At 40.9% G+C, this 72035-nt stretch overlaps 1 protein-coding gene across 1 annotated transcript; it reads right to left on the reverse strand.

The window, feature by feature from the left end:
- Positions 1-33061: 33061 nt before the first annotated feature.
- On the reverse strand, positions 33062-60131 carry ISX (intestine specific homeobox). Its single transcript, XM_062569393.1, has 5 exons — positions 59960-60131; positions 51758-51988; positions 38065-38216; positions 34019-34135; positions 33062-33298 (listed from the first exon to the last, which is right to left on the reverse strand). The coding sequence occupies exons 1-5, from the start codon at positions 60129-60131 to the stop codon at positions 33062-33064; spliced, it is 909 nt and encodes a 302-aa protein (XP_062425377.1).
- Between the last annotated feature and the right edge of the window lie 11904 nt (positions 60132-72035).

Here is a 72035-nt window from a genome sequence, read left to right on the forward strand (position 1 = left end):
CAGTCACTGTTGAGCCAAGCTAAACATATGCTCCTTTAATTTTCCCTTGTAAATCAAATCCTCTGCCTCTTTCATCATTTTTACTGCTCTTCTCTGAACTTTCTTCACTTCAGGCATGTTTCTAGCTGTTTGATGCTAAAAGTAGAATATAATCCCTCTGCTCTGGGTGTGCCTTAGCTGGAAAGGGGTATTACCTCCTGCAGACAATGATCTATTGCTACAATAGTTATAAACTGCTGCTCTTTCTGTTTTCTCTTCAGCTTCTGTTGTTGGAAAGTAGTCAGCTAACTTTCCCTGAAAAAAAAATTGGAGATCAAACATACATGCAACAACCCCATAAAGATACTGCCATCTCTCTCTCTCTCTTTTTTTTTTTCACTCTTTCTTTCTTTATCATTTGACTGAGACCCTTCCCTCATGCTCCTTGCCAGGCCACTTGCTTTGCCATGTGTGGCCAGTAAGAGCTCTGAAGGGCTATTACTGAGATCACCAAGTGCTGCAGGAGCAGTGTGCTTTGAGCACATCTATATCAGAACTACATCACTGGAGCAAGCAGGAATGTAGCTGAGGGAAAAGGGATCGTTTTGCAGTAGAGGGCTGGGTCAGTTAGTCTCTCTACCCACCTCTCTCCCCTCCACAGCTTCCTCTTAGGCTAGTCAGTGCTCTCATCTTACAAGGTCTCCTTCTCACCAGCTGATAAATTCAGGCATGGATAGGGCAAAATTGTCTTCCCTAGGGCTTTCACTGCACTTTGGCCCAGAGCTAGCACTCAGCCTCATCACGCTGCCAGCACTAGCAAGGGAGGCTGGAGGAGGAGGATGGGCCTGCATTTGTTAGCAACGATTCATTTCCTTTGTAATAGCCATGGACTGACAGTACAGGCCAAAGTTCCACTGGATTTTTGTCATGTCATATTTCATGGGATGCTTGTATATGAATTAACTATCTGACACTCCTTCAGTTTCACTGTTTTCTCATTTTTCCTCCTTCCCTTAGAATATCTGTTTCAGATAACTTTTTTTTCCTTCAGCAGTTCCCCTGCACTTCTAATCTGAGATGGAACTCATTTCTTTTTCATTGCAGATTGCAATCTCTTCAGGTCTGCTAGTCTTTTCTCTCTCTCTCTCTCTTTCTTTTCATTCTACTACTTACAGTACTTGTGACTTCAGGATCTAACGGGCAGAAACATAAATGAGTAAGAGAAAACTCCCAGGACAGCAGTAGGACATAGCCAACATAATGAAGCTAAAAGGTTGGCTTTGCTGTATATTGAGCAGCATTATCACAATGTGGAGCCCTGGATCCTGAGGTACCATCATGGACTGTTGATAATGTAGTTGTAATAATGTCTCTTTCTATGGGGCTGTTCAACTGTAGCTTGTCTTCTTAAGCTATGTGAAATGTTTTTCTTCATAAAATAAATGCTTCTAGTTAATGGTCTTTTTGAACAGGCATACAAAGCCTACCAGATCAGACCTGTGGCCCTACAGTTTGAGCCATATCTTTTGAAAAATCCAGCTGCAGAAGTTGGAAATGCTGAATGTTTGTTTGAAAGCTTAGTTTTCTGACTAAATGCATCTGTTCATGACGTTCTGACAGCTTTCAAAATAAAATGGCATTTGTAAGTATCCATGTCTCCTAATACAAAAGCTTTATGGATGGCTATTCCTCCAGGAAATATTCCCTGCAAGTTATGGTTACAATTGATTGCTAATTTGTGAACCTCGTACCCCTGATAAAAAGTGGTGGGGCTCTTTTGATGGGACTCTTTCAAGTCTGTCTCCAAGGCAATTTGAAACAATTCATTCTGTAGTCCAGATGTTTGTCCCTGAGCCTACTGCTAAGCTTCAAAACTCACATTCCAGCTGCATTCCTGCTAATACTAACACAAATTGCCATCCAGCAACTCTTGGATCCAAGGTCTCCCAGCCAACTGGACAAATAAAGTGCCTGCTGCCCGAGTATGTTTTGGCCGTACTGACAGGCAAATGACTCTGTGTCTTAGAAACTGCAGGTGACGTCTGCAATGTACCACTCAGATGGTATAGAAACAGCTACTTCTGTACCCAGAATCTCTTCAAGCCAGAGCTATGGTTGGCAGGATGATGAAGCAGAAGATGAAACCATGAAAAATATAGTAGTATAATTGAATATATTGAAAAATAGTAATATAATTGGAAAAATAGGAAGAGCTACTTATTAACTGTCACATCAGCTCTCATGTTTCATGGACAAGACTGACCTACATGGACTATAATACTATTGAGATAAGTTGATAAGGTTTATCTTCTAAATGGCATCTACAGCTCTTGCAGAACTTTCAGTCCATGAACTGGCCACTACTGTCTATATAAATGCACACACAGACACTGGCACATGCACATGCAAAATTATGAACTGTATATACTCACATGTAAGGCAGGCTGATTAACCAGTTTGTTCATAGAAAGTAGAGGTCTCTGTTCCTCTATTTTCATTGCACAGCAAAAAAGTGTCTGAAATATGTGGTACTTTTCAGGAACCTCAAGGATTCCAGTCACATAAATCACTCATCTCAGGAAGTAACAAAGTGCTATGTAGACTCTATGGGACTACAGTGTTGGGACAGCAGAGCCTGTGCACAGCAACCTGCATTATGGTTCCTGGCGCTCTTATTTTTCTGTGTATTTGTAAAAAGATTAAACGAAACTTTAAGGTTTCATCAAAGCAATTATTAGCATTTTATAAAAAATCAAGAAGGAGGTGCATTGTGTGTTTTGTAGATATAGATGAATTATTTGCATTGGCAGTGCTGACTGCCTATATATTGTTTTTTGTCCTAGGTGTTCTTCAAGGACAACACTGAAGAGGGACCCAGCTATTGAGGTACTTCCTTGACACAGGGATTTCTCTGCTAACAGTATTGCATGTTAACCTGTATGTTGTATCCACAATCTCATTAGCAGAGTGGGGCTGAATCTGTTTCTCTCTGCAGCAAATCAAAATTGCCTTAACAATGTCAGAAATAATGTTAAGTTAATGCCTATTTCCCCCTTCTGCCTGAGACAGAGCACTCTGTTGCAGCTGGATTTCCAGACAAAGACAAAGAAAAAAAAATGTGGAGAGGAAAAAGAAAAGATGAAGAGAAAAGGAAGATTAATTCCAATTTGCTGCATTACAGTTCAGATCACTGCACTTTGATAAATTAATTTACCTGCTACAAAAATGTGCAACCCCTGTGAAATGAGGGGATTTGTATTTGCTGCAGATGGACCTGAATCTGGCTCCAGATTTCTGCAATGGTTTAAGAGATTTCTCTGTAGTTGTAGTGCTTAGCATAGGTTGGTAACAGATTAGGCATGTCCCTTGCTTTAAGAATTGGAGCTATCTGGGGAAGGCTGAATGGAATAATTGATTTTTTATCAGACACAATAATTGGAGAATAATGGAAAAGGAGTATAGAGGAAGACAGACCTGGGAATTGTGGTAATGCAAAGGGGAGGAATCCCTTGGGGGAAAATCATATCAACTGAAGTGGAAGAAAAATACAGGCTTTCCTGTCTTTCAGGCCTCCTGTAATAGAAAAATGAAGAGGAAAGAAGGAAATATTAAAGGAAGAATAAAGCCAGATTTTTTCATTCACTCCACTTTCAGATTAACCCTCTACTGTCTTGTGTAACTGAGAATAAAATGGTACATCTTTCTTCTCTTCCTCTAATTCATGGGGTTGTAAACTGTAATGCCCCTGAAATAAGTGCAGTTCAGCAGCTGCCGGGCTGACAGTAAAGAAGAGGCAGGGCTAACAGATCTGGATTTGGGGTCTGGAATGGACCACTTGCAGCATGGCCTGTTATTAGTGACTCAGAAAAAATAAATCTCCTTTTGAGAAATGTTTAAAGAAAGCATGAATGGTCTTCATCAAGGAAAAAAAAAACATACATGAAGAGAAATGTCTGCATAAAATCAGGAGAACTTAGCAAGAGCAACTGTCATTTCCCTGTCACTTATCTCTGCCAGCTGAGGATAGTTTCTCCTGGATCTGCAGTCCCTGTGAGGCTCGTGGCAGTGAAGTTTCACTTGAGGTGGGCCTGCTTCAGCCACATCCTTACCTGTGCCTCCTTTCTGTTGTTTGTCCCACCTCCATCCATTCTCTCACTAGATTGTGTGGAGCATGTGGTGAATTGGGAAAGGGGAGCTGAGCAACGGAGATCTCATTATATAGAAAGGAAGGAGGGTATGGTTTTCTTCTCTGTTTGAGTGGCACCGAGTGGTCGTGATGCTGTAAATGCTTTTTTTTTTTTTTTTTTTTTTTTTTCAATGTACTGACCCATATAAACCTGGTGCAAGGTAGGAATTGACTGCTAGCCTCATCTGCAGAAAGAAACTTAGGTAGATGTTGAGCCTCCTCAGGGTGGCATTGCAGCAGTGGCTAAACAAGAAGGATGGTTTAATAGCTCTCCCCCATATGGATATGCACAGTGCATATTGCACTGTGACTGATAAGTGCAAGCCACAGCCAGGCAAACACAGGCAGCTATTATACAAGCTGTGGCTTTGCACAGCCCCTGCAAACACACCTCAGCCCTGACTCCAGAGCTGACTTTTTGCCACTGCTCTGCCTAACGTTTTAATCCCAACCTGCAACAAGACTGGCTATTCTAGTCTTTGATGATTCTGGTTTCAATGATGCCATGAGGTCTGACAAGCTATTCGCTTCTAGCAGGTACATCTCTGCTCTCTACGGTACATATTTAAGATTTATCTACACTATGGTACCTTTCAATCTGCCAGGTCACAAAGATCCACTCTCTTCCCTAGGGGAACCTATTACACAGTCTAACACATTATCATTGCCTGGTAAAGTTTTCTGAGACTTCCTAAATTAATTTCTTACCTTATTCCTTGTTATGCTTCTCTTCCTCTCAGTAATATTGCTGTTTCTCCTTTGTACCTGCCTGCCTGTCAGTAATTATCCTGTTTATTTTTAGTCATTGCTTACTGAAGTGATACCTACTTTACTCTTTTTACATGTCCTTGTAATTGGATGTCTCCATTCTGCTAATCAATATATATTACTCTGTCAATACATTTTGGGTATTGCAGTGCCCAGAGCTGAAAATAAGAGTTTAAGAGGGGCACCTGTAGAGAAAAGAAAAGCAGGGCTTGCCACTGCAAAATGTATACAGTGCTTCTGTGTGTGGAGAAGGGTATTTCACTGTCTTGCCAAAGTCAGGTGCAACTTGCCCTCTATTATAACACCTAGTCATCTTTCAGTGTTACAGCTCTCTCTTTCTCATTAAGCACCTGTGGTTTGGACTATTTTCCTATTCTCTCTCCCCCTGATTTCATCTGTTCCTTTTTTTTTTCAACCAAGCTGAATATTTCATTTGAGTATTTTCTTTCCATTGTTTCAATTTCTCCAGCTCCTTTGCTTCCATTGTTTATTTCTCCTCATTTGCTGCCTTTGCAACAGGATCTCACATCCTATCTGGTCCTTCCGCCAAACTGCTTCAGATCTTGATGCTTCCCTTACCGGGCACGTATCACCAGGCATGGACTACAGCCAACATTCAAGCTCGATCATCTCCACATCTATGCCCTCTTGAATTTATTCTGTGACTGTAAGAATCCACAAGTTGCCTTTCTGTCCTCCCCATAAGGAGAGCATTTTGAAGAGCATCTGTTGGATTTTCTTTCTCCACCACCACCTGCTAACAACTGTGTCAGAAAAACAAGCCAGGATGCCATGATGTGCTTAGTCATTTCACATCACTCCTAACCAACATGATTCCTCTGTATTTCCTTCTTGGCAGCTCACTTGCTTTGCTTGTTCTCCTCAGCTTTACTTTGCAGCATTTCTCTCCAAAACCATTCCTACTTCCCCATGCACCAATATGCATGCATTTCATCCTTAATCTCCTGTGTACGCAGCCCTTCCAGCTTCCACTCTAAGCTTACTGCAGTTTATAGGACCAGAGCCTCAGCTGATGTAAATTGTCATAGTGACATAGAAATCAATTGAGCTGTGTGATTTGTTCACCAGCTGGGCATCTGGCTTGGATGTTATGAAAGACCATTTGCCTGGGTTGAAAATAGGGCACTAAATGTCCCTAGGGCCAAGTGAATTTGGGGAAGGAAGGAGAAGAAAGAAAAATGTATTGCATTGGATAACCTCCTATTTGTTTGTATTACAGCAGTATATTGGAGCTAAAGCCAGGCAGCAAGACTCTTTAACTGTGCAAGGTGTTGTACATGCACAAAGAGATAGTTCGCGTCCCAAAATCTTATCTTAGATATCTGTACACTGCCAGCCACAGGTGGATGCAGGCTGGGAGCAGAAGAGTACTATGGAAAATAGTCGTCTTGCAAGGCTGTGATTCAAGCCGTTAAATGCTGTGAAACTTGCCTTTGTGGGCTCTTTCTCTCTTTGACTCTCTCCATTTTTCAGATCCCATCTTTTCATATTGCCTTTTTTTTGTCCTGAAAACAACAAACCCACAGGGATTTATTACTCAAAATGATACAGTGAAAATAAAGTTGTGATGCTGATCTGACATCTGCTCCAACTAGCTTGGTCCCTGCTTGTGGGTATATTCCTTCTTGCTAACCCTGCCCTTTGCCTGCTTGGCCTACTGGGATTTGTAGGCAGAAGTTGTATATACTGGGACTCTGAGTGAACTTTTTCTATCATGACTTGCTTACTGCTTTGGATTTGCACAGCACCTAGCAAGAGAACAACTCACTTCTCAACTGGCTCATAGGTGCTGCTGTCATACAAATAAGCCATATTTAAAGAAGCCCCGAACTACATACGGAAGTGACAAAGAATCAGGGTATTTTAACACCTCTGCAAGGCAAGGCTTCCTAACAATGGTAGTCTTCGATGACTGGCCATCACCTTTAATCAAAGTGTTTTCTGAGCACTGGCCAGACTTCATTTATGCTTATAAATATAGTTACCCCGAAGGAAATAAGCATCTCTTGTGTCTGTGAATATCATGTTGTGTTCTCCTTTTTTTCATGGAGGAAAATGGAAATGTAGAAAAGACATCAAAGGGAAAATGCCCCCAAAAGATATGTCAGGGCTACCTGGTGAATAACTTAGCTGCTCTTTGTGAAATTCTGTGACTACTCAGCAAAAGCTCAAAAAATTAGTCAAGTTATTCTAGCTTAAGTTAGTGAGCTGAGCTATGGTAACTCCTTGTGTGCCTTGTCTTAGCTCAGGACAAAGTGTCCTTGTTGAGCCCTTACTCACTAAGATCTAACCAGAGCTCTGCTCTCCCTCACGTGCTACAAGCCCAGGGTGCTTCTCTGGTCACTACTGTGGGGCAGCTAATACCTGGTAACCTGCCTAAGCAGAAACTCTATGTCTCTCCCCATGGAAAGGGGCCTTAACTGTTCACCTTTAAGAAATGCTTTGTACTTGAGACAGAGCACAGCTGAAACTTCTAGCTATCATTAGCAAAGTACTGAAGCATGTAAGCTGTTGGGTTGTTGGTCATTTGGGCAGTTCCCAAGAAGCATTTGTGTGGATGGGAGGGTGAGAAATGTGCCTTACACAACATATGTAAATGGCAACCGATTTTTCTTTTCTTTTTTTTTCTCCTGAGTGCAAAAGGCCTATAAAACAATTAGAGCTTAAAATTGGACTCCTGGCAGAGAATGAGAGAGGGAGTTTATGCCTTGTTAAGTGTAATCAGTCTGGTGATAAGGGGACAATTTCAGCTGTGTGAGATATAATTACATCATAAACTCCACATTACAAACAGGGCAAGCAGAGGTGAAAAGGTAAAGAGGGAATAAACTATGATGCCCTTTGGGGGACGTGGCAAAGGAGACTTTTCTGGAGTCCATTTCCCAAAGAAACTTCTCCAGCTGGAATGGGAGCTGTGAGCGCACAGCAAAAGGCATCCTGCTGCACTTGTACATGCCCTAATTCTCCTGGCAGGTTGTAAGAGGTGCTTTGTTGTGCCACACCTGAAGTTTCACAGCTGCCAGCTGGAATGGGATGTTACTTTGGGCGGGTTAAATATTAATCATGTTTCAAAAAAACAGACAAATATTTCTTTGTGGCCTGAAGCTGGAGGCAAGTGTCTGTTGCCATGATGCTAGGTAAATGGAAGATAAAAGCCAGTTGCAAAAGAAAAAAAAAAACAAGAAAAAAAAGGACAAATCCTCAAAATAGTGGTACCACATCATCTGGGTCTGAGAATGCACAGCTTGCCTGCTGGGAGACTGACTGAAGCATAGCTCAGCTCCTCACCGCAAAGGTTGTGGATGCCTGACGAGATGTGGATATAATGGTTCAGAGCAGGCCACACACACATGTGAGGTAGTAAACCTCAAACGCAGCTCAGAGATCTCCTGAGCCCAAGGTGCCATTGTAGAGAAACAACTGAGTGCATCCATCTCCTTGGGGCATGCCCGAGCTCTTTTGTATGTGTGGTCAGGAGCACCCGGACAGCGATGGGGCCAGGGTTGTGGTCCCTGACCCACAGGCAGAGGTATTCTGTGTCCGCTGTAGTCTCTTTGTGGGGGCTGGCAAGCCACATGTTGCTGCCACACAGTCTCTCCTCTGCATGCAGGAATACCACAACAGACACAGGGATGCAAGGGGCCAGGCATGTGTATGGGACTGGCTTGCCCTTGGGTCAGACTCTAGCAAGCCCAGTCTGGGAGTACATCTCAGAAATGCTGCTCAGAGGAGGCTTGGCTGCTTGAGTTTTACCAGGAAAAGCTTCACTTTTGAAATGAGGGAGACTGGAATGGAAGAAAAACAGCATGGTGCAGGGACATGGGTGCTGATCTGAAAACAGCTTTTGGAAATTCAAGATTTCTCAGTCTGTTGTTTTGATTTCTTGACAAAAGGTGAAAATCATGGAATAGTCTTATTTTATAGTTTTCTCTCTACAAAAAAAAAAAAAAAAAAAAAGGCATTTATGAATCAATTGTATCAGAAACTCTGGTTTCCATGTATGTTTCTACTGCTAAAGAGCTGCATTATAGACTAGAGAAGTGTGCCTGGTTCTGGCATCAGGAGTTTTAGCTTTTACTTGTCACTGACGTGCTGCACAGTATTAGATAAATCACTTAACCTTTCTGTGACATACTTCTCCATCTGTAAAATGAGGATGATAATCATATTTGCTTACTTCACAAAAGTGTTAGAAGGATGAATTATCACTGTTTTTATAACCGTTTATATCTTTCTCTGGGGCAAAGACTGCTTTTTTTTTTTTTTTTTTTTTTTTTTTTTCCCCTCCTTTTCCCCTCTGTTCATGCAACAGCACTGGAGTCCTGCTCTGTAATGGAAGTTCTTATGTGCTATGATGATACAGAGATAAAGATGATAAAGATTAAAACTAAATATAGCCCTTGAAAAGGTAGCAAACAGGGCTTGCAAGTATAGCAAATACAGTAGGTTAGATTAAAAAAGCAGAAACTGCTTTCTCTTGGTGCTAAAGAAATGATCAATTAGGTATAATGGTAGCATCCTGAAATACAACTCTTTCTCAAAGCAGGAGATGTAAGCCTCCTCTGACAACCAGTTTTCTGTAAAGGACAGAGAAAAATGGTTAATGTTTATATAGCTCCAGGAATAGATTGTTATTATTACTTATGTTAGAGTGCTTGAAGGCTTTAGACAAGATCAAGTTGCATTAAGAGCTATACAAGCCTGAAAATGGAAACACAAAATCACACAGAATCACAGAATGGTTAAGGTTGGAAGGGACCTCTGGAGATCATCTAGTCCAACCCCCCTGCTTTAGACAGGATAGCATCCAGGTGAGTTTTGAATATGTCCAGAGAAGGAGACTCCACAACCTCCCTGGGCAACCTGTACCAGGGCTCTGTCACTCTCACAGTAAAGAAATTCCTCTTCATATTCAGGTGGAACTTCCTGTGGTTAAGATTGTGTCCATTGCCTCTTGTCCTGTTGCATGGCACTACTGAAAAGAGTCTGGCCCCATCCCCTTGACACCCTCCCTTAAGGTACTGTATTTTTTGTTGGCATCCTGGGTCCTCCTTCCTGCTCTTTTGGAAGACTGGAGTGACACTAGCTTTCTTCCAGTCCTCAGGCACCTCTTCAGTTCTCCACAGCCTTTCAAAAATGATGGAAAGTGGCATAGCAACAACATCTGCCAGCTCCCTCAGTACTCATGGGTGCATCCCATCAGGGGATGGATTTGTGGATGTCAGGTTAGCCTAAAAGATCTCTAACCCAATCTTCCTTGACCAAAGAAAGTCTTCCTTTCTCCAGACTCTCTCTTTTGTCTCCAGGCTCTGGGATTCATGAGGGCTGCCCTTAGCAGTAAAGACTGAAGCAAAGAAGGCATTCAGTAACTCTGCCTTCTCTGTGTCCTTTGTCATCAGGGTCCCACCCCATTCAGCAGCAGGCCCACATTTTCCCTAGTCTTCCTCTTGCTACTTGTTGTCCTTAAAATCCCTTGCCAGATTTAATTCCAAATGGGCCTTAACCTTCCTTGTTGCATCCCTGCGTATTCTGACAACATTCTTAAATTTCTCCCAAGTGGCCTGTCCCCTCTTCCACATTTTGTGTATTTTCTTCTTCTGTCTGAGTTTTGCCAGGAGCTCCTTGCTCATCCATGCAGGTCTTCTGTCCCCTTTGCAGGACTTCTTTCTTCTTGGGATGCACTGCTCTTGAGCTTGGATAAGTGGTGTTTGAATACTAGCCAGCTCTCCTGGACCCCCCTTCCCTCTAGGGCCTTAACTCATGAGATTCCTCCAAGTAGGTACCTGAGGAGGTCAAAGTCTGCTCTCCTGAAGTCCAGGGTTGTGATCCTACTTATTGGCTTGCTTGTTCCACGCAAGATCCTGAACTCCACCATCTCATGGCCACTGCCACCAAGCCTGCCCCCAATCTTCGCATCTCCAACCAGTCCTTCTTTGTTGGTTAGTACAAGGTCCAGCAGCACAACTCTCCTCATTGGCTCCTCCACCACCTGTGTGAAAAAGTTATCACTGATGCTCTGCAGGAGCCTTCTGGATTGTTTGTGCCTTGCTGTGTATCCTTTCAGCAGATATCAGGGTGACTGAAGTCCCCCATGAGAACCAGGGCCTGCGATCGTGAGGCTACTTCCAGATGTTTGTAGAAGGCCTCATTGACTTCCTCTTCCTGATCAGGTGGCCTGTAGTAGACACCCCCAACAGTGTCCCCCATGTTAGCCTGCCCTTTAATCCTCGTCCATAAGCTCTCAACTTGCTTTTCATCCACCCCTAGGCAGAGCTTGATACATTCCAGTTGCTCTCTCACAGAAAGAACAACTCCACCACCTCACCTTCATGGCCTGTCTTTCCTAAGAAGCATGTAGCCATCCTTGACAGCATTCCAGTCACATGAGTTATCACACTATGTCTCTGTAATTGCAATGGTCCTGTGACTGCACACAGATCTCCAGTTCCTTCTGTTTATTCCCCATGCTGCATGCATTGGTGTACAGACATTTTGGAGAGGTAGTTGTACATGCAGGTTTCCCAGGAGGGATGCAAGAGTATCCTCCATAACCAAGTCTCATATGCACATCCCTGGCTGCATGGACCCACTGGAGGCCTCCCAGCTTGAGTTGTTTTGTTGACTACCCTGTCTTTATAACTGGTGGTGTATTAAAAAGAAAAAAAGGCAAAACAAAGCTGGATGTGTAACTACATGGTATTTTTGTCACCATTAGCCCTTGCCCAGCTGAGACAGCTTAGCTTGGCAGGCTGCACTTTTTGTTTTGAGATCTAGTGATCAAGCAGAGTGTGCATAGCACAGAAATACTAGGAGCATCCCAAGCCAGGCTGTGTCTGAGGTTGTAGTGAGGTCTGCTGCATACTTTTTGCTGCAGACTATCAGCAACCAAGAGAACATGATAAGCACAAAAGCCTCAAGGAAGCCAGAACATATGTGGCAACGTCCCTGAGACTGCTTGAGTCAGGACCAGAGACCCGTGCCACCTATGCTCCCCACACAGTCTCTCTCACAGGGAGAAAGATTAAGAAATCTGTCAAAAAGATGCACCCCAAAAAAAAAAAAAAAAAAAAAAAAGCTGATAGCATCTGGAGAAGAGCCCCAAAAGTTGAAATCTGCCATTAGTGTGGGAAAGGAACAAAGAGAAAAAATATGGCACAATCCTGACACAACCATTTCTTGGCAAGAGACAAGTGTCTGTACATTTCAGATACCTTCCCAGAGAAAGTAAGTGCTATTAGAGCTCAGTGGAGAAAAGCTTAAAGACAAAGATTGCAGTCCTGTTGACCCTTCAGGGGAAACAGATGTATTCATTGCCTAGACTTGCATACCTGACCAAGTTACCTCCTCATGCTTTCAAAGTCTTACTATTGGAACACTGGGAACTTTATTTTTCCACTCTACTGTTTGATTCTATGATCCAACAAAATCAGTCACTGCAGGAAGCAATGTCTCCTGAAGCAGAATTGCATCTGAGAGTAATGCCATTGCTTTGCTGCCTGCACCATTCTCTGATGGTGAGGAATCACTAAATGATAGAATCAGTCCTAGTTTGACACGCAACCATACAGTCAGCTTTTTCTGATTTCTAAGCACTTATATCATCAAAGCACACTTGGTGCTCACTTGACATGTATTCCCAGGCCTTCTTCATCTTAGTTCAAGATAAAAGTAGACATATTACTTTGGTTCTAGCTGTTAAAATAATCTGCCTTTGGGTTGAAACAAAACCTCACAAAACTCCCCTCCCCTCCCCCAAACACCCCATCTCCCAGCTGTGTCAGAAAAATGACAACAGACTGAAGCAAGGGTTTTATAATGGAGTGACTCTTCCAATCAATTGGTGTGAGTTAATTAATTAATTGCTGCAGTTGCAATGACATTCCCTCTGGCTGAGTAATCAGGAAATCAGCCACCTGAGGCTCTTAGGGAGTTAATTGCCTTAAACTTTGTTAAAGCAGAATGATAATTCCATTTTAAAAATGCCATCAATGCACATTTCTTTTCTTTTGGGATCTTGCAAACCAATTCTTCATTTTCAGAGAAAAACCTTTAGAGTTTTACTTGGAACAACTGAGTAATGGAGACAGATGAGGTAAAGAAACAGGGAGCAGACTGTGAAATAAAAGTTCTGTATTATCTGAAACAGGAGCCATGCTGGTGAATTTGAAATACCCTGAACCACTTTCCAGACTTTTAGTGTCTCCTAGATAGACCCCTGTCCTTTCTCAAGTCATTTCTGTCTAGCAGAAAGTGGAGTTTCTACAGTTTCTCTGAATCTCTGAGTTACTCATCTCTCTTAAGGCTCATACGGAAACTCTTTTATCCTGTTCCTCAACCTGATTTTATCTTAAAGAAATGTTGGCAGAAATGAGAGAACTATTCTGGGAAAAGAAACCCTTTCTCCCTCACCTTTCAGAACTACCTATTTCTCAGACTGAAGTTGAACTTACTGAATTTTAGACTTCCCTCCTGACTGAGCTCTCTGAGACATTTGGAGGACAGCTGGTGCTGTCAGTGGGAGTGGGTGTTTTTGGATGAAGCCCCTGCAGGCTTCCCTTTGAGGAGGCAGGTCAGAGGCCTTTGTAAGATGTCAGGCTGTCCAGAGGCAAAGGTAGCCCTATTCCTACAATGGCAAATTCACTGTCAGATGAATGACAAATAAGCTTGCCCTGTGTTTAGCTGTCTGCCACTCCAGCTGTTTGTCTCCTGTGCTTTCAGCACACAACCTGCTTGCTTGTGTGCAACTGCAAGAGTGCAGTTTTCTCCAGGCTTATACATTTGCTTCTTCTGGCCGTTTCTCCAATTCATACGCTTCAAGATTTTGACTCACCACCATACAATGGAGAGAGGATACAAAATTCCTGCTCATTCTTTACAACTCAGAAAACTCTCTAGCTAGACCCTCCTCGAAAACTTCAACTTTTCTTGATATTCCTAATATAAAACAGTCAAGGAACCTCCTCGAAAACTTCAACTTTTCTTGATATTCCTAATATAAAACAGTCAAGGAAAAATGAACTGGAATGAAGAAACTGAAGGAAAGAAAATACAGCTTTTCCCCTCTGAAGTTCATCAAATGAGGGACAGAGTAAGCATATATAGAAGAAATAGGTATTGAGGACCCAATTATAGCAATTCCCATATTTTTTATCACAATGGCTTAACAATGATTGGGTTTGTTTTTCTCATAAAATTCTAGTTCTTAGAATCCTGCTACTATGTTAGAATCTCAGAATTTATTAAAAATGAAAAGAGAGCCTAGCCCTTCAGACAATGGGGGAAAGCTTGAGACTGTAAGCCCTATAGTCTCAGAAAAGGGAATACAAACAAGAGAGATTCATTTTTAAAGGACTTTTTTAAAAATCAGATGTTTTATAGTGCCAGATTCATAAATTTGTTATTGCTTGAGGCCAGCAGTACTTGGAAGTACCGCTTTCAATGTAAGGCCTTGTATTCCCTTTCTTTACCAGCAGGAAAAGTTCCTGGTCTCTGGGTGCCTTTTGAGGAGGTGACTACAGGCTCGTTGTGTTAGAGCTCTCCATTGCAGTCCTGACACGGATTTACAACAAAGAACATCGTAGCTGTTAGATGTGAACAGCCATTCGTTCCTCCTATCTTATCCATCAATCACTTTGTTTGTGAGTGCATACCCATATTATTAAATATAATTACAAACCCCAGGCACACATTTTTATCCTTAAGTAATAAAATCTAATGGAAGAATTTACAGTCATGGGTTATAAAGCAATAATAGTTGTAAAATAATTTAGCAGGGTTCAAATACAGGTGAAAGGAGAAGTTCAGAAGTTCAGCATCTAAATACATTTCCTGGCAGTTTCCTATGACAAACAGCAAATCCCTTAGAGACATGGTACCAGTAATGAAAGCCCAGAACTGTTTTTCAGCTACTCTGTTTATATTTTTGAGCTCATGGCTTGTTCAGTTTTACTATTTTTAATGTGCACTTTCTACATGGCAGGGTATTCAGATGGGTGATTGTGAGAACTATCTGAAAAAGACACTGCATGGAAAGCAAGAATCCAAATTTCTCTACATTGCTTCTGCAGCCCAGTGAAAAGGGTGTCACTACTTTCTGCTTGGAACATTAAATACATAGTACAGGACAGATGGACACATTGGTATTATGAGTAGGAAAATGGAAAGTGGAAGCAGAACTGAACAGTATTTTTTTGTTGGCATCTAATTCCCCTCCAAATAGAAGTAGATATGTCATCATTAAATGCTCAAAAGTATATTACCTATACTAAAGTTTCTGCCTTTTCTACCACATGAGAATTTCTAGTAACTACTGCTTACTATGGGTAGCCATTACTAGCTAGGCAATGACTTTGTTAGATGTCTTCACCATGCTGAAACAAAAAAAAAAATCTCTCTCCTTAGAGAGACTCAGATTTTCTTCTCATGCTTATGATACATATTAGTTTAAGGAACAGAAGAGTGAAAGCAAAAAATATCTAGGTCTCAGCAATCACATGAAGCACATGTCACAGGACTGACCCTTCACTCCAGGTTCTTCTTCCCCTGTTGTGCCAGCCCATAGGCTGTGGACTAAGGAAACCCCCAGTCATTGTTAGCTTTGGTTCTTCTGCTGCATTACTTAACATCCCACCTGAACTTTGCCTTAATGATGGAGTCAGATAATAATTTATAAGGCTGCTCACTGGATAAGAAGATAACTTTGCCCTATGTTTCATTTCGTAATTATTTTTTAGAAAGAAATGATTAGAAAGTGTGAGAACTACTAATATGCAAAGTGTACTTTCTTGCAATAAGAAAGGACTCCATCTCTTCAGGGAACATTTCTCAGCTGGCTAGCAGAAAGGAGATAGTTATGATAAGTGTAACACAAGAACTTCATCATTTCTTAGTACTTGGCATTTTTTAACTTCATTAACCTTTGCAACCTAAACTACTTGCAGAGAATCAGAGCTATGCTGCCAAATAGGCCCCAGTTACTGGTGAATTTGAAGAAATATTTCCTCTTTCTCAATACCAATTGAGCACCCATATGCTTTTCTTGAGAATTCAAGAGGCTCCCTGACATAATAGTGTGCATAAAATGTATCTAAATATCATATGCCATTATTGAAACAAGTCAACATTTTGTTGTGATATTGCCACAAACCCTGGACCCCTGTTCTGCAGTGGGCAGGCAGTCAAAGAGCTAATCCTGCAGCAAACTGTCAATTAGTCCTTCCATGCATAAAAATGCAGTATTACTGTCCATGTAATATTGGGTTTGTAATATTGTAATATTGTTGTAATATTACATGTAATATGTAATATTTAGTTCTGAAGGAGTTAAATATATTAACAATTTTACTCTTTTGCCTTCTTCGCTCCCTCTACCTCTCTGTAAAGTTGTTTCTTCTCTTCCCTCCTTATACCCTGTCTTGTTTTGTTCTTTCTTCCGTTTCAACTCCTGGCATGAGCTGTTTTCCTCTGTGCAGTCCTTACCTCAGGGGCACACAACACAGAGAGCAAGAGCAGGATCACTGGCTGGAGAAAAAGGGCTGTTCTGCAGATTGTCCCTATCCTGCAGTCAACAGAGTCCCCTTCTGAGAATTTATATTCAGTCTTACACACAGAGATACGGTGTTAGAAGATTAAGCTTGCAAGACCAACTCCTTGGAAGTTAGGCAAAGTCAATATTTCAGCTGCCTGGAAGGGCTCAGTCTCTCCCTTGGTGTGTTGTCCTCTGTGAGGCAGCAGTGCTCTTGATTGCAGCACTGTTTCCCTCTGACCTGTGTTTGGAGAGGTGCACTGGCTGTGAAACACACAGAACAAGAATCACTCCCTACCTGGGATGGGTGTTCAATTGGGTGGGCTTCTGTTGCATCAGTACTAAATCTAGAGCAGACAGTTTCCTGGGCCCTGAGCCCATTTTTTAGGCAGCTAAGCAGACTGATGACAATACAACTGTGCTCATACAGAACAACTGAGAGGCTGGCCCTGTATTCATCCGGGATCAGATTCTCCCCATTACTATGTGCTTCCTCACAGTCTCTATCTACCATTGTTTTCGCCCTCTTTCTCTCATGTATGCCTTCACATTCCTTGAATAAAATCTTTCCAGTGGCTACAAGATTTCTTAGTGCACCTGGAAAACCTAAGACTATATCCTAGGAGAAGAAGATAAGCAAAGTCATCGAAGGCTTTCATCCCCCTGAGATGTCCAGGTAGCCTCATTTCCCTAGGGGAATGGCTCCTCTTGCTAAGTGCTACTTAGATGTGTTAACTGGGACAAAAGCTTCATAAGCAACCAAGAAGAGGCACTGTATACATGATTGTTCATGCACTCAGAGCAAATGTTTGTAGAAAAATTTAGCACTGATTCAAAAAGATCAACAATTGGTTGCAGCATTTTATCCACTTCTTTGCTATCCCCAGGACATCATGAACCAGCGAGTGAGCTGTTGATAGCAAAAGTGATCAGACCTTACCAGCTCAGCAATAGCTCCCTTATCGCCATGGACATTAGAACCTGCACAAGGAGATTGGCCACCTGGGCCAGGCTACTGATGTTATTGTAAAGACTTGCATGAGCTTTAATTCCTAGTGTGGTATATGTCATAAACAGGGAGACAGCACACTGGCCAAGAAAAAAACAAGAGTGCATTATGGCTGTGAGAGCATATATCTAATCCCGTTGTTTGCAAGGTTCTTCATGGTGGATTCCAAAGCAAGCATTTGCAATGAGTCAGTTTAGCCTAAGAAAATTAGTTCTCTCTGCATTTAGTGGAGACTCTATAGGGTTGATTAGAGCACCTAAAACAGAGGCCATTTCTTTGCAAGGCCTTTGAGAAAACTTGAAGTTATGTCTGATATATAGGGTAAGTGTCAGCTGCAGCATGTCTAGGGTAGTCTAGAGATGCTAGGTCTCCTGGTAGTTTAAAAATATCATATAAATGAATGCAAATAGCACCTTTATAGAAAATGCTAAGAATGGACAAAATACTGATGTTTCATAGGAAATTGAAAGCATTTTTCCCTTCGTTAAGGAAGGCAAGACTATTTTGCTTATTGCACAGATGCAGAATGATGGAGAAGCTGGTTGGCTGCTCACACTATAATTTTTGCTCTGGAAAGCATAGGAGGATTAGTGTGGTAATGTTTCTCACTTATCCCTGAAATGTAGATCAGTTGTTCTCACTGAGACATTTCAGGGTTAAAACTTCTTATGGGCCACCTTAGATTTCCTTATTTAGCTCCATGCTCCCTTTCAGCCTTGCCAATATCCCTGATTGGTTTATGACCTTCCTCAAATAACATCTTGGAACTCTGGAGTTGTTAAGAGCCATCATATAATTGTAAATGAGTTAAATTGGTTAGAATTCTAATTACTGCTAAATGACTTGATTGTCTCACACAGATAGCAGGGAGGTCTCTTCGCTCCCATCCTATCTGTACAGTGCAGGATTGGCGTCATGTAGCAGGTGGCTGATAAAGAAAATGCAAAGGCAGCTGGCCTGCCTGGTCAGTTGGATACCTATGTCACAGAATCATAGAATTGGTGAGGTTGGAAGGGATCTCTGGAAATCATCTAGTCCAACCCCCCTGCTGAAGCAGGGTCACCTAGAGCATGTTTGACAAGGTTGCATCCAGGCAAGTTTTGAGTATCTCCAGAGAATGAGACTCCACAACCTCTCTGGGCAACCTGTTCCAGTGCTCTGTTCTGTGGTGCTACGAAGCCTTCTTATCCATTCCAATAAATTCGGGCTGCTTGAGGGGGTTGGGAGGCCCTTCCATTCATGAGCGAAGCATGCATCCTATATACTTCCTCCCATTCTGTCACTCTCTCCAGCCTCTGCAGAAATACACATCATTTGCGTTTTGCAACTCTTATTTCCTGATACCCAGGCACTGGCAATGATCTTTAAGCACAGTTCCACATGGTGTGTGCAGCACAAGTCAGTGCTCAATTGCACCTTCTAATTAGCACCTGCTCTGCCTGCTGGGCTGAGAGGGAGGCAGGGTTCTAACAAACTGATCACAGATATTAAAGCCTGATGCTGGACATGAATAATCTTACAGCAGATAGCTACTAGCTCTCATTTTATAGCCTGAATAATGAGCAGAGTGGGGTGATGCTGTCCCTGGTTCAGAGGAAGGACTGACTTGTGTGATGGAGCTGTGCTGTGATCTTTGTTTCCCCTTCTCCATGTAACCTGAGCCAGCACTGCTATGGACAGTTTCCCTTTGGGCTAGGAGACAGTGCTGGAGAAGCCATGGCACTTGCTCTTTGAGGCCAGTCCTATATGAAGGCTGAATGCACCCAGCCCTGTGGCAGCTCCTGTGCAGCTCATGCTGCAGACCTGGGGCCATGTGTTGCTCCTTCTCACATTCACCAAGCTTGCACAAAATGCCTCTCACTAACCCTATGGTGTCCTGAGCTGCTGATCTTGCTGCCTTGGTGGCAGGATGTCCTTCCAGTAGACATGGCTACAGGAACAGACAGCTCCTGGGAGAGCAGTGGGACAATTAGTTGTCTAGCTCCATGCCTTGACCTATGAATCTCTTCTTTCTGCTATTGGGAAATGGTAAAAATTGCAGGAGTGAAGCAGGGCTGTATGGAAGTATTAGAAGTTGTGAAGTGCTACTAAGCCACAGACAGTGGCACAGACAGTAAAAAAGCAAGGACTTGTAGGATCTGTATCATGTCTGGTGGAATTCTGGTAAGTGCTTTAGGTGTGACTTTGCACCAAACTTTCATATGACTGTCAGTTCCCAGTAAGTGCTCTGCCTCATCAGCTGAGATACAGCTGGAACATCATCTGTGGAGAGGTAGGATCAGCCTGAGCCAAGCTGTATTGGCATGTGTGTTAGTGCATGTGACACAGAGATGTATTGCATACCATTTCTGCTTCCACTCAGAGGCGAATACCAGATTGAATGGCCTTTCAGATGACAGAAAATTCCAGATACAGGGCAACACATGGTAAAATACGTATTTTGCGAAAGAAAATTCCAACATTCATAAAATCATGGTTTTGTTTTATTAGTCAGGCATTTGTGCCCACTGTAGTGGGCAATGCCATCATTGCTTAGAGCAAGAGTTATTTCTTTTTGGTTAAATTTTGTCATAAATGAAAAAAAAGTGTTGTGAAAAATAAGATGAAAAATAAGCTAAGATAGGATAAATGGGTCAATGCTTAGATTAAACAGTATTATCAAAGTAGTATTGATTGTAAGAGGTGTTTATGGGTGGAAGAACAGCATGCAATTGCAAAGCTCAGCAATAGGAAGACAGCAGTGGTACCTTCAGTTAATAAACACAGCATTGTGGACATTGGCTTTATGCTTCCCAGCTACTAAGACGACACGAGGTTACAGTGAGTTTTTAATGCAATTCCTACCTAATGTGTTGCTTCTGGCTGTGTTTGGCTTTGAGCTTTAGGTATCTTTCTAGCACCAGAACAAAAATCTGGGGTTTTAAAACCATTCCTGCTTGGAAAAAAGAAACTATTAGCAGAATCTTGCATGGCAGCTAGCATTCATGCAGTATGGTGGCATTCAGTTCATTGTGATGCTGCAGGAAGTGGCAAGATAAATCATTTTAATCACAGAGTCAGAGAAGAACGTTGCTTTCTCCCTTCAGATTTTCAGATGACACAGGTGTAAGAATGAAAGAAATAATCCCTTGAAAGGACATGTAGCTGCTTCTGCAGCAAGATTTAATACACCATAGGATGGAAATATATGGGAAGCATCTGTCAATGTGTCAGATTTTTAACCTCAAAGTGGACAAATGAAGCCTTCCTGAGCAAGATCAGCCAGAAAGGACATTGCCTTGTTTTTGCTTAGATTTTCCAAGCAATAAAGTTGCTTTGTTGTCCCCCTGCTCTGTGTTAACTCCTTCGTACTCCCAGGAGACTCTGCTTGAAATGTCAGAGATCTATTTATGGCAGGGAAATTGCAAACTTATAGAAGGCTTTGTAGAAAACCCTGAAAAAGCCCAAGCAGGTTCCAGATACTTTGATTATTTTCTTCATTGAGACAGCTCTTTGTGGTGAAAATTTGAGCTGAAACAATGATGTATTTAAGATAGCACAGAGGGGTGGGTGTAGTCCACTGATGACGAACAGTGAATCTATTCACTCATGGCAAACTGTCCTCCATTTTCAGCAATTCTTGCCAACCTTGTTGTGCCAGAGTGAGAGTGTTGGCAAGGGAACTCAGCATCCAAATACCATAAAATGCATTTGCATTTGCATAGGTAGTTGACTTTCCTGGCAAAACCTGGACTGCTTTTCTGTAGAAAAGAGCTGCTGGTATGGGAACCCTTCCCAACATTACCATGAGTCCTTTTCCCAGACTGAAGCTTGGCTCTTTGGTGAAAGGCTTACTTGAATAGGCAAATATGAGTATAAAGTTGTGAATATGTGAATATACAGATGTAAATATAAACCTATTAAGAACAGCCAGTTACTTCTTGCAGGGCAGGCAGAGTAATTTGCACCCTGTAATAACTATGTACCATCTACTTATCTCTCGGGCATGGTGGTTGCTGGCATTTCTGGAGAAACTTTGCTTTTCCTAAGCTTATCTAGATGATTTCTGTTGCATGTTCCCTAGTGAGCAGGATGCAGATGACCAACCCAGGGGCTGAGACACAAGACCACAGGATCGGCCAAGGATAAAGAACTTTGGTTCCTATTCAGAACTTACTGTGTTGTAGGCACTAAAGTAATGATTTCTGCTTCCATTGTATTTAGGCAATGAAAATCATCATTGTCAACAGAGAAATTCTGAGATTTGTCCAACTTTTCCAGGTGTTTTTCAAGATGATCTTTTTGGGCATAAAGATCTCAAAATTGATTAACTGTGCAAGGAGAGATTTTATTCACTTCCAATACAGGTGCTAAATGGAGAGAGAGCATGTATGTACAACACTACCTCACAGGAAGTGTCCAGCTAATTCTGCTCTTGTTCCACACGAGTTGGACAGGATCCATCCACAGCCCATCTGAGGGAAAGAGAGAACTTAATAGCTGAGGTGCAGCTCCTGAGCAAGTGTATCTAAATGGCTTCCAGACTATTTTTTGGCCAGGTTGCTGCACTGCACTGGCCAGAAGTAGATACACCAGCTGTTACAACAGTTTACTATGAGTTTACATTTAATACAACCAGAACCCTGTGCTCCATGGTCCTCTTGAGCCGTGGAAAAGTCTAAACTTACCTGAGTGTTTCTGCGCTGGAGGAAGAGGTCCTACTCATGATAGAAGTAATCTGTTCTGATTTGTTTAGCACTCCACTCCCAACATTTACACTAGAAACTTGTAATGAGCTCAGCAAGTTAAAATTAGATTTCCAAAGGTGGCTTTTCACTTCTACTTCTAAATAGTATTTTCCCTCTGGGGAAATACTATCCTCTCTAGGGAACTTCCCCTTACTGGAGACTGTGGGTGGTTCTGGAAGCAGCAGGCAAGCAAATCACTTATTTTATCAATTATATTTTGCAGCCCAGTATGTTTGTACAGTAAATACATATTTTGCATAGATTCAATGGCCGATGCTCTGCTTTTTATCATGGCCTGCTATTTTTTATAGCTGCTCTTTTAAGTGTCAGCACTGAGCATTTGTTGGTGTCATCATCTGCACTTTACATTGCTATGTGCAGCAGTATAACTGTTCCAAAGCTTTGTACTGTGACAGGGCTGTCACAGTTATTTGGGAGAGACAGAGCCACACTTGGAACATTTTTTACTCTTTGCATGGTCACATTTATGGCATTTGTAAAATATTGTGGTTTTATGACAGTTAGGAAGTGCTGTGATTTCAGTGAAAAATGGACTATAGTTGTTTCAGTGGGAGAATTTTCCAGTGCCACAGAGGGGGAAAAAAAATCCAAACTTTCTGAGTGTAGCAGAAGACTCTTTTGAGGATAGCAACAATCAGAGTGTTTTCTGCCTTTGGCATGTAAGTGATTATTCTTTTTGTAGTAAACAGAGTGTTTGCTGCTTTGCATGATATATATGAGGAAACAGTGGAGCAAGAAAATCTCTGTAGTTAAGAATTTTAATAAAGCAGAATCTCAAGGAAATTATATACTTATATTCACATGCATATAAAAAGCAGTAATGATGTTTAAAGGCTGCCAAGTCCCTTACTTCAGTAATGGTAAAATGTACCTCTGTGCAAAGGACCAAAGAAGGGGCTGTGGGGCTTGTCTCGCCTTAGTATCTTTCACATTAATTTGTCTCTATTTGCAAGATGTTAATGTTCCTGTTTGTCAGAACTAAACAGGAGTGTTATTAAATATTGCAGTCATTTTTATTCTTTGCAGGTGTATAACCTTCAATAACTATGGACAGCTCCCCCCAGCTCACCTCTCCTTCTTGCAGGCTTCACTCTTAGCCATAATTGGCAAAAAATCTGGAGAGGGGCTGGAGGTGAGATTTGTTAGAGCTGCTAATTAGCTGATGCCATGACATTAGAATTACAGTCCAATTCCTTGGAGGACTCCAGAGCCTCTTCTCCCCAGCTCTGAGACACATGCCGAATATACCATTAGAAAACAGAGGCAGATGATTAGTCCTGATATCACCCCGTCCGCTTGCTGAACAGTCTAGCAGAGGGTGGGTTGGTTTAAGGGCTTTGGTTGGAATTAAAGAGTTTCCTTTTAAGTCTTTTTTTCTTTAAGATTTCCAAACTAGTTCAACTGAATGTGAAATTTGATGAGGGAAATTTCCTCTCCGGAGCTTTTCAGTTTGGGAGGAAGGGAAAAACAAGTGCAGCTCTGCTGACGATGAAATTCAATTAGACTTGAACTACCATTGACTGTTTTGATTTCATTTGTGTTTATCTTTTAATTAAGCCATCCTCATCTGGTTTTTATTTTTTAAAAAAATGTATTTTCTTTCACTACCTGTGATTCAAGGGAAGCTGTTCTATGAGCCTGAATGAAAATGTTTAACACTGCACCTCTTATTTAACATACAGGATGGTGAAGACAGCCTTCGAAGATAAGTATTGTTTATATATATATATACATATATATATATATATATATACACCCATGCACATATATACCCACACATATGTATACACATATATATATTTTCATAATGGCAATATCTAGACCATGCCTGACTTAGGCATTACAGAGCCAGAGGCATAGTTTCCTGGACACAGAGGAAAATCTGAGCGACCTGAGTTGCATATTTATTCTCCCTATACACTCAATGGAGAGAGTTAGGTGCTACTGAAGAATGAAGGCCTCTATATTAAGTGGGAAACCCTGATGTAACCCATCAAAAACATGCTAATTACTCCAACCTTGTGTACTCTGGTGCAGCCCTTCCTGATACGTGATGAAGGCTTGTGCACCGGTCGTTTTAACACTGTACATGACTGCTCTTAGGGCTGGGAGCAGCCATCACCATTGAGGATACTTGCTACCACAAGCCTAGGAAGCAGTGATACTTGCCACCACTGCAGCTACCGTGGTGGCACCAGGCAAAAAGCTGTTGATGGACCTTAGACCTATGAGTAACAGCATATATTTGCCAGGAAATGAGCTCTAAGCTTTCTCTGTCCTTAGGAAGACTCGATCTACAGCTCTTGTATAGAGGAAGAGGGTAATTCCTTTTCAGGCTGGGTCACAATACAGTTAGGAAAGCAAAGGTTGTGGTGCTAGGACAGCAAACTTCAAAGAGCCTAACCAGGGCCTAACAGTCAGAGTAATCTACTGGCAGAAGAGACACTGGGGTTTGTTTCTCCGGTCAGCATCACCCCATACACAATCAAGACACAGGATTATTTTGTTTCTAGCAAATATTTACATTGAGTAAGAAAGAGTGATTGCATAATTTTAAAATTTCCTGGGCTGGTGCCTGCGCTGCAACAGATCCTGTAAGTGTTGAGAATATTTGGCTTCCCATATGAGGAGGAACTCATTTTCATAGCTCTTTCAGCAGTTTTTTCACTGTAACATGAGTACAGATTTAACTTTATTAAAACAGCATTTCTAAGGCAGCTGAGCTAAGCACACAAAAAATAGGAGATGCCACCATGTGCAATGTTCTGTTGTTTACATAAGGATGGCAGCTTTAATATGGGAGAGTGATAAATTGCCTGGAATGATATTAAGCCTTGGAACATTGTGCTAATGCAGGCCTGTGCTTGCATAATTCCCAGTGTAACATCAAAGGGCTTCTGCCTGCAGTTTTATTCAGTGAGTAGGTGTTAGAGGTTTTTTTCCAACATGCACCACTCTCTGGTTCTGCCACAAATAATGGATGTTTTCCTGTTGATATCAATAATGACTGAACCAGAATCACCATCTCTTCTGGAGCCATTTCTGGCTCTTAATTACAAAGAACAATTTTCGTAAGGTATAGATCAGAACTTAGTGGTTGCCATATAGCACTCTACCTATTTTGTGACTGGTCATATGAAATCAGTTGTTCTGTAAGTAGTTTGTGGATCTGGAGAGTCAGGAGAAGCTCATGACATCTGTAAAATGTTGGGCCAGTTTGGGATATTTGGGGCTGAAAATGGATCCACACATTATGGATCCACATAAGTGCCAAATACATTGCAGCAGCGTGACCCAGTCAGGCCAGGCATGCAGAAAAGGAGCCTTGCATTAGTGAAACCCACAGTTTAAGCTAATAGCTGAGTATGCCATAGGAGCTTGGTGGCAGTGATAGGGGCCGTACCTGCCCCTCATCCTGTCTCAGACCAAACCTTAGTCCTCAGCTTTCTGCCACACCGCCCCATTGCTACCCACCTGTCCTGGCTTCACAAACCCATGGGAGGACCCTCCAGACTTACCTCCCTAGCCTTCCAGCACAATCTCTTCACCCATACAGCCTCAGTCTCCTGCTCCTGCAGTTATTCATCTTATTTTCCCTCTCTTTCCTAGAGTGTCTTCAGATATAAACCCTCTCTCGCAACCCATCTCTCCTGGGGAACTGGCTTCCCCTGTTAGACTTGGGGAGATTCCTCTTCTCTCCCAATCAAGGTAGCAAGGCATTCAGAAATGAGGAGAAACAGGATCCTGTGGCTATCTTGATAGCCTAGGTCATGCATTGTTTGTAGCAAACCAAGAACTGAGCTTGTAGGGGAAATCATGCCTAGCTGTCAGACTAATCATTGTCAGGGAGTATCAATTCCCTGGGGAATATAATTGCTATGATCTGAAGAACAGAATAAATCTGTGCAAACTGATGCTCTTCAAAGACTGATATCTTAGCCAGATAACAGTAGATGACAGCAAAGAGCATGACTAAAAGAAAAGGCCATGTCCATGTCAGATTTCAAGTTCCTGTTCCAAATACTGTTCCCTTTTGAAAAGGTACCAGAGTTTGTCATTATGAGCAAAACAACACACCTTTCCCAGCCTTCTTCTCAGAGATGATTGAACTTCTTAGATTTTCAAAATTGGCTTGAGGCACAGAAATAACAGAGAAAAATGTAAGGGTGAGAGTTAAAAGTCACTAAAATTAAAAGTGCCTGAGAGCCAAGGCATTGAACTGAGGAGTGCTGTATACCTCACCTGTTAAATGCCATCAAAATTCTTTCAGCTTGAGTGAAAGAATCACCCAAGCACCTGTGATGCAGACTGCTATTTGAGACTCATTAGTGGGGACTTACTTTTCCCTGATTATAAGAGGGAAGAGCCTGAGAATTATGCGCTTGCTAGGTCCCTAGCACCATGCTCCTGTGTAGTGCTCCTTCTCCCCTGCAGGCAAACAGAAGGGAAGGCAACTTGTGCAAAGCACCTGTGAGTAGCTCCCTACACTAGCAATCATTTCATGGCAGTAAGGAGGTGCTTTGCGCTGCCGGGGAGTGCAGTGGAAAAGACAGTGCACATATTCCTGTCTGGGAAATCTAGACAACTTCATATAGGATAGGCCTAAATTCAGAGCAGCAAAAAGAGACTAGCAAGAGAATAAAGCAAGAGTAGCAGTAGTGTTTTTTTCTATTAATGCATTTGGGAGATAAACAAAAGGAAAGGGAGAATAAGAAGGCTTCAGAGAGCCTGGAGTGAAAATTATTGACAAGCAAGGCTGATATTGCTGAGGGCCGTAAATGCTTTCTTGGCCTTGGCAGACACAAACAAAGCAAAAGGTTAGGAACGTGTTTCCTGGAGAAAAAGAGAGAGAAGTGTTAAATTGGCTTTTCCTATTGTTGAGAAGCGGATGAAATGGTTCTTTCTGATATTAGAAGTGTTCAAAACTTAAAAGCTCACAAGGCCTGGGGTCTGGAAGGCTATAAATAGCAGCATGTATATTTAATTGAAGATGATGAAAGATTCAGTCAATTGCTTCTCTGTAAACCTGACATCAGCTGTGTGACAAAGAGGAGGAATGAGGTGGCAAAGAATGTGATTATTGGAGAGTTCTGAAATGCAGAAGAAAGGGCAGCTACTATGAATTCCTTGTATGCAGTTACTGGCCAACAGTGTAATTCTTAACAGACTAGGGATTTTTCAGGCGGCTAACACCTACTAGTGCCAATGCAAGCTATCCCATGAGGGTACATTCACCTCCTGAAATACTTATGGGAACACTCATCTGAGTGTTGAATTCCTTGCTATTCTGAGTTTTTTTTTTCTTTTGAGATGATAGAAAAAAAAATCTGTTCGAGTTTCCTTTTAAAGCACTTAATCTGAAACCATCTTGTGATTTTGACAACAAGTTCATTTTTGATCTTAAAAATGGAACAACTCTGGAGTCTTTTCAGAAGCTCCCAACTCTGAGGAGCTGGAATACTGCTGGGTTTCAGGAGGCCAGGGTGAAAATTTATTGCCTGAAAACAATGTTAGACTGTGCAGGTATTTTCAGACAGACATTGTAAATGATGGATTTTGTCAAAAGCAAGAAAGTGTAAAACATCATGGAAGTGGGGTAAAAACTGGCTCAGGGACAGGGCAGGTTTGCATTAAGACAAAAGCAAGGAGGAAATGTAGCAAGAGGCCTTTTTGGAAGAGCCAAGCTCTCCAAGCTGGATCAAAGCCCATCCGAATTATTCCACTGACAGGTGTATTTTGGATCTAGGCCTCTATTTACATTCTGTCTTTTGGGGTGATCCCCCTAAGATGGGCAAACCTGGGGTCATTTGGTCCTAAGCTAGAAGAGGCAGCATTTTCTGATTCTGAAATAAAAACACACCAAAATGGGATGTGTGTGGGGGACAGTAGGGGAGGGAAGGAGGCAGAACAAATAAGAGGAGGTACTTAGGCAAGACCTTTAGTCCAGACTAAGGGGAGAAATAAGGTAATGGAGGAAGGATACTTTGCAGCTGCCAAGAGAAGATCAGATCAGAGCATAGAGTGGGAAAAGGACAGACAGATTGGTCAACAGGCATAGAGAACCAGATGTTTAGCTGCTTTAAATTACATTTTTTCCCCCTTTTTAACCTAACATCTTTAGAGTGTACTTGTTTGGAATTACAGAGCAGACAGCATGCCCTCTGCACACAGTCTCTCTTGATGTGCAACCATAGTTAAAAAAAAAAAAAACCCTCAAAAGCAAACAGCCCCCTCCAAACTCCAACTCTCTTTTCTCTTGGTCACTACGAAACAGCAACAGTAACAGTAGAAAAGCCCTCTAGAAACCTCTGGACTCTCCTGCTGTGGTACTACTAAGAAACCTTGAAATCTGGAAACTCCAGCTAAGGGTCAACATTCCCTCCCTTTCAGTATTAGCCAGTGATCAAAAAAGCACTTTGCACATGTGCCTTCTTGCTCCCCCATGTTTGATTTTTGGCAAGTTTTCTGCATAAATTTTATAAATAAGAGTCAGGTAACCTCATAGTCCAGTGTTTATGTGGGGTCCTTTTTAAGACCTGCTTTCTGCTCATACAGTGGTGTGCTCTTCTCCTTCAGCAGCACACACTGTGCTCCATCTTCTAGGTACATGATACGTTAGCAAAGCTGGTCCCAACCCTACTAAAATGCTGTGCTCTCCATCCCCTTCTTTCTAATGCATATTTACTATTCCCTTTGGACTTTGTTCCAGTCTCCACCCTCTTGATTGTTGCTAATTTACCATGGTTCTCGGACCTTGGTCATCCATCTAATTGTTTTTAATCCAACTGAGAATTTTGCCCTCAATATCTTTGTCCCAGAGGATTTATAAGGAAAGATTAAGGACACTGGATAGCTAAGTGAACTACAGAACAAGTCAGGGCAGTCTGAGGGCTCTGAGGTGTCTACGGTGTGCAAACATCATCAGCAGGATGGTGTCTTCCTTGTGTTTGAAGAGGACTAATTCCCTGAAACTGGTGGCCTGGGTCAAACAGAACAGTCAGTATGAAAATAAAAATCAGAATCATGAAGAGAGAGGAGGGATTGTTCAGGTTGCAAGGGGTTTTGTGGAGGATCAAAGGATGAAACTCTCATATGGAAAATGTAAGCTAAATGTCATGGTGAGCTGTGAGATTGTGCAGGGGTATCCCCAGAGGGGGGCTGTAAGCCCTGTCATTTGAGTCATTTAAAACCAGGTGAGGCAAAACCTTTCAGCATCTACAATAAATAATGGTCCTTCATTTTTGTCAGGGCACTCATTTCTGAGATGCTATTAGACTAATGTAACCTGATCCATAGAACTGCGGCAAAAGCCTTTCAGGATGTCCAGTGACAGAGAGTGTGCAGCTCCATGCTGTCATCTCTCGTTGTCATTGCCTTGAAGAAGTTATTCAGATCTGCTAAGGGAACAAAATGTTATTGTTACCGGATTTGAGCCCAAGCTTTCTGCCAGGCCCTTCAGATAGAGATTATAGGCGTGCTTTTTTTGAAAAGTGGGATGAAGCTGCTGAGATGAATCCAGGATATTTCTAGCATGAACTAATGTAGCACAGCTGTAGTGTGATTAGATGACCAGTTCATTCTGAGGCAGCATAGCCAGAGTAAAGCATCAGATACGAAAAATCTGACTCCTTTTTCCAGCCACCTGCTTAGACAGGTGAATCACTTGTGCTCTCTTCCTCCTAGTGTCTCCCTGTTCAAAGCATGGACAAAAAAAAAATCTACTTTGTAAAGGATTTTCAGAACTTCAGAGGAAAATAGCTATTTAAATGTTAATTATAGTTTGGTGATTATTCCTAAAACTACCTCAGACCATTATTCTGAAGTTAGAATGAAACTACAGCTGCATTTTTATAGGCAGGTCTTGTTAGTGAGTAGTCAAATGACTCATTTCTCTGATGACCTTCTGCTAGGCAGGTTTCAGATATATTTTGCCTAGAGCAATATTATAAATCTGAATGACTCTGTGGAGTTTAGGGTGCCCCAAAATCTGGGTGTCCCCAACCTGGCATTTTCTGAGACCAGTACAGAACAGTGCAGAAATAGGATCCTAGAGACTAGCACACACATGAAACAAGTGGACCATTTTTTTTTCTTGCTTTGATCATAGATAGGGGATGCAGGGGAAGGGAAAGATGATAGACAAGATGGGTTGAAAATTGGAAGACCAGGAGGTGTTTGGCTTCTACAAGGCGCCAGTGCCAGAAACTGCATGAATAGTTTATTCTGCTTGCTCCTCAAAATAAATTTATAAGTATTATGAAAAATATACTGAAAATATCAAGTTGCTCTTAGGTATTACCAGCTGTATATAATTGGAGATGCTATGCATATTCTGAAAGCTCAAGCTGCTGTTTGGTGGTGAATTCTGAAACTTTGTAAAAAAAACAAACAAGAAAAAAAATTGTAAATCAAAACAAACCCTCCAAGTATTGACACTATTTGTGAAAAAAGAAAAATTAAGATTTAAAAAGGAGAAAAAAAAAACATTATTTGCTTTTGATTTTTCAAAATTAGATCGATAAAGTTTGTTCAGCAGATCCGCCTCTCATTGCTCTGCCTCAAAACAGGTCTTCTAGATGACCTCTGAAGAGCTTCTAGATTCTGGCACTCCCAAGCATCTTTCCGTATAGGAAACTTAGCAATGAGATTATTGGATAGACATATGGAGAGGTAAGAAAATAAACAACAACTCAGGAAAGCTGCTTGGTTTCTATTAAAAGATTGGTAAGGATGAAAAAAACCCACATCCTGACAGAGATAAATCAACACTTTATGATCAGCCTAGAATCCTCATATATGCTACAAAGATCCCTCCACAAGAAAAGCTATTCCCATGAACGTATTGGATTGGAGCCTTAATCCCCTTGTGCAGGATTATGCCTCATTTGCTTTAGGTGACTACAGTACCTACAGCTGTATCCAAGGTAAATGTTGCACTGAGTCAATTCACAGCCTAGAAACGGCACTAATGCATGGGCTCCACCCAGATTGTAGACCTAAGTGTGAACATTTTTCCCTCCACAAAGTAGGCTCAGCGTGCTTACTGTAGACACTTTAAGTTGCATGAGGTGAATGCTATAACTAATTCCTGTTCATTTTAATCTGTTAGGTGCTTAAACCCCTTCACTGAGCTGAACTTTAGCCCTCTGTTTGGCTGAATCATCTTTCAGATGCTAGGCAAGATGCTGGGGATGAAGAAGACATAGACTAAAGATCCAAGCAGAAGGAGGCAAAAGGTCTTGGGTAAGCCTTCTAGGAGATAGGACACAGTATATCAGATTTCTACTGAATTATTTCAGTTTGGAGAAATGGAACCCATCTAGGGCAGAGTTTTGCCTCTCCTCCCCTCCACCTTTCCCAGCAATCAGACGCTCACTAGCTTTTAGGTCCTTCAAGCCTGAGGATGAGCACAGAGAGCCAGTACCAGCCAGTAAACAAGAATGCTATTGATTCACTGTGATCTACTAGGTAACTAACAATTAGTAGCTGGGAGAAGCCTGAAGTCCTGGCAGTCACAGTCTGGCCAGAGGGATTTCTTAAATAATCAACCTATTCAGAATCATTAAACTACCTGCATTCCTGTGTGCACAGTACAGCTCTCCAGCAAACCTTTGGGTCATGATTCACTTTGCTTTTGGACTGTGTTGGTAATGGCTGCCCTTACAAGTGATGTGCCTGGGAGGGAGACCACCTTTTAATGGTTTTGCTCTGTAGCTTTCCCTGTCTGTGCGCAATATGTACTGTGGCCACAAGACCTAAGAAGATGTAATCCTTTAAATAGTGCTTTCCAATAGTGCTCCGTATGAAAGTCAGTGGAGACATCAGTGGAAGCAGGATTGGACCGGACCCTGAATAAGCAGGAAAAGCAGCCATATGTTGGAAGGAGATTAATATTATGTAAATAATAAGGCTTACAGACATTTGGTATGTGGGCAGGCCAATCTCATTATTGATCTACAATTAAAGCAAACGGTGGGGTCATACTATCCTATTAGGTCTAGTAGATTAAAATCAGTTAGGCTGTCTCTTTTTATTGTTGTTTCTGATGGAGTTTAAAGCTTTCTTAATTTAGGTCAAAAAATGAGAGGCTTCCTCATAAGCATTTTAATTAACAGCTGAAGAATTCTCTTGCCCCCAGAGACAGACAGTATCAAATCTAGAGCTCAGTACTGCTCCCCTCCTCAGACTGTCATATTTAAGCTCACAGCGTGTTTATTGACTTTCTTCAAGTCAAAAACACAACCAGCAAATCAAGCCCACCCCACTCCCTCACCACCTCCTAAGAAAAAAAAAAAAAAAAAAAAAAAAAAACTTAAAGTCTGATTTTTGACCTAAACATATTCTTTGTCCACCCAGTGAATGAAGACCAGAATGTACAAGGAAAGCAATCTAAATCTACTGAGGTAAGCCCTTTGGGCTGGACCTCAGGGCTATGAACCTCACTCATCACACGTGTTTTCTCTGCCTCAAGCCATCTGCACAATAAGATCATCCAGTGTTTTCTCAGGACTGAGTAGAACTCCGGTCCTTTCACAAGATTGCTCGGTACACTTTTTCACCAGGTGCAGGCTCTCAGTTAAGCTGTTTGGTTTCTACAGAGCATGCTGCTCCTCAGATCAAGGAAAGTTTTTTCCACATCTGCAGTGGTTCATGTTCATATTTTCTAGGCTTTGGCTTCTTGTAGTGACATTTCTGTGCCAAGCTGACTTCATACCACAGGCCGTTCATCATCCCATCCACTTTGTTCAAGGAGACATCTCATCCCAAGTAAGATCATGGATGATAAAAGAATGCCCTCAAAATTCCCTACTCTGCCATATCCTCCTCTATGTGGAGCTGGCACAGATACTGCTCCATTCCAATCTGTGGGGCAGCGAGGTGCTGTAAGTAGGATGGTAGTTGAAGACCAAGTAAGGTTTGGGGAAGGATAGCAGCTCCAAGTGATGGGGTCCGAAGGACAACATGCTGGGCAGCCAGGCTGTTGTCAGATGCCCTTGTAGTGGTGAGTAGTATCCCACAGCAGGGATGGTAGCAGTGAGCTTTCTGGGCACCAAGCTAGGAACCTTTCAAATATAAAAATGAAGTCTCAGGTAAATCAATGTAGACTTTCAGTTAGATACAATTAACAAGCAACCTTATTCATTTCCCAGTGCTTGGTAGTTAACATGAGAAATTTAAAAGAATGGACTCCCTAAAACCCAGTGATGTGCTATCACTCAGGGAGAAGAGGCAAAATACCCTTTATTGTAACTGTGGAAAAACTCCTGGCAGGGGAAGAGCCTGGGTGCCAGCCTAGATAATACCAACCATCTCGGACTTAGCAAGGACTTGGTCAAGGGCAAAAAAGCTCCAATCAGCATAACAAGGCTAGACAGAAAAGAGATACTGACTGTCAAAAGAAACATGGTATTTTAGTTGCAAATGTCATATTTCTTCCTATTTAAAACATTTTTGGTTTTAAAGATATTTTGATCCAAAGTATGGTTTAGAGGGAAATGATTTAGAAGTAAAATGGAGAAGGATCTTTCTGCAAGAGGCACCTTGCCACATATGTACACATAGATACATATACACAAAACAGTTTTTATTTCAAGAACAATAGCATAATATTTTTTCCTAAAAATGTATTATTCAACCAAATTTGCTGGGATTTATCCTGTTCATATTGCTATTTTCTTCCTGTCCTGTCCTCTGTCTCTGGGATAGTACCATGAGAAAAGGTGACCTGGAGAAGGATAGTTTTCTCTGCCTCAGTGGCTTTATGCGTAGCTTCCAATACTCACTGTGGTATCTGCTTTGGGAGCAGGAATGAAATCAACTTCTGTCAGATGCTGAAGGCCACCAAAGTTGCCAAATTTTTCATTTTTCCTCCATTTTGCTCGCTGGTTCTGGAACCAGATCTGGATACAAGGAAGGCAAAGTGAGAAAGAACAGGCACAGAAACGAACATGAGATATAGAAAGAACTGCTCATATCCAATTACTTTCCCTAATCTTTAAGTGATATGTAGAAAATATTGACCTCCAACTCAGCAAAGCCAGTGGCTGAACCTAGAGTTTGACACAATATCTATCTCACTCTCAGTCTGCATAGTGCATAGGTTCTCTGGACTATTGTGGCAGTCACTTTTCTCACAGTTCACAGAAAACCTAGGATCTCCCTGTTCAAGAAAACATAGTGACACAGGATGCAACAGGTCTTTAATTGCTTTCCTGAGAAAGCAAATCGCTTTCCACCCTTGACAGCAGTTGAGACATTTGGCATTCTGCTTTCCCTAAGTGCACTTTGTTGTATGGCAGGGCTCTTCCACCTGGTAGGTGAACAGTTTGGGAAAAGGTCCACCTCGAGGTTCTGCTGAGCTGCAGTAAGGGTCACCAGTGGAGCTGTAGAAACAGTATTCTTTCTATATTTAGCGGATAACATTTTGAAAATCACATAAGTGACCTAAGCAAAGGACCAAGGGTAATCTTCTAAATCACTTAGGGCTATGAATATGTTACCTGCCATCTTTTTTGCACTAAAAACTAGACAACAAATTTTCTCAAAGGAGTTTCTTTCATCTGTCAGCTGATGCCTTTCAGCTGAAGCCTTTCTGGCTTCTGGCTGAGGCACACAAATATTTATTGTGTGACCACAACAGTGCATCTTATTGCATTGCTGTGAAAATTTGCATTTCCCTTCCTTTGTAGCAGACAATTCCTATTTGAATGTAAGCATTTATTGTCTAGGCAAGTAGTTCAAGTGAACACAAGATGTTAGTGACCAAAACCTGATGCTGTTGAATGTGTGTGTATGTGTATATATAAAAATATATATTTATGTGTGTGTGTGTATGTATGTATATATATATTAATGTATACATGTATTTTAAATCCAATAATGAACAGCTCAATTATTTCTGCATCTCTTGCCCAGGAACTAATGAGAATGTTAGGAGCCCTTCTCTGTATTGCTGGTAGTTAGAAGTATCTGAGATTACTGAAAGGTTAGCCTTGTTTATCTGCATTTGCACGTGTTTGAGAACTGCTTAGTCTATACGAACTGCTCAATTCCCTTTCTACTAGGCAGGAGTTATGTGGTAAACAGCACCATGAAATGACTTCTCTCTAACATTGATAAAGTGATTGAGGGCAGAGAGGGGACTAAAGCCAAAATCCACCGTTTGAAGTGTTCCTTCCAAAGTTTGCACATGGGCTAAAGTCCTCATTTCAGGTGCTTTTTTTTTTTTTTTTTTTTTTAATAAAGGGGCAGCTCTGTTCACAGCTGATGCTGTATTTTTTGCCCGACCAGCCCTCGACTACCCTTACCCCTAAGATGTTTTTTTCAGTGTCCATCCTGAATCTCCCCAAGTGGAGTTCAGGACTAAGTCTTTAGGTCCTTACAGAGACACGTCATCAATGCTATTATCTCTATCAACCATATGTATAATCTCATCCAAAAATGATGAGTTTGACAAGGCCTATTTTCTATAAGCCAGCATTGATAAATATTAAATGTATTACTTCTTCTTTAATTCTTCATTAACAAAACCTCAAGTCAGCTTTATCACAATTTTCACCAAAAATCAATATTCGGCTGACAGGCCAATCGCTATCTGATTGTTCCGTTTACTCTCTCAAACACTGACAAAATATTAGCTCTCTTCCAGGCCCATGGAACTTCTCTTGTATTCCAGAACTGATTAAATATCAACATTGATGACCCAAAGTGCTTCTCAGGCAGCTTTTTAAGAACTGCTAAAGACAAGACACCTGCATGTCATGATTCAAAAATATCTATCTGTAGCAGCTGCTGTTTAACATTGTCCTGAAGTAAAGTTTTCATTATCCTCAATTGATGCTACTAACTTTATCTGACATATTTCCAAGTATATAGCAAAAATAATGATTGACCATCTCTGCCACTTCTGCATTATCCTTGACAATCTCATTGTTTCTGTAGATCAATAAAATTGTTCAGTATTTTTGTTCTTAATGTACTTTTATTGAATTTCTGATGATCCTTAATTCTTCACAGATTTGAACTGTATCCTGCTTTATCGATTTCTTAGAATTTCTTGTTTCTAATTTTTACACATTCAGCATTCTTGATTTTCTGTTGTATGTATGCATTCATACACGGGGATATAATTCCATCTAGCCACTTAGGCTGTTTCATAGCAATTATGGCTTTGTTTCTTGATTGGTGGACACTAGTTAGCTTTTTGCACAGCTATGATGTGTTTCACATGGCTACTCCAGGAGATGATCACTTTTTTGGCAAGGGTGGTGGGGAAGGAGGCAAATTCTTTCTCTAAGATAATTTGACTTACAGCTGTTTTTAACTATGTCAAAGCTATCATTTTAAGGAACCAAGAGCATATATGAATTGTCTGCACTTCATTTTGTTTGTATGCAACAAGTGCAACCAAAATTGTAATAACTGATACTTAATTTAATGCTATTTTTTAATTCTGTGGTCAATCTCTCTTTGTCAGCCAAGATAGGGTCAACTGCAGAACTTCTTGTCTCTTGTGTAACAATTTCTGAATTGGGAATTGGCTGTCTGGAATTCTAACATATAAGGCCTTTTCTCATATATGTCTCTCCAGTTGATGTTTTACATGATAGAATTTCATACATAGAATTGGTAAGCTTGGAAGAGACCTCTAGAGATCATCTTGTCCAACCGCCCCTGCTGAAGCAGGTTCTCCTAGAGCATATTTGACAGGGTTGGAGCAACAAGGACTCCCACCACCATACACCCCTTGCTGAAGCCCAGGTTTGAACCAGGGACCTTTAGATCTTCAGTCTAATGCTCTCCCAGCTGAGCTTTAACATCTCTTTCTCTTTTCCTTTTTCTTTTTCCTCTACATATTATAAATGATTTCTTAAAGAGCTGATTATCTTGGTCTTTGATGTGATTTAGCATTCTGTAGTGGACATTGACTAGTAGCCTTTATATCGCCAGAAATATGTATTTTTGGAAATGCATTGTGGGTCAACTGATATCACTAATGGGTACACTACAGCTCTGCTGTTCCAGTTCTCCCTGTCAGCTAACAATGAAGCAATATCATCATGGTTAGCTGATAGTCCCATGCACGTCGCAGTCAATAAACTGCTTTATGTTGAATTTTGAATGTTAGAGTAGGAATTGTATATAGAAATACACTGGTAACTCCAGCATTTTGGCAAGTAGAGAAACCATCTCTTGTAAAAATCAACATGATAGTGACAAGTAAACAATATTAATTTCTAAAACACAGTGATATGTGTTTTAATGTAGCGGATTTCATATACAGTAAGTGTATGGGGTTAGATTTTGAGCTCAGGGCTTGCTAATGCAGCAAGACTGCATTAGAGCTTGTGGGGGACTGGGTTAGTTTGTATGCACTGAAATTACAGAGTATTTGTAGTCTGTGTTATCAAAATACAGAGCAGGAGGAGAGCATTTGCATTTGTGCAGTTATTTTCACTTTTTTGAGACCCTGCAGAAGAGCAATGTGGATGACAGTTTATAGTAGATGTACATTAGTCTATAAAAGATTGACAAATGATTAAAAAGTATTTTCCTAAGTGGCAGCTCTGTTGCTACAGAGTCCAACAGATTGACCATAACCATCTGTAACTCCTATTTGTTATGCATTTAATATGCTTAGAGGTTCTATTAATCCTTTGTTTAATTTATTTGGGTGACAAATACTTTTTCCCTATTTGTAAATGGAGAATGATACTGGCCTTCTCTGCTGGTTACACAGAGATCATGTCCCCCAGGGATAAACTATTAAGAATGTATCTTGAATAAAGAATTGGTGTGGTGAACTTAGCTTCTTGGACACAGAGTAAACCTGCACTCTGGCTTCTGGGAGATTGATCTTTGCTGCCAGCTGATTTCGGATATGGATATCAGGGTAGTGAGTCACTTGGAAAATCTTCTCCAGTTCTTGGAGCTGTTCAGCTGTAAATGTTGTCCGGATTCTCCGTTTCCCTTTCCTCTCATCTGTGCAAACAAGAAAAGGTAATTGCAGTTCATAAAGAAAGTGTTTATTCAGACAGGGCCACAAGATTCAGAGATCCAATTTCTGTAAATTACTATGCATTGAGGATGGCATCTCCAACACATTCTAGAGATAGGCTTTCCGCAGGTGACTGTCTCTTGACCCAGCAGTGAATGTGGACCCCATCATTGAAGGGGTGAAAGGTGTCCATTTCCAGTGCTAATTTGATTGATCCGTTGTATGTCGACTGCTACACAACCAATGTATTTTAATAACTCTCACTCCGTGATGAGTTTGCAGTCAAGATTAGTTAGTATTAGACAGATTTTTGACCCCTTTTTTCTTTATCGCATGCAGACAACACTTCTTTCTAATTCATAATACTTTACAAACCGTTTATGAACAAACCCTAATGAAAAGGGAATCAATAACTAGCTCGCTCTATTTTGCCTTGGTGCTGTTCTCAGGCCCATAATTAATCACAATTGTTCTTTGAGCTGTGAAGTTTTCCATCCTTATCCCCTTTGCTGTCATACTGGTTGTACTAAGCTTTCCTCAAGCTGTGAAATATAATGCACTCAGAAGAGTAGTTTGAATACCCAAGTTCACCTGCAACCTTTTATTAAATAAAACAGAAATCTATGTTTTCCTTAATGTTTTCCCACAGTACCATCAACATCACCATCATCCTGCCTCCTGAGGACCCCCATTACCACTTTCATCTGTATCCTTGGGACTAGTAACCTTCAACTATTCCTTGCCCTCTAACATCTTTCAGCAACTCCCAACTTTTCACCCTGCTGCCATGCCCAAGCCAGTCAGTCTAGTCTTACTCTATATCAGCTGACTCCTAAGCTCCCTGGTACACAAGCTCAGATCTGCTGAGAAATTAGCGTAAGTGGATGTTTACTTGGCCTGGTTCTGAATCTATGACCAGATTTTATTCCTTTGTTACGCCACTGAGTTTAATGACAATGCTCCCCCTGTATGCCAGCAAGATCACAAAGTACCCCAAGAGTATGAACACGTAGAGGCAAGTAATCCACTCCAAACTGACCACATAGCTTCTGCTCTCTTCTTCTATCATTCTTTTAGCAGTGTTTAGTGATAGTTAACAGTTTTATTGGAACTGGTGAGCACTGTGATAGTTACTTTAAGAATGTTACCTCACAAAGAAAAGTCATGGTGGTCTCCTGACTGCACTTTCGTAGTGTGGGGACCTTCTGAATGATCTTGACCTTGCCTTAAAACCCAGAGACAAGTGTATGCAGACCTTCAGGTGGTGAGAATACCTCAGGGAGCTCTTAGACTGCTCCACTCCCTAATTTGCTGCAGTCTGACCATCCTAATAGGCTTTTCTTCACTACTCCTACAGCATTTTGAAATGCCTTCCTGCACCAGGGCATTTTGTTCATGAATTGTGTGTGCTACTTGGTGTAAGTTAGAATCAGAGTTGGGTGGGTCTGACATGATGCTGAAGGGCTAATGTTTTGCAGGAAGGAGGAGAAGGGAGTAGCAGAAGTGAACTGTAAGGCAGCTATTCTGCAGAACATGGAGTTCAGCCCCATTCCAAAGCCTCGTTTTGTGGTGCACAAACAGAATTTTCCAGCAGATCTTGAATGATCAGTGTGAAAAAAACATAGCATAAGGGTTGTGAGTCACAAGGATTTTTTTTTTTTTTTTTTTTTTTTGCTACTCAGCTTGAAACTGCAGTCTGATATGAGCATAAAAATTCTAATCTCACCATTGACTGTGATGAGCTAGCTACTCAATGACCTGAGGTAATTGGCAATGACACCATTTTGCTGGAGAAAATGACCTTTTCAGTAATTGCTTTTGGTTCTCCATGGTCTACCAATTCATACCTTGTAACTAGCTGCATACACTTTCTAATGGGAACAGTTACCCAGAGAAGATTAGCTTAGTCCCTCAAAGAAATTTTGCTCTTTTTTTTTTATTATTTTTGTTCCACCATTAGCATAAACTATTCTTTTTTGAGGGCTAAAGTAGTGAAAAAGGTAATTCAACTTCCTGGCCAATATAAATTGGACTCTGAGCCAACCAGAAATTATAACTTTTATTCTGTAGTGTAAACTTAATTGTGACCATGCTGACACAGAAAACAAGGAATAATTAATGCTGTCCATCCACTTGTAGGAAGATGCCTAGGACATGATATTTGGAGATCGCTAAGTGAATATGTTCCACTGTGAGAATTTCACCTTTTTCAAACACTTTTAAATGAAAACTAGTTAGGCAAGAATAAGTGAGGAGCGTCACTTATCATAAACACTGTCAATATCCCCATATCTCAGGAACAACTTAATAAAGCTCATGTCCAACATATTAAATATCATTGGACTTTTCACCAGCCTATCAAAGTACCACTCATTAGACTGCATCCTTGGGTTCAGCCCCCAGGAAAAAATGCCATCTAAGTTGAATCTGGCTGACACTACTGGGGCAATGATCTGAAATGGGAAATATTTTTATGCATATATGCTCAAGATAACAATTGGCTTCAGTCTCCTAGAAGCCCTGATTGCAAAGTTGCATCAGCTTGAACTTTCCCAGAAGACTGCTATAAGGAAAGGGGAACTTATTCCCATATGGAGTAAGAGGGAAATAGAGACTATCAGTGCAGAGAATACGAATCTCAGGACACTAAGTCCACTGTGGATATGGTAATGTTGACTTAGTTGGTTATAGTGTATCTTGTCTAGAAGATGAAAATCTCCATGGCTCTGTGGTGGCTGGCCTTCATATCCTCCTGGGAGATACTGCAGACAGGTAAGATTGAGTACTGAGGTGATATTTTGTCAAGTACATAATATTATGTCAGGCAACAATGAATCCCTCTGCTATATTTGTATCAATACAAATATGATATTTATATTTCTTTAGTACATGGCAATTCAAACAGAGTATCCAGACAACAAATGAATTTTGCCCTGACCCTAACATCATCTCAGATATCTGAGGTCTCCCTGAGATGTCTTATATGTCTCCCTAAACACTGATCTGAGCTCCCACATCTTGCCAGAATGGGAAATTGGCTCCCTAAACCTGGGAGAAGGTTCAGTCTACCTCCAACATTTTCAGAATGGAGGAAGTGATCCAAGAGCTCTGGAGCTCAAACTATGACCACCTTTGTTCCTATGTTCCCAACAGTGCCAACAGAAAGCTTTCAGGAGAGATAGAGCAACCCCTCCCTCCTGAAAAGAAATCTGAACTAGCAGAATAATACATTTACGTGTGTTTTTTAATGTATATGATTAATGAACTGAAATATAATTTTATGAGTAAACAAAAAAGAAAGAAACTATCGACATTTTAAAATCTAAGAAATCATACTAAAGGAAAAAAACGTATTTTAGTATTCCATCAGAATACAGGAAACTGGTTTAGTCCAGTATAAAACTTTCTGCCTCATGTATTGATCAGACCCTACAGAATTAGGATAACTAAAGTGGACTATGATAGAAACGAAGTGAAGCCAAAGACTGAGTGAATCAAAACTTCATTGCAGTTGGCACTATACAAACAGCTAGCAATCAGTAGTTCTTGCCTCCAAGCACAGAAACAACCGCTATCACCACCACCTCATAATGTGGAATCAAAGCTGGAATCAAGACTTTTAGTGCCCAAACCAGAGGATACTACTCAATTGAGAAAGGAATTGTTTATATTATTAGACCATACTAGCTGTAGGGCTTCTGATTGTAAAGCATATGTCATACACACCTGGGACAGAGACAGTAACGTGGATATCTACCCATGGCTTCCAGCTTAAGAAGTTCTGACTGCTGATATGACACTGGGTGCAGAGTTCATTGGCTTAATCAACCTAGATAGACTCAAGAAATCAGGTATAACAAGCAATACAGTACCATTTTTAGAGAGACATGGTATGAAACAAACTCAGTATTGAAGTTCAGGAGTCTGTATAAGAAGCTGCAAAATCTCCCCTAAAAGGAATATATGTGAATGAGAAAACCAAAACTGTGCATAGCTATTATTAGTCAGAGGGGAAACTTTTAATGGAGATGGGATGTCTTAATGCACCTGAGAGACTCAACCATTCTCCTGAGATGCATAGTATTTTAAATCATGATGGAGATGGGTTGGGGAACAGAATCACCAGATCATCTCTTAATGTTTTCTGTCACACTGGCAGCTGAGAATTGTCCAGGACCAGATAATAAGGCTTCAGATAGAATAGGCCCTTCAGTTGCTGGTGTCTCATATCAGCTTCTTTAGTACAAAAATGACCCATATAATTTGGTGATGAGCAAAAGAATCCATTTGTCCTTCTTGAAAGGGCATGATGAACTGTTTTAAAGACCATGTGCTTATGTAAAAGAAGCATTTATGCAGTGCTTAGAAGTATCCTGTCTACTGAAATCAGATTTTCAAAGCTGGAACTCATCATATTGAACAAAATAAAATAACCTGAGGTCAGTGATGGGGCCATAGAGACTGAGGGACAGCCTTTGATTTCAACTGGAAATAAAATTAAATTGCTGGCAAAATAGACTCCTGTCAACTAATTAAGGTTTTTGCCAGTAGGAAAGCTGGAAAAGCACCTTTTTTTTTTTTTTTTTTTTTTTTTTTTTTTTTTTTTACTATAAGTAATCAGTCATTCTATTTTTGTTTCAAAAAAAATATATATGAAAAAATGGAAAACATCTGGGACTGTATGTTAGCATTTTCCCCTGCAAGAAGAAACTTTTTTCTGACTGTAGCTCTGATGATACTCTCCTTTACCTTGGGACCTTAGCTTAGAGATCCCATAGCAAACAACAGCATTCAGAATTACAGTCTAATAAAGAATGTGTGTAGAAGATATAAGACTAGAAACTGTGGGAAGTGTAACATTGGCTTTACAAATGTGGCTGTAGACTCCCTGGGGAAATAAGACTATGTCTGAGTTTCCTGAGCTATTTTCTATGTAAAAGCTGGGGATATTTAAGTGTGCTTTTATGCTCTGTGAAAGTCATTTGCAGGTTAGCTGACTGCTGAAACCAAGCCCCAAAATACCATACAGCTAAATATGTCAGCATTTGCTGATGCTTAGTGATAAGGCTGTCTATACATTGCTTTACTGTCTAAATTCAGTAACAAGCACATTTGCCCTCTGCGAATTTGGCTTTATTATGAGGTCACACTCCGAGCAAGTTAAAACACGTGAACTTCATAGAAATAGAGATTTCTTGGAGAAGTGCAGTGAAAGAATAAGATACAATGGGCACAGGTTGCAGTAAGGGAAATTCTGATTAGATATTAGGAATTTCTTTTTCACCAGGAGGGTAGTCAGACACTGGAAGAGGGGCCTGGGGAAATTATGAAATATACATCCTTGGAGTTCAAAACTCGACTACACAAAGTCCTGAGCAACCTGATCTAAACTAGACTTATTTTGAATGAGAGTCAGACCAGGTGACCTCCCCAAGTTCCTCTCAACCTACTTTATTACGTGATCTCTAGTCTTTAAATACCTCCATGAACTACAGTCATCCAAACATTCCTCTCCTAAAAAGCCGCAGCATTTCAGGCTATAATATTATTCCAGCTCAAAGGGCCTTATTTGCAATGCTTGTTTACACCATTTTGGCTTAGTTATAATGACTTGTTTCTATCACCCAGCAATAACACAACCACAAGATGTCAAACATATGAGCCAGGTAATACCCAAGACTGCTACTGTCACCTGAATTCACAGCTGTGAAGCTGCAGCAATATCATGCTTTGACAAGTTCATTCTAGACTGTGGTCTATAGTAGGCAAATAGCCTATGCTGCACCCTGTGCTGCTGTTCTTGGCTACTTTGTGTACGGCTAGATAAATGCTGTGTCAGGGAGATCTGCATCTGCAGTGCTGCAATTGCGTCTCACATTTGCGCTTAGTCCATTAGCAGGTTAAGAATGTATCAAACCTCTTGGTCTCATTATGAAGAGTTCACAGACTAGAAACAAAACCCCAGGAAAAGGGCTGGAGATCAGCGCTGACACTTCTTCTTTGCTTTGAAGTATGTAATGTAGGTAGATGAAAACTAGTGGGATCAGTTTATCTTGCTGCAATCCTCTGCCATTTCTGGACAAACACCCTCTCACTGCAGGTGATAACCAGATCCAAAGATTTGGCCTCTTCTTTGACAAGAAGAGAGAGAGCAGTTACATAAATAAGCAGTAGCTTTAGCTATGTAACCTCAGAAATATGTTATTTTCTGTGTAACAGATTTGACTGTATCATTTGTTTCTCAAAAAGAAACTCATGAGCAGTGACAAAGAACCTCATTATATCTGTTTGGGTTCTATTTTTCACCCTTAGCTTCTTTAAAAGAAGTTTTTCTCTCTCTCCTTTTTAATTCAACCAATTATAGATATTTGAGTCTCCTAGACAGTTCTTTCCCTTGGCTTTTCCTAACACTGTACTCTTGTGGTGACACTCTGTTCATGGTGGCTAAGCCCCACAGCAAAAACAATTGAGATTCTGTGATAGAGTTGTTATAGAGTGCTTATGGCATTAGAACAAATTGCACTTATCTACGTACAGAGATGTGTCTGTGGCAACCCCTCTCCTAGTTAAAAAGATAGCTCACAGCTTTCAAAAGAGCTTGTGCTGCAATATTTAGGTGAGAGTATGGCAGTGTGGTTAATCTTTATTAAAGTGATTCCTCACCTCTTGTTAGGAGAGACCAGCATAGCCAGTGAGTGATTCTAATTGGATACATACAAGAGCTCCAGCCTGAGCCTCCTGCTAGCAAAGTGCAGCGTTTAACATCCAGCTGATTGCTGTTGAGGCATTGCAGAAGTTGAGGCAGAGCAGCAGGACTCAAACATTTAGAGGCTTGACTTCCCTCGCTTCAGTCCAAAACACTGACAGAAAGTTGCCTTTCACCCAGGCACAGAATAACAGTGCCTAATTACCTAACAGCAAGGCTGAAAAACAGAAAGGTACAGACTTCAGGAAGTGAGACAGGAATGTTAAAAAATACCAGGCCAGAAACCTGCTTAGACAAGATGTACAGTGGCTATTTTCCCCTTCACTGAGAAACCATTATGCAGTGACCACCATTTTGGTATGGGATCTACTGAGCCTCAACTGATAAAAATGTAAAGAGTAAAGGAAGAGAAACTTGGCATGAAAACTGAATAATCAAATCAATTACTTTCAGGATGGCTAATGGTAACTGATAGCCAGTTTGCTTTTAGCAGAAGAGCAAGCACCTTGTATGCTCTGTTGTTCACATAATGACCTCTCAAGCTGAGGAAACTGAGCACAAACAAGCAGATGTGCATGTTTCATGGGGGAAAGAGCCTACCCCTTCTGAGCACTAACTTCCTTCAAAATCTGACCATGATGGTATCAAATAATAATACCTACCTCCTGCAAAGCACGGTTCCTCCACAAAACTAAGCTGGGATAAGAATATTTGTCTTATTTAAAGACAGGAAAACTCAAGGGCCACAGGAGTAAAAGGGTTTTCTCAAGTCTGTTCAGCTAAGGAACTATGTCATAAAACAAGTGTCTGTCAACACACTAATTGCACATGACTTACCTGAGACTTGGCTGCTCTGCGGTCTGTGTAGGAGTGTACAAACTCCCTGTATGCAGTCTGCCCCTTGAACGCATATATGCAGGGGCAAGCAAGACCACCTGCCTTTATATAGCCTTCCCAAGGCAGCTTCCAAAGTGAAGATGAAAGTTTGGCACATTTCTTTACCCTTTCACCTGAGGTAATTTTCTCCTGTGCAGGCCAACAGGACTTACAAACCACCAGAAGACAAGGAGGAGGCCAGGGGACCTACTCAGTCTAGTTTTCAGAGGAATCAGCTGGCAGGAGATGGCACATGTGAAATGATCCATGTGGGCAGTTCATTGCTTGGGATAATACTCACTATCAGCCTGAGCTCCTGGTGGATTTAACCCTTTCCATGTGCTAGCAAAGAGATAATGGTGTTTCAAATTCTGCTGAGTAGTTATAAGTGTGGTTTCTCTACTCAACTAAATCTCAGGCTTGAAACTTACCCTCCGTGGACATTTTGCAGTTTCCAAACATGCACTCTGAAGATGCATGTTTATTCACAAACAGTGAATAAACCCCGCACTCCATGGCCAACCAGCTTTGTAGGAAACAGCTATTTGTTCACAGAGAAAGCTGAGCTTACTGCAAATTGAACAGCTAGCCTGTTTTCTTCTTTGTTCTTGCTCTTTGTGATTACTTGTACCTGCAAACCTCTAGACATCAATCAGGCACACTTGTTTACATCCCTGTCTCAGAGTCTCTGCTCCCTCCAGGAAAGCATAATTCCATCATTATTTTAGTATGTAGTCTCTGCTGTTTCCTGTTTCAGCATATAGCTCTTGCTAGAACAGTAGATAAAAAGCCTACCCTCAATTTTAAAGAAGAGTAATTAAAAACACCAGATCCTGGGGGTGTAATGAAAAGTTGTTATACATTTCGGAGAAGCCAATAAGCACTCCTAAGACCTTTGAAATAAACTTATCAAGATGTGCCATCAATTTTACAAGTGGTTACATTATACAGATTTGACTAACAGGAAAAAATTAACCTCTGGCTCCTGTGAAATGTGCCCTCTAGATCCAAAATTCCGAGGAAAGAATGGGCTGCTGGGGGAAAGCACTGGATGCTATATCAGCTTTACTTAAAAAAAAAAAAAAAAAAAGAGAGAGAGAGAGAAGAAGAAACAACACAACCAAAATTTATGATAGTCTTCAATTGTCAACAGTTTGCTTACTTCAGTACTTATTTGTATTAATGAGAGTTGTGTATGAAGGTATCTGGAGGATGGGAGTAAAAGATTCAGGTTTCATGCCTTCCATTTAATATACAGGGTGTAATTATGCACAGTTGGTCTTGAAAGAGGGAGAAAAATAAAGAACCAGCCTTCAACAATGGCTGGGGTAAACCCACCAAAACAAGGACAATAGTCTACTGCATTTCTAAATTTACTGTACTTCAGAGACACATGGCTGCAGGGAGTATTTACACTGACAAGTAGGAGACTGGTGAGACAGTTAATGGCAATTAAGTTATATGTATAGGTATTTATTTCCCCCCTCCCTCCCTTCCTGTTCATTTAGAATTGCTTCCTTTTGTTCTGCAGGACAATGGGATGTTTTTGCTCTTTTTCTCAGTCCCATTGGCATATTCTGGGCAGCTGATGTTTATCTGGGATTGTGATTATACAGTGCCTCATTGTCTCTTGAGTGTTTTATAAATGCATTAAGATAAGTCAACATATTGGGGAAAAGGCTGTTCTGTGAGTGATAAACCATGGCATTTCAGAGAGATACAGGGATTTGACCATATTGTCCATGAATGAACACTACAAATGAATTTATGGCTTCAAAGAAAACATAAATACTAAGCTAAAAATGCCTGCAACTGGCATCAGTATAGAAGGGACTTGGCTCATACTGAAGGTTCTCTGGGACAGGGATCATCTCTGTATTTCCTAGTGTCTTTATGATTATCACCAGAATTTGGTAACATGCTTTGGGGTCAAAGATGCTATAATAATAATAAAACTATCAAAGAAATAAAAAGATTCTTGAGCTCACAGTCGGAGGATCTCTGCTATGGAAATATTTGGGTGATATTTATTCACTATGAGTGAGGACTGCAGTGAATAGTGGAGGCATGGGCTGCAGGAAATAACATTGTCCAGTTGTTCCCATACCTTAAAATGCCCAGTTTATGGAAGAATTAGGAGTCAGCACCATTTATGGAAGCCTGACTTGCCTTGTGCTTAAAATTTTGCCCAGTGAAGAAATCCCACAAGACCAGACATGCATCAAAGTCTTAAAGTGATGCTACTGTCCTGCTTCTCCAAGGCACTAGCTGCTCTCTGGCTAAAGCAGAGGACTGGACCATCACCCAGGCTTAACAGCCTAGGAAATAATTTTAATACTGGGCACATTCATCCACTGCCTTGTATAAAACGTTACATGAGACATGCAAAAAAAAAGTATAAATCAGATCCAACATGCACAAAAAACATTTGAATTGTCCATAAAGATCTGATGAACTACACTGGAATCCGATATGTGGCAGTATCCAGCAGAAACTGTTGTAGGTCAAGCGGGTGTGATGGGCTATAACCCTCTCAAGCTCTGGTGTTTGGCTGTTCTGACCTGGTGAAGTTCCAAAGGTCTTACACAGACAGAACAGAGAGCAGTTATTAAAGCAAAAGCAGGAGATCAGTATTTGACTTAGGCATTCACACATTACTGTGATGGAGCCTGACTGCCACAGGAGTTTGCCCTACTTGTACTTGAAGATCCTAGCAGCTATGGTGGTTGCACATGGTAAAATGGCACAAGCGAGCCATTTCACAGAGAGCTGACTGAAGCAGTGTCTGTATCTGTGGCTCCAAAATAAGGCCTCTCTTGTTCCGATCTCCTGAAACACATTTCACTATCACTGTTTCTGAGAGCCAGGCCTTCTGAAAAAGTTCTGTTGAGCCTTACATGCAGAAGGAAAGAGGTAAAAGCATCCACATTCAGCGTGCTGATTTTCAAATTCAAATAGGTGTTTAATGAAATTAAATATCATTGTTAACATATCTCTAGGCATCTGAGGGCATTTTTTTTTCTGATAATGATATCTCAAATGTCAAAGTGCATTGCTTTCTGTAAACAGTTTGTGATAAGGACATAATTCTGCTTAGTTTAAATGACACTGCATTTCTAAACTGCTTAATGGCAGAAGCCATCCTACGGGAAAAGTAAGTTTCTAGGAACACAGTAGTGTTATGGGCTTGCCTAGATGTACATTCTTAATCCACACTTAGAAGTTACAGTCAGCATGTACTTGTTATCTCAAACCACCTGATTGTGAAGGGTATAGTATCAAAACAGCCTCAGTGTCCTTTTTATCATTCTCCTCCTATTCAAAATAAATAAATAAATAAATAAAATAAATAAATAAACCCAGCTGTCCTCCCTCCATGAGGATTTTATAATGAGCTTGACTTTTTCTGCTCTCTGACAACTCCACAGACAAGTAGATACTTAACTGAGGCCTTGTGGCCTTCTTAGCAGATTACATAGGTTTTTTACATAGATACAGGCAGTCTGTGAGAAAGGGCTGAAGAACCCTCCAGTTAAGGACTAATGACCATTGCGTCAGAAGCTTTCCAGGGTAAATACCCTCAAGGCAGAAAGAGCAGAGAGGCTTTCCCAGCCCTCCTACTTCATGAGGTAATTGCTGTAGGCAACCTCGGTGTGGGTGCAACGGAGCCCTTAGAGATCCCTTCTGGGCATAGGCATTGAGGATTTAGCACCACCTTGATACCTTGTTGGAGAACCCCTTACAGGCTCATAGCTACCATGTCAAAAGCTTATCTGAAGCACTGCAGAGTGAATGGAAACAGAAGTTTATTAGCTATTGGCTCAAAATGTAAGGATTATAGATCACCCTTTCTGGAGATACTGCTACTGACCACATCTTGGAAGGATGGCTCCAGCCTCAGCTAGATGCAGTAGTAAGAGAGCCATCACCCCTTCTCATCTAACATGAAGTGGAGGAAGGATACTGGAGCTTATTAGCTTCAGCCATCTGCTAAGAATGACACAGTGTGTGATCTGGATCTGAAATATCATTGTTTATGTGCTGCAGGGAAAAATGCCAATCCAGTCCTGTAGCATTCTCACCCTCCTTCAGTCAGTTTCTGTCAAAAGCTCAGCAACCACAGGAACCCATATCCTAGAAAATGGCAGATTATTAAACCTCTGCTTGGTTTCAAAACCCAACTGCCAACCAGGAACAGAGACATTTTATTTAAAATACGAGTTGTCATCGAAAGGATCTGCTCAGCTCAACTCACTTTTTTGTGGGTAATTATGCTTCACATTTACTTTGTTGTTACTCAACACTGTGTGAGTCAAAGAGGCTGCGTGCTGAGCTGGGACGCTGGGGCCCAGCCTCCCTCCGCAATCACCATGAGAAAGCTACCTCTCAACTCATGTGTGTTCTCTGTGGCCCTTCAGCATAAAATCTATTTGTTTTTAAACACTTAGAGGAAGTTCTCAGATACCAGCCAGATACATATTATGGCAGGGCTGGCTGAAAACATAGGCAAAGTAGGCAAGGCAAAAAGGCTGCAACTGAGGGAGGACTGTGGTGTGGAGAACATTAGCCAAAGCTAGTGTGAGAAGGAAAGGGAGAAGACCCTCCTAGAAACTGATTTTAGTTTCTAGTTAATCAATTATTTTTTAATTTCTAGTTAATTAGTTATTTAAATAACTAAACTGCAGAAGCTGCAAGCCCAGTTTTGCACCATTTCTACTTGGCTTTCCCTCTCAGTTCTCTTTTGTCCTTTCCTCTCAGGGGTAGCAGCACCTTAGCCCCTCAGGCCTGGCTCTTGATCAAGGAGGCAATGTGCACTTTAGCCCTGCTGCCATTAGCTGCCTGATGAGCAAAGGTGGGCTGAAATATCTGGTTATCTTACTATCCCTTCTCTGCATGAAGACAGACTTCATCTTGTGGGAAAGAAGAAGGTGATGGCAGTTTGTCACAAGACTCAGTATACCATAGCAGCAACAGGAAAGAGGCTTTTCTTTCAAATGCATTTCACAGGAATAAATGTTTCCCCTTCTGACTTTAAGAATATGGGTCAAGGAAGCTGTCTGCAGTCACACAAACCCATAAAGAACACTCAGTGATCTTCATTGAAACTGCACTGTTTTTTGTTCCAAAAAGGAGTGACAAGATAACAAGCTGCGCAGGAAATATCTTACTGCTGCTGCCAAGAACCTATTTTATCAAGTGTAGGTCTCTACACTTATGGGTCCCTATTCACTCTTTCTGAAACTTAAAGCAACTTTTGTCATGTGTTACTAATGAATTGTAGTTTGTCTGTTAGGAACTTGTCTCATTCAGCTACCACAGGTCCTGCTGTGTACACAGTCTCAGTGTAACATATTGTCAAAGCATTTCAGTATTGGCCTTTGCTGTGCTTGAGCCATAGACTCAGTCATAGACTGCTGTTTACGTCTGCTCACAGCTAATGAAATTAGCAGACCTGCCAACATAGTCAGGTTTGAAAATGTGTTTGACACATCCTGCATGCCAGACCTATTGCACATCAACAATTTGCCTACGCTCAAGCTGATGACCTCTTCATCACCTGTGCAGTGGGTCCAAGGTGTACAGAACACATGGAGCTGATTCGGCATGTTCGGTTGACTTGCTCCCTAAGTTGTGCAATGCCCGTTTCCTGGTAACTCCGTAGATCATCACCCAAAGTAGGAGGGCAATAGACTAACATATAAGGCAGTCCGTACCACTAAAACTGGTAGAGCTTGACAGATCTGAGCTAGCACTTTAGCTCAAAGGGTGGGTCTCCATGCTTTGGATGGTGAGATTGAAGGATCATCCCTGTGAGTCAGCCAGGAGTTTAGGAGTAGAAATATTTGTGATGGCTGTTGCTAGGTGTTGCCATGTAACAGCATGTAAGATAACAACTGTGTTTTTTAAGCACTCTGGGAGAAAGTTGGATCTAGAGGCACTCACCATGAAGTGGATAGTCTGTCAGGAAATCATATAGCTGATCTTCCTCATGTTTTCTTTTGCCTTCTAGGTGTTCACCTCCCCTATCCTCACCCAGGAGGGAAGCTAGGGAATCAGTAGGGCACCTGCAGTAAGCTGACTGCATTGTCTTTGCCTTAGCTGTGGGTGTAGTGCACACGGCTGGGTGAAACGTTTTGACTGAAGGTAAGTCACTGTTTAATTGAGTCCTGGAATCTGTGAAGGACACAGCACAGGAAAGCTTGGGATAAAGCAACTATCATTCAGTGCACCTACCAGTTTTTAGGAAAAAAAATAAAAAAAAGGTGGATGTGGTCTAGCTGCCTTAACAGTTCAAGCCTGATTATAGTTAAAATGGCCTTAATCTTTCTGCACTGTGTATCAATGCCAAGATGACCTTAGCTTGATGTCTGTGGTGCAGGGCACGATCTTGGTGAATGTTTGTACTCCGAAAATCTAACCTCTGTTTTCCATTCCTCCCACCTTAACACTTTCAAAAGTCCCGTGGAAGGTTTGCAATAGAACTGTATAAGCAAGAAAAGAGGACGTAATGAGTAAGAAAGCTTCCATGCCAGCATCCAAATCAGTGTCCGACTTTCCTAAAGAATTTGGAGTACCATAGATGTGGAGCTGTTCTGAAAATCTATCAGCAAGATCAACAATGGAATTTGCTGGATGCCAATTTTTTTAAAAGTCTGCTCCTTTTTCAAATATCTCAGTAGATACATTTACCATATAAGAAGATGAGTCAGAGAATAGGCTAAAGCTCAGTATGTTCCCTGATTCAGGTTCATATGTCAATTTTTCTACCTCTGAGCTGCCTGCACTTCAGATCTATGCATCACATGATTCTAAGGGCAGCCTATGCTTATGTTGTCAATATATCCCATCCACATTTGTGACAGGTGATACTGATGACATGTAGGTAAGTGCTCATAGCCAGCTCATCTTCATGAAATCACTTGCATGTTCTTATTGCCAAGGAAAACAAAAGGGAGGTGCATATTGGCTCATCTGCATAAAACGCAAATGAGAGAGAGCTTGGATTTGAGCATGGGCCTTGTATAGTGTGGTATAAGACAATCTCACTGGGAGCTGGGGGTAACCCCAGCCGTAATCAACAGTGACATGTGATAAGAGACCTGCCCCAGAGTGGTAATGAAACTGGCTGCAGATTCCATGATCTTCTTTCTGCTATGGCAGTGCCTTGTTACAAACACCACTACCTCATGTGCAGTAGGCACACTGCAAAGACCTTTCTGAATAATTTTCTACCCTAATGAAAGAAGTCTCAGTCCTCACTTTAAATCTTTCTTTATGAAGATAAGAAGGCCTTGGAGAGGCATGCACTGAAACATAACACCCTGAGAAACATTTTCATTCAAGACTGTGGGCTCTCCATGGCTGTTAATTATCTCAAAAGAGACACACTAAACACTGCCAGTCTCTTACTGGAACTTTTTTGTGAACTTCTCTTTGTTACATTAAAGGTTCTCCATAAGCTCCAATTCTTAACTATATGTGCTTCCATTGGTAGCTGCACTTGACTTTAGAGATGAGATAATTGGGTCTGTGCTGTCTTAATGAACAAATCTAGAATTTGGTCTAGTTTTTCCCCAAGCCTGAAATTCTTTGCTTGGAAAAGCAGAGTAACAGGCAACACATAAGCAGCATGATTACTGTGAGCCTGAAGCTAATGTGACAACATAGATTTGTCTGTTATTACCACTGAAGAACATTAAAATCCTGATGCAATAAGGGACTGCACTCCTGAGAGATGACTTGTATCTGGGCTCTGGGGCATCCAGCACATGTGGCTGTTCTCTCCTCTCTCATACCTAAATAGCAGCAGGTATGACCATGTCAAATTTAAACCTGATGCAAACAAGGCAAACCCTTAAGTCATGTCTGTTGTCTCTGCTTCTTTCCTTCCCTTGGCAGTTTGTACAGCAAGAAACTGTTTTTTAACATATATTTTATTTCTAGTGCACGATTTATCATTGGCAAAGCATCTAACTTTTTAGACTTTTCAGAATTTTGTCTTTTTGACTAAATAATGAGTTCTCTTTCTAACCAGCTTTGGTTAGAATTGTAACATCTGCAGGTAGAATGCTCAATTCTGCCCTTAGTAAAAGTCCATACAATAGGAACTGCACAGAGGGCTGAAGCTGAAGTGAGGGAAATACAAGAGCTCTGGAAATTAGCCAAAGCCTCATGCCAGTAAGGAATGATTGTTCAAATATTATCTTTTCTAATTATCACAAATCTTTGGAGAGACTTCTAAATACAATTGCATGACACCTGCCATGCTGACTTTAAAAACCTGGTACAAGGTCCAGTCCTGTGTTTGCAGTTTAGTAAGAGGTATATTGTGCAAACTGGGACTCATTAAATTCATTTGGAGTCAATTCATTTTGAGGTTTGTAGTGAGAAAATAGCTGGACTTTGAAACAATCTTTGCGGGGTAAAGGAAAAGGGTAGGCCTGGGACTGGTCACTAATACAGACCTGAGGTTAAATAACTTTCCCAAGAACTGAGAGGACATCTGTGTTGGGGTACTTCTTAGCCCAGGATTTCTCAGTCCTCTATCTCTGAATTGCACCAGTGGCACTCCCAGGCTAGAAGGGATGTTGTGAAGATAAATATGCTACTGAACTGATGATGCTTATAACCTACAGCAATGAAGGACAAAAGGATACCTGACCAAGGTGCTCTTAGGGGCAGTGATCAAAGTTTGCTATGAATAAAACTGGCATTTTCTATAGAATAAAAGTCTTGTGTGTCTTCTTCCTTTGCTTCTCATGTGTTTTCTTCCTTCATGCATACCTTTCCCTCCCCGAAGTATTTCTCTGAGATGGTCACATACCCCAGTGATGAGTATGACTTATGCATCAGCATGAGTAGAGTAAGAACGAATGATTATAGCCTGAAGAAGAGAAAACAGGAAGGGAACAGGAGACCATCCTAAGCAGATTAGAAAATACCAATGTATGTCTGAAGTGATGGAAAGGACTGGGAGGATCTGTTGTTTGAGATCACATAGGCGAATAAGAGTGTCATGAACCTTAGGAAGAGACCAGAAAAATCAAGAAAGCTGTTTTCTGGAGGATGGGACTTAAGATAAATGATACTGTGTTTAAAGCTCACATCTCAGAGTAAGGAGCCCCAGGTTCTACTCCTGTTTCTCTTGCAACCTCCCCTGATGCTTGCCCTCTTGAAAAAGCAAGGAGACTGTCTGAAATGGCAGCTTTTTAGGGCAGATAATATTTTTCAGCTGTATTCATACAACTCCAGCAGTGAGCTCTGAAAGATATCTATGAATTGGAGTGTGTAATATCTCCACCAGGGAATGCAGTTTTATTCTTTTCTTTTTTTCAGCAGAAATGGCGACAACATTTCAGCCAGGTGCAACATGAGATATTTGTTACTGTAATGCACAGAAATGACTTAGACTTCTGGCTCAAAATGGTCTTTTTTGCCTGTCTTCCAGTTTCATAAGAAAGGGTGGGAAAATACAGCAAGATATTATTATTTTTTTAATGAGATTATTTCAGAAGTCCTAAATTCCATTTAAGCTTCTGTATGTAAGAGAGAATTAGGCTTGTTGCAGGCCCCAGGCATGTGATTTTAGGGTCCTGCTAGGGTCACAAACAGGGGAGTGTCTGGCACTAGTAAGGATCCCCTTCTGAACACAGCTCATGGGTTTTGGAGAGTAGTGAGAAGTGTAAGCAACTTTATACTTTATATTGTGATGATTTTATCTTACTTCTATACCTACATTTTTTTTTAAGTGGATTGGTTTTCCTTATAATAGGTGGGGTGAATTGGTGATATTGGCCAGGTGGTATCTATTCAGTTATATTCCTTCATCTGTTTCCTCTTTTGCAATGAATCTGGGTGGAGTGTTGTTAAGGGTGAAGTAAACAATCACTGTGTTGACATTCGTGTGCATGGTGGCAGTTGTCTTCCTATTTGTTTGCAGGTACCTGACACAATGGGGCATAATGCAGCACAATAAAAAGTTGCTGTATCCATTGCTACTCTTACAGTTAATTTCCTAGATGTAAGGTCTCCTTAACTTGACAAAAGAATTCTTAATGGTGCAACCCCACTGAGAGAAACTGGGAGAGTAAAGAACAAGCATTTCAGACATACTTTCAAGCCTGTTGAAATCAAGTTCTCACGAATTTAAGAAAGGCCAATCTGCTGAACAGATCTCCCACCGCATGCTATCTGTTAATCTTCTCTGTTTAAAATGATGGAGTTGGTACCAGGTAGAGACTGGTACTTCTCAGGTGTTTATTTGTGCCCCTTGCAAAGGCCGTGGTTACCCTTTCTAGGTGCTATGAAAAAAGAAGAGGGGGAAAATCCATACTGAACACTCAAGTGTTTTCTTGGTCGCTATTTCTTTTTTAACTTGGTAGGAGTGTTTGAAAAACTTGAAAATTTTGGTAGACTTCAGGTCACAGGCTGCAGTTCCAGCCTAACTTGTAGTGAAGTGTAGTGTAGTTTGTGCAGTAAACTCATAGATGGCTAACACTGCAATTGGCACTTCAGGAAGAGTGTAGATTCCTTATTCCAAATTCCAATGGAAATATAATCATGAAAAACTGTGGACTTAGGGATCCAGCCCAGAGGGATCTTCACATCTGCCTTGCCCCAATTTTCCATACAAGGCTGGCACTGTACATCACAGTGTCCATTTTGTGGAAGAATCATAGAATAATTAAGATTAGAAGAGACTTCCAGAAGTCCTCTGCTCCAACACTCCTGAATTACCTTGGGGAGGGACTCCAGTGTAAGCTTAGTCTATGTCCCTCATTTTTGACATTCTGCATCTTCTGCACTTATGGTCCCTCCCATCTCCTTGGCACTTAATGGCTAAATTTAAATTTTAGGATAAGAGTGATCTTAATCCTTTGGCTGTCTAGATCAGCAGACTGGATAGATCATCTTTCCTGGCCTCAGCATCCACCTCATGGAAGTCACAGGAATGTGTGTCTTACCAATCCTTGCATGTTGATCATGGCTCAGGTACATACCATATGGGAGCTGGGAAATACTCTTAAAATACATAATAGGATGTAACTGATGAGGCTCAGCCCTGACCTATTGTACTTCCTTCTTTGCTGCTGCTGAACAATTCTGGGAAAGTAGCTGAATTTATATCCCATCCTGGAATTTCCAACAAGTTCCCTCACTTATTTCATTTCCCTGTCCTTGGCCAACACCAAGCCAAATTTGATATGGCTGACTATTTACATAACTTGTTCAATTCCAGTCTTATATGGCGTGAAGTTGAATGACTTTGATGAAATACAGCAATTACACCAAGATGTATAGCATAGTGTATTGCAGTTTTGAAATAAACCTTATCTGAAAAAACTGGCAGTTCCGCTGGGAAAGCAAAGGGGTAATTAGCTTAGGCACCGCTTTGATGTTAGTAAGAAATCTATAGTGTCACTGTCAAACAGTGAAAAAGCTATATTTTTGTCCTCTGTTGTAAAATCACTGATCAATTGCCAAAGCAATGTGCAACAATGTTTTGGAATATCTCTACAACTTTCTTAACATTTTCCTTGCTTCAATGTCTGTTTAGTGAGTGATTTGGTGCATATACTATTTTTATTTGTTAACATTTTACATTGCCTTAAGCATATTAAACTAATCTTGCTTTCAAGCAGGGGAAGAAGAATCACCATATTTGCTTGCTATGGTTACAATCTCTCTACATGATGAAGTTTCTTCTTTTGGTGCTTGATTTATATGTTGATTAGTTCTTTTACTAGAGGAGGTGGGGAGCAATTACAACTCATCAAGTCAAAGGCAAGGCCTGGTTGTTCTGCCTGCACTGTTTTCAAGGTGAAAAATTGAATGTATCCTCAAGTGGAAGAGTTTGGGGTGAGACTACACTGGCAGTGCTGTAATGCAGTCCCAGGAACCCAGCACGTCCTTCATACAGGTTTATTAGACCTTGTGCTTGGACTAACATATTTAGTTAAGGTGCTCTGTGAAACAGAACTGGTTATCTTGATCGTACTCATCGCAAAACATGGTTAATATAAAAAAGTCCTGTCTCTGCCATACTTCTCTGTTCCTGAGTAGAGTCCTGTGTTGTTAAAATGCATCGTGGTCCCATGTTATGTAAATCACTGACTTTGCTTTCAGTGGTGTTATATGCCTCTCTTTGGGTTGAATGGGAGAAAGTGACTGTCATGGGCCCTCTGGAAAGGACATTCTGTGCAACCATGCACAGGAGCTTATTCCCACAGTATTCACTCCTGCTTTTCCCCCAACTTGGCAGCCTGGTTCTTGGTCTCCTTCAGCATGTGGGCCCCAGTGTGCTTGCACTGGAGTTAGTTTGTCCCTGTCCAGCCCTACAAACTACCAAGCTCTTACTTGCTTCAGGACCATAAATAAAATATGGCCTGAGGCTGCTGTTGTTAAGATCGGATCTGCACTGGCAGCTTTAGAAAACATTTTGGTGCTGTGCTTCTCCAGCAATACCAGTGATGAAGCAGTCAGCAAACTGGCCATGGCCCTGAGCAACTTTTTCTACCTTTGAAGTTGTCCATTCTCTGAGAGGATTCTCTGAGAGTGGGTTGGACTTCTGGATGACCTTGAGAGGTCCCATCCAACCTAAATTACTCTATAGTTCTGTGAAAATTGAGCGGCATGCTATCCCTCTCCCCCATATGCAGGTTTCTATGGGAAGCTGCATGTGGGGGGAGCCTAGAAGCAGCCATTGTGTACTGAGCCTCAATGCTGGGGGCTCTCATGGCCGTGACGTGTTTAGACTTGCTCTTCCCCATGGTTGGAACACAACCTCTGTACAGAGTGAGTGAAATTCCCCTGTGTTTATGGTGAACAAAGAGTGGACATCTTGTGTCCATGGTAGAGACACAGCAGTAGTGATACTGAGCTTTAACTCAGCTTGCTTGCTAATATTACACTGTGGAGCATGGTGTAATATTCCTGCATTTCCTTTCTGATTTAGCCATCATTTGCTATCCAGTCTAGGTCAGGATCCATTTTTGGTCATAAAAAGAGCTGAAATCATGATAATACACAATGTGTTCATAGACTGTCATTCTTTAGGAAAGGGACTCCCAGTATCCAGCATTCAATGAAATGGGGCCATGATCCATTAAGGATATCTCTATGTTGCAAATAATAAATCATAGCATTAACCTTTGTTGAAATCAATTGAGAAAGAGGCAAAATAAAATTTTCTGTCAAAACTCTTGGAAGTTTTTCAGTTAGGTGAATGTGTTTGTGTATATAATTCATCTTTTCAACAAAGCTGCAGATTAAAAAAAAGAAATATTGAATCTAGGAAATGTTGGCTGTTGATCTTTGTTTAAGAAATTAAAAATACAATTTCTATGGGAGTAAAAGTGCACTCAAGGCCAAAGTAACTAAACTGAAGTCAAAAAGGCTAATGCACTTACTAGTTTACTTAGAAGCTATGCCAGTTCTCTACTAGCTGGTTTTATTTGGTTCATGAAAGGATCTAGTGTCCCTGACAAAAAGGAGAAATGATTAAACACAGATGCTTTCTCTTTTCTTGTTCCAACAATTGAGTTCTAGCACTCCTTAGCTACAATTACCTGTACTACATACTATTTCTCCTGCGTAAGGGTGAGTGGTCAAATTTATCAGAAAATGATACTGATACAAGTCTTGGTTGTAATTCCAGACCACAGTCTGCTCTTGGTATAAGTGAAACTTCATCAACTCCATTAAGTTGCAGCAGTTTTATGTTAGGTTCCTGAATATGAATGTTTGTCCTTTCTCATAACATTTTTTTTTTTGATAACAAGACTATACTTATTTTTTACATGAAAGGACCTCAGGATGCTATGTTTGTTTGCAATGAGCACTTCTCACTCTTACTGAAAAGAGCCATCTGCAATGACTGTTCAGATGGCATAACTACCTCTCACTGAGGCTTCATAAACATATTAAATCCTGCCAAAGGCTGACAACAATCTACTGTGAGGTTGAAAGCAAATTAATTGTTTAAGATTATTTCTGTGTATGTAATTAATATATTTTCCCTGGCCAGGGAACTCTCAGATTCCTGGAAAAGCTAAACAATAAAAATTCTACGTAATCAAATAGGATAGCTTTACGGGGCGGGGGGGAACAGGAGCATTTTTATTAAAGGCTCCATCTGGTTCTTACCAACATCCAGTGGTGATCCTGCTTTTAGGGTAGGAGGTCTTTCAGCATAGTTACTTCTGTTCCTGGTTTCACTGTTTAGGCTGGTCTTGGCAGAAGGCTTCTTTAAGATCTCCTCAATAGAAAAGGACAGACTGGGTTTCCCCTGGCTGGCACACTCCTGAGGGTTCACCATCTTCATGCCAAAGCGGTTGCGGGACAGAGAATCTGCTCCTGCTCTCCCTGCTCTTGGTACACTCCAGGAAACATACGGCTGTGCTCTTCTCCCCACTTGTGCCCTGCCAACCTAAACAGGTGCCAGAAGGAGAAACAGAGGCAACTCACAAGTGAAGACACAGGTGCCTCTGTTGGCCAGCTTGGAACTAAGCATTGCGCTCCTGTGTCTGGGAAAATAGCATCAGGAGTCAGGGGTGAAATGTCATACCAACCCCACCCACTCCCATACAACCTATACAACCCTCAACCTGTGCAGATTTACAGAGCTCTGAGCAATCACATTGTCATTCCAGGAGGAGGTGCATTCCTCACAGACAGAGGCTAAAAAAATGTCCTGGAAAGAGCTGCTACATATTGGCAAATCTCATCTTTTGGGCAATTAGCCTCCTTTTTGGATTCAAATTCAAACCTGTGACAAGTTCATTTGCTTTTGTACTATTATGGACTTAAGAAAATAATTCAGACAAATACATGTCCTCTGTGACATTTACTAGCAAGAGAGGCACCTTGTAAGCTTCTCTCACATACTGGAGGTATCAGGAAGGAGGAGGAAACCTCCGTCACCAGTAACTCTCAGGTTATCCTTCAGCCGTTCCCCATAGTGGTCAGTTTTGGTTCGATTCCCTTTTCTTCCACTCTAGAAGCCCTTTGAGCTTTCCAAACAGGTGTTTTTCAACGTCATCCCATCTTGTCCGTCACAACAGAAAAAGAGAAACCCCCCTTGCAACACACACAGAAGCAGGAGTTAGTGCTCTGTACCCCACCTTCCCATGCTTCTTAAGATAAAAGGTTATCTTCTTTCTCTCCTGAGCTACGTAGCAAACCCACATGATAATCATCCCACCAGTTGTGTGCATCTCCAGTCAGGCGTCCATTGCAGGGAGAGAAGTTTTCCTGCATAACACTGAAGAATGCCCAAGATTCCTCTCCTGATCCATTTCTATCTTCTTGTTAATTTTTATTTCAGGAAGAATGTGCTGTTAGATACATTCCCATTCCTTCCCTCTCCCTTGTATTTCCTCTCCCTGCCCCCACTTGTATTTTTGCATTCTTCTGGGATTGCCCCTCACCTTTTAAATTGTTACTCGTCTGTCTCCCTTCTCCTGCTGGTTCTTCACTCTGCCTTGCTTATCAGGCTCTTATAATTGTATTGTCAGGCCCTGCCTTATTTGTCCAATGATCTGACAATTCTTGAGCTGATATCCCATCATATGATCCCTCCATGGAGCTGAGACCAAAATTACTGTGTAACCAGGGGGCAATAAACCACACCTGATAAGATGAAAGGCTTTCGGCTTTTTCCAGAGATTCCAGATACTGGAAAAGCAGAGTGGGTAGAGGGGGTGGGAAAAGAACAATGAAAGAGGATCAGTCAGTCAAACTGAAGGATATTTAATCATCTGATTTTATTAATCAAGCTTCTCCCAGGCGACAGGGTAGACAAGCAAGTGTCTTTTACACTGATGAAATGCATGGGATAGAGAATGGGGAAGGCTTTTCTTTCTTCCTTTTGCATCTCCCTGCCCAGTGGCTCAATAGAGCACTTTATGTAAAGGAGGATCTAGTTAAGCTATGAACCTGCAGTCTTTGCATGGGCACAAGAGACCTGGTGGCCTTCTTGGGGAGAAAAGGATACTCTGCCATTTCAGGAGATGTATTCAGCTGGATGTTGCTCTGGTCAAGGGCAGCGTCACCGTCCTGTCCTGCTTTCGAGTGCTGCTAGTGGCTGATCCAGGACACCTTCCTGGCCCAGTGCTCTGGGTAATTTTGGCTGGGCACCTTTTTCCATACTGTGCTTAGTGAGAATGAGGGAGTGGGTGATTTACAGGCTGAGAAGAGGTGAGAGTGTGATTTGTATGCTGAGGGAGGGGAAGGAACAATACTCTGAATCTATGACCTGGGTGAAAACAGTCGTTTTAAAAGGATCTCTTTGTTGCTTTGAGTTCTTGATTTTCAAACCAGTTTCAGTCTGTTCCATGATAAAGCAAAAGGGGAGGCCTGGTGCATACTCTTATAAGTGACTTATTTCCACCACTCCGCTTGCCTATAATACTAAAAAAGGGGCCAGTCTACATGCTTTTGCCTGCTTCCTATAGAATAATAGCTTCCAATCTTACTAACATCTCAGATGTCATGAGCAGAATGTCCTTGACCCTGCCTCTAGTGTATTAGTTTAGCATATATGACAGTCTCTGGACTCTCTGTTGTTTACTATGCTACATTTTATCTGGATCCTTTCAGAGCCAGGACAGCTCTGTGGACTGAAAGCCTCTGTCTTTTAAGGCTCCTCTTCCATTCATTTTTTTCAAGGGTTCAGCATAGGCACGGGGGGAAGCACAGCTCGTGGATTTGTCTGCTTCATTTGCAGAGTGAAACCCAGGAAAGAACTCCCTCCACCCTTTCCTTGGCTGTGGAAAGCTTTGTCTTTGGTTTGTTATTAAAGCCTCTTTGTTGCTGCAGGGGGAGAGGAGGAGGATTTCAGAAAAAAAGGCTGATAGGTCCCAACACTCCTTATGTGAAAGAACTGGTACCTTTGGAGGTTCCTGCCTGGGAAATTAGCCTAGAGACTCTCGGGGAAAAACTACATCCCCCTATCCCTCATTTATGCTCCTGCTGCATTTTGGCTCAGTTAAATACAGCCTGTTTCGAAAGGAAGAAATACAGCCTTCTGGCAGTTATGCCTCTGTGAATGCTCACACCATCTCCCAGAGAAATACAAGTGTCTCGGCATTAAATATATTCCAAAGAAAAGAGAGCTGAGACTGAGGCATGCTCAAAGCTTTCATTTCAGTGAAATGCCTTTATTCTGTGATCACACTGACAACACATAACAAATAAAATCAGAGTATATCTGCTCATTCACAGAATGTGCACTGCCTGTCTTTATTACTGGCTCTAAACTCTGGGTAGGCACCTGCTGAGACAGTGTTGTAGCCCCCTGTCACAAAATCAGACTGTGCGTGCATATACCTACACTGTCTTAGTTTGTGACTTAAAACCTCTCTGCTGCTTTCAAGGGCAAGTTGTTGTTCTATATGTATTTGAATTTAAACGAGATGCACACACACAAGTTTATAACTTGAAAGCTTCCATGTGAAGGCTTTATTTTTGTTCTGTCTTATTGCATTGTTCTTTTTATTAAAACTGAAGGCGGTGCTGACTGAAAGATATATTTTTATTCTTCTATATAGAAAAACACAACAAGCACTAAAGTAGGAAATACGATGAATAAGTGATGACTCTTGAAAGGGGATTAGAAAGCAGCAGTGTGTAATGATGCATAAATCTTATGTTTTGCATACAAAAGTTTCTTCAGAAAAAATGCAGATTTGATATCAAAATACTAACAAATACTTAAACACTTCTACATTTTTATGTTTTTTTCTAATATCAAAATAGTAAAAGTGATAAATACCATTTCTATTAACTAAAAAAAGATTTTTTCTTCTTTCTTTGGAATGACTGGTACTTTGGATTTCCTTTCTTTGTAATACATCAAAATAAAGATGACTGTCAAAAATAAACATGAAATGCAAATGAGCATTTTGCAAATTAGAATAGTTCAGTTGACCCCTTTTTTCAAATGACTGAGTTGCTGAAATGTAACAAATTATTTATATTCAAAACAAGAAATGTCTTACTTTTAAATTACCAAAGAAGGAAGTAGTTATTTTTTTTTCCTAACCTCTAATATGGCAGCTTTTGTAGGGTAGTTTGAGGATATTTTTACATTTCTACTTGACCTGGAAATGCAGATAACTCTCATTTGTTACAGTTATTGTGCTACCTGTCTAATTTAGTCCATAAACTCCTTGAGGCAGGAAACACATCTTCCTCTAGGGCTACTGAGCTCTGAGGGCGACTCTTCACAACAGAAGGCAGCTGTCTAGAAGAAAACAATACCATGTTCATTTTCCCCACTCATACTGCCTGGGTCAACTAAATCTAGAGGTTCACAAAAGCCTGTGAGGCTTAAAGATATGGTATGTTTTCAAAAAGTGAAGAATCCTGGAAATGATGACTCAGAATCAACTTGGGATCACTGCTTGGGAGTTTTTTATTCTATATTGCCTATCTCAAAGAGAAAATGAACTGTATTTATGCTGTTAGTCAGGAAATGTTTTATCTCCTGTCTCACCAGTCTTTTCCTCTGCATAAAGGGGATTATGGGATGAGGTTCCACCTGACGCCCCTGATGCCTCTCTTTTAGTGCCCATTTCAATATGTGACATGCAATCAGAGCTGCCTGGTGTTTATGCACAGCACAGAGACCAACACTCACAAAATTTCATCTCAGAGAGCGTGTGCTCAGTCAGCTATACAGAGCAAGTCTGGGAGCTCAGTCAGTCAGGGCACTGGTGAATAGATGCACGAGCAGTTGCTGGGTATGGTACGGCTGCCCATTTCACCTCTGGAGCATCGTGTCCTTGTAGATTGTCTTCCATTTTTTATGCCTTGCTGGACTCTGACAGTCTCCCCAGTGACAGCTGCTCTGATCTTCTCAAAGTTCAACAGCTGGCAATGATCTAGCAGAAAGCCCACGCAGCCTGCCTTCTGGAGTCCTTTTAACCTTAGATTTATTAGCCCTGTTGTCTCTATAGATTTCTCAACAAGCCCATAAATTAGAAGTATTAATAAAAGGGACACTGTAGGTTTAAACTGATAACATTTATTATGTTTTTATGGCATAATTATTATCAATTGACATTTAAAATGGCATCATAATCCATCAAGGTGAAATGAATTCAGAAAGCTATTTCTCTGGGACCAAAAATAATAACAGCAGCAGCATAAAGACTAGAAAAGAGAGGGCGCACAAATAGTTTGAGTTCTGGTCATTGATTGCATAGTATGGGGGGGGGATTTAGCAACTTCATCCTCAATTTAATCTGTTCTTATATTTCATAATGCTTCTTCTCCATTGCCACTCTCCTCAAGACCTTTATAGAGTTTTTTCCGATTATAGATTTTTTTTCTATTAAAAATCTTTACTTTATCCATGATAGGGAGCCCAGCTTTTTACATTGAACACAGCAGGATTATATGTGAGAAAGTCCTTTCAATAGCAACTCAGGCCTTTGAGTGGCAATTGCCAAGGAGAACTGTCCGGCATGAACATAAGCAACCTTCTATTCATCTGCTATTTGGTTGATGGAAAGTTAAAAATAAATTTGTTTAATTTAGCCCATCCTTGCAATCATGAGAAGAACATCTCTCTCCCCACTTTTTTTTTCTTAATACAGAGGCAATATGTATAGAAATAAAAAGACCTCTCTAGGAAAAAAATAAAATAAAAAAGCTCCAGTGAATAACAGAATAAACAAGAAAATCCATGACCTCTAACTCATTATTTTAAATTAGTAGTATTTTGGTAGTGAATAAGTGTCTTTAGTGATGCATGAAAACAAACTCCTGCATCCCAGAACAGTTTTTCATCATCCAGATATGGAGAAGGTATTGAATCCTTCCATGAATCACTAGCACTATGCTGTACTGCTTTTGCTTTGTAGCTCTATCAAGTAAGAATCAGGCCTTCAATGTATTTTCTATTATGGAGATGCCTGGTAGAAGATAATCCTCTAAGCAGTGCCATGGCAGGTCATGTTGAATGTAAGTCATTTCTAGTTCATCTTCCTTTATCTTCTCCTTAGTGCCTGAATTCTGCTTCCTAGGATCATCTGGACATTTCCCCTGGGCCTATTTGTTGCTACTGCAGTTGCCTACAGCATTGATAATATCCCTTATATCTCCCTTGTCATACAATAATTTCTGAGAGCTAGGGTATTTAGTATTACCAGACTTTGAGTTTGCTATAGGATACTGGTAGACCTTTGTACCTTGTGGTGGGTATGCAGGGTAGAAAGAACAGAAAAGCTCCCTTCTGGATGTAGGATGGGAACTTATATCACCTAACTGCAGCCATCTAAAGTTAGACATCCAGTCTGTGCTCTCCCACTCTCCAGTGGGGAGATATTGGCACTTTCAAAAGAGTGATTCAGCCCATTCTCAGATAAATACCAGAGAGATGATCTGAACCTCACTCTGGACATCCTTGTCTCTCTTCGCTGACAAGATGGAACACCTCAACAAGTAGCTTAGGTTAATTATCTAAAAGTTAGATGTGGAGAATATGGAAACATCCTCCCTTTCAAATTCACTCTGCGATCTATTGATTGCAACTGTGAGGAACTGGGGTGTGAAACTGAATCTTTTTTGTCGTATGTTCTTAACCATGTGTGCACCAGACTTCTGTTTTTTTAATGTGATTATATGAGAAAAGGCAACCAAAAAGTGAGCCTGTCAGTAGACAGAAGTCAGTGAGGTTAAGCTGACCTCTGTATGGGAAACATTTGTGTTGTCGCAGAGGAATGGAGCTGCCAGCTGTTGTCTTCATTCAGGAGAAGACTGATCCATAGTCATTCATATTCTGGGCCCAGTTGTGTGGTAAGTATGATGTTTCTTGCCCTGAGAGTATTTCAAGATTTCAAGAGAGGTTCCTACACCGGATCAGAATAAAAAGTCAAACTCTCAAGGACTCAAAAAAGTTTTATTTTCCATTCATTAATCTTAGCTCAATAAAATCTTTTATTTTGACCATTACAAAATGTTCTGTCTTGCTATTGATCTTTCAATTTTTTTTGTCATAATTCATTTATTTTTAAACAAAGAAGTAATTTCAAACATGGAAAAACAACCTTTTAAAAACTGTTGGAACAACATATTTCAGCAATAGGAAAGGCTTTCATATTTTTTTAATGAAGAATGAATCCAAACAACGCCAGCTTGTGGTGTAGTGTTCTGTGTGTGCAGACCAAATATGTGTGCCTGCTGACCCAGGTTCTTGATCACCTAGATGCAAATGGAAGATCAACTATTTGCCAAAAAATATTCAGGAAAAGCTGTATTATGTTTGATTTTCCTAAGGCTGCCAGCTGTCCAGACTAACAGGATTCATAGTTAAATATATAGTCACATCATAGACTATATTATGGACACATTAAAACCATGTCCTTTGTGAAAGTATGTGGAACATAGCTTTTCCTTAATTTTTGTAGCTATTCTTTTTTCAAATCCAGGAGAGTAGCATGTGAGGCATCCTGGAAGGCAGTTATTACGCATATACAGATAATTTATGTAGGAATAAAGAATTTTTGTATTGTATACATAATGGGTTTTTTAATTAATTATGCTTCTCCCCGAGTGACAGAGTAGACAAGGGATGGTCACAGATTTCAGAGTGTGCACATCTGATAAACTTAAGTTTCCCACAAATTGCTTTGATTTCTATAGGAAAAAAAAACATTTTTATATCATAAAGTTCTGAACTAGCTCTGACACTCTGTAAGGATTTTATTCATCAAATATCTTTCATGTGATAGGCTTTGCAAGTAGTTTCTGAAACAGTGCTTTAGTTGCTAGCAATTAATTCAAGGTTAAGGCAGTCAGAGCCTGTACTAGGCGGCAACACTTGAACCATGCTTTCCTCTTAAACCCAGACAAGAGAGGACAATATATTCTGTGGAGAGCACATCAGGATTGCTACTGCCCAAATGAGGAAGTAAAAATTGTCTTACATGCCTATTCTCCCTTTAAGTCAGCCATCCCCATGGTAAACAGATAACAGTAAGTGAGAAGTGATACTCTTATCTATCTGATTTTCATGCAAAGATTCTCCTGCTGTTACTTGAAACAGTAAAATTCAAGAGTTATCAGCCAAGAACAACCTTAATTTTGCATATATGGGCTTCTGCAGCTTTGCAGGATGACAAAGAACCACAGGAATATCTGCTAGAAAGCCAATTAATCTAAATCGTTTAAAGGCTGGTCACTGAAGACCATTTTGAGGTGACAAGAGAGGCCGAGAACTATCTCAGCCTCTTTAAACTTCAGACTTCCTATGGCCTAGAGATGCTGTTTTAAAAAGAAAGAGAAGTGGATGACAAAGACTAGATAGTAGAGAAAATGCTGGGCAGGAACAAGATGCATTGGCAAATCTGTCTGGGAGATACTATCTTTGCAACCTGTCTTGTGAACACATCATCTTCATCATTGCTAAAATTCATGTCAAACTTCATGAAGATAGCAAAAGAAATTACACTGTAGTGATTCATTAATTCTGCTTACAAAACCTGGAGAAAATGTCACTTACAAATTTAGACAATACATCAAAATTTCAACCTCTGCCAGAGACAGTTGTGTCAGGCTGGGCAGATGACAGGGTAGCAAGGCAAGCAAATAGTTCACTGAGGCCCTGCAAAATCTTGGGAGAGCACAAGATATCTATGTAAGGACTAGAGAAGGAAAAACATTACCCACAGATACACCAAAGGAGATGTTCACCCATTAATGAGGAGAATACAACCCCCCCCAGCAGTGCCCTCCCCGCCAGAGCCAGCCCTCCATTTTGGTAGCCTTGCAGCCCTCCCTGGCCTCCCCCTGGCGACCCTCAGAAGATGATGAAGTGCACAATATTCTTAGGCCTTCAGCATTTTGTTTTGTTTAATGGGCTCCAGTGGGATCTGCTATTAATCCACACTAGAGAAAAGAGCTTTTTCTGTTATTGTTGTTGTTTGTCCCCTTCTGCCTCAGGCAGGTCATGAATTATGTGCCTGTTGTTCTTCCTTACTCCAGGGCTTCCCTGTGATGTCCCATGGGGGCCCATTAAGAGCTTCCTTGCTGCATCCCTCCAGAGAAAGCCCAAGTGCTGAAGTTGCAGAGACAGGGGAAGAGGGAGGCTCTTGAGGCTCAAAGAATTAAAAGATCTTTGGAGGGGAGCAGCAAGTCTCTGTAAGGATTTGGATAAGAGCAGGTCTTCTCCATAGCTTAAGGGCATATTTGGTGGAGCGAGTTGCATGCTGAAATTACTGATGGATAAATTGCCTGATTACAGGACAAAAATATGGTTTGGGTGTTTTTGCACTCTGAGTTGTGCTATTTCCATTCACTTAGTAGCACAAGACCTCAAACTTCAGGGAAATGAACACTTCAGACCTGCAGCTGACTGCAAGTCCTTTAATGGGTCTGCCCATAAGGAGCACAAGCCTGAGTTAACTTTTAGCTCCTGCTACCTAAACAACCTGTGCCTTTAGGGGAGAAGAACCCCAGTCTGATTCTCCTTGATATCGCTTAAGATGGTTGCTCTCATGCATTTCAAGTAAATTTCCTGCAAGAAGACCCTCATATTTTTATAACTGCAGAAGTTTTAAATATATTTCTTTTTTTCCTATATGTGACCCTGCCATAGACTATGACATTTTTTTAGACTACATAGTATTTGCTTTTGCAGTCTACAGTAGAAACATAATCTTTTTGTAATTGTGTGCCAGCCCATCTCTCTTCAAGCACACTGTGTGCTTTTTATCTATAAAATCATATCCCAGAAAGCCCTTCTAAAGAATATTATTAGCTGAGGCTGCAGAGTCAAGTACTGGAAATCTAAGACAATGCCAGACTTAAGACTGTTTCTACATGTGCATTAGGACACACTAAAAGCTTTTGAAGATAGTCAGACTTCTGCAAAATGTGGGAGGGTCTGTTCCATGAATAGGATTGACGAGTGACATCCAAAGAGTGACTTGTTTGCATGAACTCTTCCCCCACCCATGATCCCCAAACCTTCTGCAGATTTTGGCCTTTTATCTATGTCCTGCACAACTTCCAGTAGGTACTGAATCCATCCCAGAAGCCAGAATGGGTTTTGAGGCTAGCACTGTCTGAGAGCTGCTGAGTGAATCGCACCTCTCCAGCATTCACTCCCAGCTTTCAGCCTCCTTTGGCAATCAGCTGTCCATCACTGCTGGTGATAATCACTGAAAAAAGGCTAAGAAAGTTGCAATGTTTTCTCATTCATTAAAGGTTTGTCCAGCCCCCACAAGGAGAAAAGGAAAATTTAAGCTTCTACATCAACAGAGTGAAGAACAGATGAACTATGCACGGCCAAAGTAAGGCATTGCAAAATCTCTGGACATATGCAAAATCTGATGGAGAATGGGTGAGAATTGTCAGGGTCTCCCCCTTGGCCCCACCCCTATTTGCCCTAATAGTAATGTGACAGTGTGGCAAGGATTCTCTCTGACTGAATGTGGAAGTCTATTCTCAGTTTAGGTTGCCAAAAATAAAATTAATTGGCTAAAATGTTCAATTTTGTATTACTATGAGAGTAAATCTTGAAAAAATGAGAGGATTTTCAGATTGTCAGGGCTGTTTTTATGAAATTCATGAAAACAACTTTTTTAAAAAAGATGAATCTTTTCTGTCATATTTATTTATTTAGAGAAAAAAAAGTCCCTGTGATTTCCCTTTAGCTCTAGGTACAGCCCTTCCCTCTGCTGGATACTGACAGCAGAATCAAGCAGACTCTATTCATGCTCTATCCGTGACACTCAGGTTGCCATTTCCAGCTTTCCCTCACTGCCAGGAGGGCTAACAGCATTTCTCAGTAATGAAAACAGAGATGTTGTTGTCATCAAAGCAGAGCTGGAGCCCCAGACACATGCCTATGCATTAATCTGTCCTGGGCATCATGTAGCTTTGTCCCTCTTGGCTCTGCAAAGGCAGGTACAGCCTTGCATTTGCTTTATACACAAGAACTTCCCTGCAGACACCAAATAATAATTGCCATCCCTATTTACTGACACTACTGGGTGAATATACGGTACAGTCATTGTCAGTTTTGTTTTGTTTTGTTTTGTTTTGTTTTGTTAATACTCTTCTAAATTTTGCATGCTAGTACACCAGTGGTGGAGCTGACGTCAGGTAAAGACTTGCTTCATAATTACCTATCACTTCCTATTTTAATGAATAAGTTCCTTTTACTCCCTTGATGAGGCCTGAAGAAGTGGAGAGCAAACTCATATTATTTTACATCCCCAGATCTACGATCTTTAAATCGGTGTTCAGTAACCATTAGATGTAAGCTCTCACTTGACTATCAGTAGTAACACATGAAATATATTTAAATCCCTTCCTGTATCCCAACATTGGCTATTTAGAAATGGTACTAAATACACAAATTTCTACTGCCATAGACATGAAAAGGAATTTGAATGCTGCATTCAAGCATCCTCCTGCTTGCTACTGAAGATCTATAATTCCATTTAAATATTTGAATAAAGTTGAAACATTGTGTATTCAAGGCCTAAGTCAGCTGGCACAAAACTTAACTAAAAATTTCCTTTGATTGAAATGGTGGCTGGATCAAGCTTCTAGAATATGTATGCTTTTTCATTAATACCCAAGTGTTGGAACTACTGAATGCATCTGAAATATTCATTTTCTGAGACTATTTATAATTCAGCACTTCTAAGATGTACATTTTTGGTTTTGGGGCTTATAGTTTGTAATAGAGATATCATATTTCAGTAAAAATCTATCTCAGGCGAAACAAGCTAAATGGGTAAATATTCAACTGACTCCACCTTAATGCATAATGGCTACATAACAGTGAATATATATATATACACACACATATATAATATATATATATATATATATATATATATATATACACATACACACATACACACATACACACAAACATACACACACTCAGGCATCTATAACTGTTAGAATGTTTTCTCATGGCAGTCGAGGGTAATAATGATAAAGTTGGCATAACACACCTCCCAAAAAGCAGTAAGAGGGATGTCATTAAATACAGTTGAAACGGGTAGAGAGCACACGGTGACAATGAAATAGAAAAGAGGATGATGTAAGTGATCCTGTAAGCACAGAGATCCTAAGCTAACGTCCAGCAGAGCTAATGCCTCACATGGGACATTGCAGATGACCTGTCTGGATGTGCAAATAGCACAACTGTTTCATGTGGTCATATGGAAGGTGATTCTGCAGTTAATACTCAGCC

The sequence above is a fragment of the Rhea pennata genome, chromosome 1, assembly GCF_028389875.1.
Source record: "Rhea pennata isolate bPtePen1 chromosome 1, bPtePen1.pri, whole genome shotgun sequence".
Classification (NCBI taxonomy): domain Eukaryota; kingdom Metazoa; phylum Chordata; class Aves; order Rheiformes; family Rheidae; genus Rhea; species Rhea pennata.

Coding starts and splice junctions, on each gene's coding strand:
- ISX (XM_062569393.1), bottom strand. CDS start 60,131: ATGGTGAACCCTCAGGAGTGTGCCAGCCAGGGGAAACCCAGTCTGTCC. Junction 51,989..59,959: donor AGGATCACCACTGGATGTTG/GTAAGAACCAGA, acceptor TGTCCTTCACAG/ATTCCAGGACTCAATTAAAC. Junction 38,217..51,757: donor GACAGACTATCCACTTCATG/GTGAGTGCCTCT, acceptor TTGTTTGCACAG/ATGAGAGGAAAGGGAAACGG.